Here is a 68,213-nt window from a genome sequence, read left to right as displayed (position 1 = left end):
AGGGTGCAGTACCCTAAGCATCCCTGATTCTCACACAATTTTAAAACATTAAGTTGCTCTACTTTCTAGTTTTTGCACTGATTTGTTCATATGCTTTACTACAGGTGAAAGTCAGTCATGTTAGTGTATTCTTACTATGGACCAAACCAAGTGTGGGAATTCGTTTATAAATATGTTGATCTCTAAATTTGGGCTTTAATCATTAGACCCTTAATCATCACTGAACTTTAATATTTTGTTCCTGTTCAAAACATGTCATATTATTATACCTATGTATAATGTGCCATGTAAATATGGTAATTAGGAAACTTGGATCTTTGATTTATCACACTCATTTTGTTACCATTTTTGAAATATAGTTATGATACAGTTTTCAGTATATGCTTCTCTTTGATCTTGCCACGGTTCCTTCCTTTTCTACTTATTTCTACATGTCTGGTTTGACTTTGAATAAGACTGTCTCAATGAAATGGAAAACAAGAAAAGACAATTGAGCAGTTGTGGCTGAATTATTTAAATTTGGGCTTATGTTGCATTCTGTATTTTTTTCATTGTGTTCATTTGTTTGCAGGTATTATTTGAGCTATTAGCTAAAGGTGGAACTGTTAAGGACCTCATAGAAAAAAAGGACTTGGTTCAGGTAAGTTGTAAAATTAACCATTACTGAAGTTTTTACTGTGTATTGTGTTTTTGACAGAACTCAACAAGAGTCAACATAAATGCTTTGATACTGAAGCACAAATTGCTAGCTTATGAGTTCAAATACAAATTTAGCAACTATACTGGGTTTAGATTTTGTGGCGTATGGGATGTTATTGAGTTTTAAATTTTTTATTTCAAAAGAAAAACTTGAATTGTTCTGAGGATTCCATGGGAAACCTCTGCTCTGAGACTGCATCTTTGACATTGGTTGTTGATGCTGAGAAAGAACGAAAATATTGTAACCGGCTTTTGTCTTTGGAAATGACAGATAGTAGATCCCAATGAAATTGAAAAAATGGTGGAGAAAGTGATTGCTGAGAATCCAAAACAAGTGGAACAATATCGAGGAGGCAAAACTAAACTACAGGGTTTTTTTGCCGGCCAGGTATGAACATGTAGGAGTGGAAAGATTTTTCATGGTTTCTTTTTTCCTTTTCATATCTCACTAACTTTTGCTTGTCCAAATGCAGGTAATGAAATTATCTAAAGGAAAGGCAAATCCAGGTCTCCTAAACAGGATCCTCCTGGAGAAATTGAATTCTAAGAGCTGATGATAATAGATTGTTATATCTACACTCATTACTCTGCTTAGCATTATTTCCAACTTGTTAAGTGGTGATCCTTGATAAAACTGTTATGCAGCCAATAGACAAATTGGAAATGACAAGTGATGATGAAAAGCTCTTGTGTGCTCATTTCTTGCCAAACTAATTGGTTCTATTGGATGCATATTTTAGCTGATTTTTGAAATAAACAGTGTATATTTTGAGTTCTAAAAGTGGTATAGGATTTCTGCTTCAACTGTTGAGATAGAAGTGCTCCATCCTATCTGTTTTCTTCGGTAGGAAACACAAGCATTATGTGGTGTGCTTTATAAGTACAAGATTTCCAAAAGCATGTGATTTATATTTATATTTCCAATAAATTTATGGCTTAAAAGTTTCTTGGCATATCTCATGTATTTGGCATTTAACAAGTATATTTTGGTATTATTACCTTGTCAAAACAATATCAAGAGCATAAATGTATTTGGTTTCATGTCTGTTATTCTGTAACATCCATAGATGTGTGTCCCAAGGCAAAACAAGTTCGTGTGTTTGGTTAGACTGCGTGATGAAGAAAGAAAACTCTGTAAATGTCCATGTTAACGGTAACTCTCGTGGAGCTTGTTTTAGCATGTAGAAAACGTCTTTAATATATATGAAAAAAATGTTGCTTTAATATATATCTATAGCAGCTAAAGCAACCATTGATCTTATCGTGTCATGGCTTGCAACTAAGGGAAAAACTTAAATGTAGCTGATTTCATATTGTTGCTTTTATCCTTTTATCACCAATTGTTCCTTGTAAATGTCAACTTCACTGTTTTCTTTTAACTTTATCTTAAACACCCATATTACATAAATATTGTTGACCTTTAGGAATATCACATAGTTGACATGTGTCATTTCTTTCAATGACATCAATTTCATTATCCATTACTTTTCACCATTTTTCTTCCTTGATAACACTATCGTATGTTGCATGTGATTGTTGGAGAAATTCTTTCAAATGCACAAACGAATGCAGTGTATTCTTTCTCATCATTTTCATCTAGTAACACTTGGATAGGTTGCTACCAAGTCCAATACCAAGTGTTCTCTTTATCAAAGAGAATATCCCTGCCAATGACAACATTTTTATACAAGGATTAAACAATTTATAAGCTTTGGATGTTTCACTTACATCTTTCATCGGTAAAACTTCAAAATCTCTCAAGGTTTAAAGTTGCGCGCTTCACTCTAGCAAAACCTTATTTTTTTCGATTCCCAAATATCCTCTTAAGTATATTTGCAAGGAATAGTTTCCAAAATTAGACAAACAATAGCCTTGAAAAGATAATCTGTTGCTTTCAAATCTCTGGATTTTCTTTTCTCAAATTCTGTTTTTGGTGCATCTGTCAACATCTGGTGATGATTCTTGAATCCAAGATTCAACAACTATCCAATATTTTTAAATCGTAAGAAATTCTCCATAAGTATAATACAACAGTTGCAATGAGGTCTCAGTAGTTGTGTTTTGAGTCACACGTTTCACTGGTTTTTAATTTCCAATACCACAGATAAATGTCAAAGGGGCGATACAACGTTGTAGAGAAAAATGTGTTCCTCTAATCATTTAAAAGAATTAACTGTGCCCCAAAAATAGGTCACTACATTACTGACCACACTTCATAACAGCCCCAAGGAACTCCACATAATTTTAAAAACTGAAAATCTACTAGAAAGTAACAGCAAAACAACACAATATGGAGTAAAATTCTCCCTCAGATTGGTGAACAACTGAAAACAAATATTATTTTATTTATTAGCAATATTTTAAACATACTCTTATATAACCGCTAACCAGCTTCTTTAGCCATTTGTATTTACTTCCACACAACTAATTCGAATAAACAAAACTGATTTGTCTGTTTTTTATTCCAAATGGCACTTTGCATAAAGTTTTCAACAATCATTAATAGGAGAAGAAAGTAAATAAGTCAAAAAAATCAATGCATGTTATAGTATTTCCTATCTATTTTCTCTTAAAGTTATATGTAACTTAATATAAATTTATAAAAGAAATAGACGGTTTTATATCATGCTAATATGCAAAGTTCGAATTTAGTCCTTAAAATACTGTTTAGCATTTGTGAAAATGTGTTAAGTAAAATCCCTATTTCTGTAAACAAGCCACTAAAAGAAGGTAATTTTCAGAAAGTGAAAAACAAACGTCATATAAAGCTGGTAAATCTAATCTAGTTTGGAAAATGCAGTAGTAGGAGAGGGAACAACAGAATTACTTTAAGAAAGGGAAAATCATACTTATTACATATCGTTTTTCCCTGCGTACTATAAAAAAAATATAAAGAACACTAAATGCTCTTACATAGCACTGCAACCGTTGCTGGGAGATAGAAATTGAGAAGGCCATAAAAGCTATGCATAATCAATTAGGTTTGACATATGTGTTGTCCTCTCTAAACTTGGCGATTTGACTCCGTATCATTCCCTCAACATGAGGTTGGACAAACATGTGGGTGCTATCCAAGACATGTATTATGAACTTATCAGATGCAGGAAATGAAGCATTCATATTGATGATATATTGTGCCATGGGAATGTCACTGCACAACACAATTTAGCCAATCATTGATGCAGAATACAGAAATGAAAGCAAAAATTAATTAAAAGTAAACCATGTTCACTCCAACCATGGTAATTTGATATCCCATCAGTGACTGGTTGTTTTCATGTGGAAAAGAGAAATACACAATTATAACTGTTGTTAACATTAATAAACCAAAACTTATGGCAAGAGGTTTTTTACCCATGTAAGAAGGAGAAAACCAGTCCTTATAGTTTTAGCATGTAGAAGTTCCGACAATAGGTAATTGTAAAAATAATCATTTGAATATTTGGCTAACTACAGTCATAATTATGCAACTTTCCAAGAGGTGATACCAGGAAATGAAGACTCCTTTGGTGGCATTGACCATGGTGTATAACCTTCCTGGAAAGAAAACTAAGACAAGTTAAAACAGACACCATAACATTCGTCATCGTTGTAGATAGTAAATAATAACTAGCTTATTTGATACAGAGCTAAAAATGCTTTACAAAGCTTCTCTTAAAACATGCTTATCCAAACAAGCCATAATCTGCACCCTGTGATTTTCTTACAACAAAATTCATGATTATCAAATCGAACATTAATTATTCTTTTCTCCATACATCACAAGTTCAATGAACTATTATGATCACAAATTAATCTAATCTTGCTAAGATGAAATAAAAAAGAATTAAATGAATTGAACTGAGTAACTTAACATTAGGAATGAAACGATGTGATCTTATCGGAAAAAAAAAAATGGTAAAAGGATGCAAAAGCTTGACATCATCGCACGAACTTCGCTACCTCAATTATAATGCTCTATAGATTTGGCACAACAGCTAAAGCTCCAATCCGCAATGGCGAAAATTGTGGTAGGTTTTACATGAAAGGGAATTTCAGAGAAGAAAACCGCGCAAGCTATCGGGCCTTCCAGGCCCACGTCACAAATGGGAGTTTCATTTTGCACTCCACATATTTCTTTGCATCACTCCATTTTTTTAAGAATAATATTTCTGGAATTTATCTTTAAGAGAGTAATACAATTGTTTTACAATAAATTATGTTATTTAGATAAAGAATTTTAAGAGGAATTAAAATTTAAAATTTTCATGAAAGTAATTACATTACTTAAAAAGTAGATAATTTTAAATTTAACCTAAAAAGTAAAAGTTTGAAAATTTTCAAATATTCAAATTCATATACTTTTATCTATTCTTTTTAATTTGACTTTAATTACATATTTGTCAACATAAGTAAAATCCAAGTACTGTGGAGATAACAATTTTTCAATTAATGTCAACTAAAACCTTTTTTCAATTAATGTCAACTTAAATTTTTATTATTATAAATCGTTATTATTTCATGTTTAAAATTAACTAGAATTTTATCGATTAATATTAAGATATTACCGTCTGACCAATGTGAAATATAATTTTTTTTTCAATTAACATCCATTATGATTTACTTTTAATGTCTATAGATATTGTTTTTTTCTCATCAACACGAATTTATTATTTATCAATAGTTTGTTTCAATTATTTAAATGATTATTGAAAAAAAATTCAACCAACATGAACTGTTATGGTTTGATATTTAAATAATTTTACATATTTATAACGGAATTGGGTGATAATTGAAAAATTTATGTAAATAAGAAAATTAAAATTTAATAAACTTAAATATACTTATCAAACAAAATATTTAAAAATAAAATAATTTAAAATAATATAGATTCAACTTTAATATTTTTAAATACAGCAGAAATTAGAAAATGTTAAATTCTTTTATTTTTTATCTCATAATCCTACACTTAGTTGTAAAAGTGAAAATGTGTATTATCTAATTTTATTATCTATACATTCATGTTATTTCTTCTCCCATCAACATTATTTTTTTATTGTGATTTTTTAATTTTTTAAATATATTATTCAATATATATATTTCTTATTTTGACGACTTTGTTCCTTTATAAAATCTATAGTAATATATATATATATATATATATATATATATGTCACAATATATAATTAAACATATAATAAGATACCTTATTTTGTAGAAATTACAAAATATTATTTAAAATAAAATAAATGATATATTCATAAAAAACTGTGAAAATATTTTCATACATTTATAGATAAAGATGAATATATGTTGAATGAATCATAATTCCGATTTAGGAACACTTTGGTATAGTTGTATGATCAAATTTTATTTTATTATCGTAATTTTGTTTTAAAAAAATTATAAGATAAAGTATTTAGGTGTAGTTTTAACACACAAATTTATTCGAAAATTGGATAGTATGTTTTCTTTTAGTTTGAAATATTAATTTTATTTTATATTGTTCCTTTAGCTCAAAATATTATACTCCATACTATTCGTTGAGCTAAAATTTGTTACATGACTTAGATTTTATTATTTCATTTGTTGTTAGTTTAGATGTACAATATGAGTTTAATAATCATGTAATATCATTAATATAAACAAATATATGTAATAGTTTTGTTTTTCTTTTAACTTTTATTTTTATTTTTTTTCTATTTTAATTACACAATTTTTTATTCTGAGTTTGGGTAAAAGAGAAATTTCTCATTGAAATATTCATTTTAAAAAGACAGGTTATATCTATGGGTAAAATGAAAACAATTAGTGAGTAACAAAAAAAATATTAAACATTGTTCCTGCTACCTTTCACCTTCACCTTAACATATATATTTCAATATAATAATTTGAATTATATTGATTTAAATCTCCATTAAAACATGTACGGTAGAAAAATATTTTAACTCTTCGTTCTATAAATTAAAGAAACTATTGACACTAAGAATAACAATGAATTAAGGAAGGAAATGAACTATTTTAATAGTAATAGTAATTTTATATTCTTCACAGTTTTTTTATTCAGTTGCGGCAACTTTTTGACTTCTTAACTATGTATTAAGCAGTAGTCTGTTAATTATACTAGACTATTCTTTCTTATGGGGACTATCATCACCGGTTTCGGCTTCTTCATCAGAATCATGACCTATCTCACCTTTTTCATCTTCTTTCAAGCTATCAAGATTTATCCCTATGCGTTTGAAGTATATATGATGTCGCATCATAGGTGACAAGAAATGATTTTTCTCGAAAAAAACCTCATACTTAAATAAGGGTTTAAACCAATAATCGCAAGCTCCATGTCTAAAAGCCTTCTCTTGGGAAGCCAGAGTACGATCCTCAGACATCACTGCAGATGGTTAAACAGTCAAAAGTTGAAAACTTAAGTAAAAAGGTAAAAGATTAGTTACTTACTAATGAAAGGAACATCAATTGCTTCGTCATCAAGAAACTCCAGAAATTCATAGCCATTGATCTCTGGCATATTGAGTTCCATGATAATCAAATGACAGTCTATTTCTTTTTCTGCCAAAAGTTTGACCGCATTTGAAGATTCAGAGCATATCTTAGCTGCACACAGCTCAAAAGCATAAGAAAAAAAACACAAATATTTCTCTTAAAGAATGATGACGAATAAAATATTGTATATATCTAACCTTGATGAGAATTCTTGTTGCATGATTTCTCGATGAATTCAAGAACTTTGAGGTCAGTATCAATGGCAAGGATAGTAAGATTTGTTGATGGAAATTTAGGCATGGCAGACATGTCAATTGAAGAAGAACTTCCGGCCATCACTCTCCACTATCACCTTATATCAGGAATGGAGAAAGCAAAGGAAAGAAATAAATACATATGGCATGGTATAACAAAATCCAAACAGCAAAAATCAAATTAAAAAAGATTTCACCCAACCCATCAAATAAATATATACCGTTAATGCTTTTAAAACTCCTTTTTGTATATAATCAATCAAGAATAATTTTATAACATGTAATATATAATAATTATAATACGTGGGTGAGTCAATAATATTTTGTTTATTTATTATTAAAACTAATAATAAATAATACATGTTAATTATAATATTAAATAATTATTTTAATATATAACAATTAATATTAACTTTTATATATACTTAATATATAATAATATATTTTAATTAATAATACAAGCTTTGTTGATTCATGTTATAAAACCAAAATGCATATTCCATTTACACATTAAAAGCATTTAAGAGATCACATAATCACACATTAACATATTCTCAACTAATTGGATAAAAATATAAAATATGAATAGTTTTAAAATTAAAATAATAAAATTTACAAAATTAAATATTAAAAATTAATAATGAAATATTTATTTAAAACTTATACATTTTATATTAAATTGTAATCTCTGAAAAGTACAATAAAAGGTCCAAAATTTCAAAGGTATAGTTTAACTAGCCTACATCCGATATCCACCTCTAACTTAACATTAACTTAAAAAGATATAAGAAACAATTACTGAAATCTCCATAAAAAAAAATCTACTAAGTAGAAGAATCTTTTAACTCTTCATTGTATAAATTAAAGAAACGAACCACTGTCATCATAACAAAAAAATAATATAGAGAAAATATTAAAATTTGGATAAAATAAGGAGACCTCTCAATTTTTAGTTAGTTTAGGGTTTTTAAAAATCATATTAAAAACGAGCCATTTAAATTTTGATCTTGACAAATGTCCCTTAAATCTTTTCTTTCTTTCTTTTGTGGCATTGACACAGTGAACACATAGTTAATAAAAATATATATTTCAACACCAATTTTTTGACACCATTTTAAAACTTCACATATGTTAAAATGTGGTTGGACGATCTTAAATTAAAAAAAGCTGAAACAACACGGTATAATGTCAAAATAGTATCAAAAAATTTGTGCTAAAATATCATTTTTCTCGTTAATAACCCAATGTACACGACCAATTATTGGCATCCTAGAACCTTCTTCTTATGCCTTATAAGAATATTTGGCTGATTATTGTTCTCTATCAGTAAGCGCTCTAAATGTTTGTATATATATATATATATATATATATATATATATATATCAATGGATTTTGTATCATTTATTATGTATGCTATTATGATGATATACAGCATAACATGTGCAAAATTGCAAAATTGTTTTTTGCAGAACTGATTTGTGATAAATGGAGAAAAGCTTATGATACTGAATTTTTTGTCCTAGCCGCTGGTATACAGAGAATAGCAAAGGCATCAAGAATTTGTCTCAATTATTCTGTGAGCCTTTCAATCAGAGGTTATGAATCATGTTGGTTTTAACTACATGAAATTTCGATTTCCATTAATTCCATCTCACCATAACGTTAAAGAAAAAAACAGCGAACAATAACTTTAATTTGGTGAAAGATGCCATGAAATCGATTCCGCAATGATTGTGTTTGGTAAACTCAGTTATAAATAGAAGGCATACACGACATAATAGATCCATCTAATTCTCAAACACTAACCTCGTCGGAGGAACCCCAATTCTCCTCTTCTACACTCGATCGCCGCCGCTTCGCCTGTATCTCCCGGGAACTGGTACTTGTGCTGCTGTCGAGATCCACCGAAGACGGTGGCACGGTACAGAAATGTGAAGGTTACGTGAGAATGAGATACTTGCAGAAATAATAAAAGTTCTCTGTCATAACCTACTTCATGAAGGCTTTATTTTATAGAAAATGATATTTTGACACCAATTTTTTGACACTGCATACGTGTCAACGATTTTAAACTAAAAAAAACTTTGGTTTTTTTTTTCTAAATATGTCTTTATTTCAGTTTTTTTAATTTGAAATCGTCCAACCACGTTTTGACACGTGTGCAATGTCAAAACAGTGTCAAAAATTTGTGTCAAAATATTATTTTCCTTATTTTATTATGCGACTTCAATTTTTCCAAAAATTCCATTATTATTTTTGTGTTTTTTTATTTATTATTATTACTTTTGTTTTAATTATTTTTCTATTATTTTATTTTTTTAATATAACTATAACAATAATAAAAATAATATTTTAACAATTATTACAGTGTGAATATATATTAAATAATATCAATATATTAAATTAAATTATTAATTATAAATTTTAAATTTGAAAACAATTTAAAATAATTTGTTAAACGGATTTCGTTAAAACAAAGTCTGTTTAACAAATTTCTAAGAAATTCTGAAAAAATTCATTTTTAATTTAAAATTTAATAAAAGTATAAATTAATTTACTACATTAAATCAGATTTTACATTATTATTATTATTATTATTATTATTATTATTGATTTTCTTAATTTCATTACTAATATAATTTATTATAATTATTTTCATTTTTATTTTTTATATAATTATTATTATAATAAAAATTATACTTTAATAATTATTAAAATATTAATATACATTAAATAATATCAAAGTGTTAAATTAAATTAAATTATTCTTCAATTATAAATTTTAAAAAAATTGTTAAACGAATTTTGAAATCTATTTTTTTTAATTTTTTTTATTTAAAGTTTAATAAATAGTTAATATAATTTTTTATTCTAATTAAATTTAATATATTAAATCAGATTTCATATTATTATTATTATTATTATTATTATTATTAGTTTTTTATTTATTTTTTATTATTGTTACTTTTTTAATTATTTTTATTTTTATTTTTATATTTTAATATAACAGTTATAAAATAAAAATAATATTTTAATGATTATTGAAGTATGATTATATATTAAATGATATTAAAATTTTAAATTCTTTATCAATTAAAAAGTTAATAAAAGAAATAGTTACTTACCTACCACAACAATTTTGATCTTTTATACCTTAAGAAACAGTAATATAGTTTCGCCATTTAGATATGACATTTGTGCCTCCTCTATTATTAAATCAACATTTGGGTCCATGTGTACATTCATTACAGCATTTGTGTACGTTAAAACTGCACATTGTTAAGAAAAAAACAAAAATTTCAAATTGAATGATAAGAAAAAGATAAAGATTTATTCTGATAAATAAAATACTAACGTTTGTATACAAATGAATTTTTAGATAACTCTGTATCGATGTAGTTCTAGAAGAATTTATGAAGGATCAATCAGAGTCACATTAATAATTTTTTCTTTACACCTTTTATAAAATATACTCCAACGTTCGACTCAAAATTGTTCTCTTTAGGTCTTTTGTAATTCAATAGTGTGTAAAAATGATGTTATCTCGAAATTAGACCCTTATTTATAGAGTTAAGAGAATCTGACCAATTACTTTACCTCTTAATAATAATTAATGCAAACCTTAACTGCTTAAGGTAGCCGTTGTGATATTAATTGTGCTTTAACTCTGCTCAACTGTTTTCGGGACCGAGCAGCCATGATGTGCTTTCTTGCACGTCAATCGTTCGGTCCTTACCTTGCAATTTATCTCTTGACCGAGTGGTCATGAGATGCTTTCTTACACGTCCACCGCTCGGTTGGCTATAAGCCCATAGTAACACAGGCCTCATAAGCCCTAACAAAATCTTAGATATTGCGTAGGATTTTAAAGTCTTCACTGATCATCAAACTCTAGGAGTTTAATTAGAATGTTCCATAGGTCACAAGTTCAGTTGAGTTACGAAAATGTTCTTCACCGAGCATTTAGCTTTACGAGTTCACTTAGAATGTTCCCTATATCAAAACCGAACGGTGATGAGAGCTACGAAAGCATTCCTCACCGACCGAACGACTGTGAGAGCTGCGAAAATAACAAAATAATTATATAAACTTGAAACATAAGCATTTGGCTTCTGTTTGGCTATTGCAGTAGTCTGTTGATCTGGCTATTCTTTCTTGTGAAGGGTATCATCGGCAACGACTTCCATATCAGAAAAACATTCAGAACTACCACTAGTATAACTTATTATGAAATTTCAAGCCATTAATATTTTTCCTTATGAGCCGCTCTTCATAATGCCGCACCATAGGTAACCAAAAAAAGGTACGGACGTAAAGGTCCTTCAAGGGTTTAATCCAATAATAGCAAGCTCCGAGTTCAAAAGCCTTCGATATGGAAGACTCAGTATCCTTAAAAGACATGACTTCAGACATGACTGCATATTGTTAAACAGTCAGAATTTGAAAACTCAAATAAAAATGTAAAAGACTAGTTACTTACTTATGAGAGAAACATCAATTACTTCTTTGTTGAAAACTTAAGTGAAAATATAAAAATCTAGTTACTTACTGATGAGAGCAACATAGATTTTTTCTTTATTGAGAAATTGCATGAATTCATAGCCATCCATCATTGGCATATGAAGCTCCATGATAATCAAATGAATGTCTATTTCTTTTCTCAGTAAAAGATCGACAGCAAACAACTCAAAAGTATGATAAAACAAATATTTCTCTTAAAAGAATGATTACTAATAAAATATTGTATATATCTAACCTTGACGAGAATTCTTGTATGTTCTCTCGATGAATTCAAGAACTTCGATGTCAGTATCAATGACAAGGATATTAAGATTGGATGGACATTAATCATAGATGTCTTTTTTAGATTTTCCGGCCATCTCTCTCCATGGCATGGTTTAACAAAATCCAAATCCCTTGCTAAACTGATCCAAGGTTGAAACAGCAAAAAGTAAATATCCGGGTAATTAAAGGGACCAACAAATTTCAACAAACGTAAATGGTAGACAAATGTCACAGCTCAAACTAAATCAAATTAAAAGAATAAAGCATATATTACATCATTCTACCACAACTAATCATACTAAATAAGACTCAAACAACCAGCAACAGTAATGCAACGTTCTTCCCTCAATTTCTCATCAAGCCTATTAAATTTAAAATGAAAAATGAAACAAGATAAATCAATATGAAGAGAGGCAAACCTTCTGGATTTCTGACTCTACCAAACCCTAATGTAGCTGCTGGCATACAGAGAATAATAATAATAAATGGCATCAAGAATTTGTCTCAATTATTATGTAAGTCTCTCAATTGGTCATAACTACATGAAATTTCGATTTTTTTCAAATGAACACTATCCTCGTCGATCGGAAGTATTCCGATTCTCCTCTTCTACCACTCTATCGCCGTCAGACGGTGGCACGAATGCAAAGGTTATGTGACAAGGAAAGACTTGCAGAAATAATAGAAGTTCTAACTATCCTAACCTACTTCATGGAGACTTTGTGATATATATATATATATATATATATATATATATATATATATATATATATATATATATATATATATATATATATATATATATACCTAAATTTGCATGAGTAAGAAAATAAAAGAGACCAAAATAATAACAGAATATTTTACATAGTTAAATATCCTGGCCAAATTAAATATTATTCATAGTTATTTTAAATGTGTATAGTATCTCTATTTCCAAAACAAATATTTTACATAACAGAATCTAATAATTCCATTAATAGTTTTTATATTTAATTAAGAAAATATTCGTCTCAATAATATGAAGATTGGTTTCTATATATGTTAAAATTGTATGGTGTTAAAAAAACAAAATCAGAACATTAAGGTTGGAAAATGTTTTGTAAATTATGAATAATTTGTACTGATACTTTTAATAATATTTTTTTAACTTCAACCCAAATGTAGTTTTTTAATTTACAAATCTTAAATTTTTTTTACAAATAACAGAAAAAAAAAACCCTAAGAGGGAGAGCTTTTCATCTATATTAAAAAATAGTAATTGTCTATCATTTATGTTATTTCCATGTAACTGAAAAGAAATAATTGTTTCTATTTTATGTAAAACATAGATTTAATACAATAGCAATAAGTAATTTATTTAGTTAATTTAATTTTATATAATAAAAATCACATTAAATAAAAACCCTAAATACATATAAAATAATAAATTATAATAAACATGGAGAAACATAAAAACCCAACAAAGGTTGCATTGTATTTTTCTAATATTGAGAGTATTATTAACAACTAAGATTAGTTATACAATCAATTATTGACTATTTACTTTATTGTTTATCAAAATATATATATATATATATATATATATATTTTTTTTTTAAAATATAAATATTTTACATATTTATTTAATGTGTTGTGTGAAATATTTTAAAGTGTAAAACATATTTACCTTCACAGTAAAACATACCTTATATATTTCTTTCTTTAAGTTGCTTTCTCAACTGTGCAAAGTGATGGCTGAAATTTCTTCTACTGACTTCCCTGACTTCCCATCAATTCTCAATGTTCTTGTCATTGACAGTGAACTCAATGTTCTTGATTTCATCAAGAAAACATGCAACCAGTATTCTTATCAAGGTTAGATATACAACATTCTATAATCCTTTGTTAAGAGAAAAGATAGATTCTTTTCTTATCTTGCTTGTTTGGAGTTGTGTGCAGTTATGGCATGTTCTGAATCTATAAGTGCTGTCAATATTTTGCGCGAAAGAAAAACGCATATTCATTTAATACTCATTGAAGTTGATATGCCTGTCATGGATGGCTACGAATTCATGCTATTTGTCAATAAAGAAGGAATTAACGTTCCTGTCATAGGTATGTAGCTTGGTTTACTCAAAGTTTTAAATTTTTGACTGATAAAGAATAACTTGAACTTGTTTTACAATCTGTAGTGATGTCTCATGATGATTCTAAGCCTTGTATAATGAAGACTGTTCAGCTTGGAGCTTGCGATTATTGGAAGAAACCCTTGAATGAGGATATTATGATCAAGAATATGTGGACACATGCTTTTAGGAAGTTTTTAGGGGAAGATAGGACCCAAAAAAATACTGATGAGAATGATAAAACAAGAGAAGATGCTTCATCAATTGTTGATAGGAACAAAAGTAATTTCAGAGAAGTTGATGAATCAGAAAATAGTAATCCACTTGCCACAGGGAAGGATCGCATAGTATGGACACCAGAACTGCATACTAAATTTCTTGATGCTGTTAAAAGACTTGGACCCGAAAGTATGATTTATGGGCAATTGTTTTATTTTTCTTCATTCATTAATATTTGTTTTTTTGGTGTATTGACCGATTTAATTTTCTTTTAGATGCCGTGCCAAAGAAAATTCTGGAAGCTATGAATATGCCTAACTTGAAAAGAGGACATGTTGCTAGTCATCTGCAGGTTAGTACATTTGATTTTCTAGGTAGATTTGATTATTACATCAGTGTGTTTTTGTGTATAGAAATACAGAAAATCTGATGTTGATGGAAACTGAGATTTTCATTGACAGAAATACAGAAAATTTTTGAAAGAGGAGGAAGAAAAACAGCAACAACCGAATGAACCGAATGAGATTTCAGGTAATAAAAAACCAAGGGTGCATGCATCAGGAGAAAACAACTTGCAACCTTTGACACATCCTGGTCTGACATGTAACATGGGACCAACAAGAGAGAAACCCTATGATTCAAATGTACAAGTTGCTGAACATTTTCATGCAGAACCAACTTTGGTACATGATCTTTCTTATCCTTTGGCAACGTTTCCTAATATTTCAATCACAAACAATTTTCCTCAGTCTTCTGGATATGGATATGGACTAAATAATAGGCAGCAGCCAATGATGCGTCCTCAAATTCCTTCAATCAACTTGCAGCCATCCTCCATTATTATTTCTGATAATTCAGCTTCTGCTCCCCAGAATTACAACTTTCGCATGAACATGCCACCTCAATCAATACATAGAGCTTCTATGTATTACCCACAGCCTCAAAATGCAGGTTTCTCAAATGGTGTTGTGAGATCTTTTGCTGCCTCCACAGATATTGATGATCAAACAATCAAGAAGCAGCTAAATTCTATGAACAATGGCCATCACAAGCCCTGATAAAGACATTTCAGTATTCTTAACATAGTTTTTTTTTTTTTACTTAATTCAATATTAGACAATTGTTTGTAGCTGCTTACAACCATATTTTGCTATATTAATAGATGGTTTTGGAGTGTTACTGTTGACAGTTCTCTACATGAAGAATATTTAGGATTTGCATAGTTGTTAAAATTGGATTACTTGAACAATAAGTTTCATGAATATGTGAATTTAGTTTGCACTAACAGATTAGTAGATATATTTTGGAGTGTTTACTGTTAACCGTTCTATGTGTGAAGAATATTTAGGATATATTTTCCAGAGCGTTGCTAAAATTAGATTTCTTGAATTGATATGATGAAATAAAATAAGCATCAGTTTTATATTTGGATATATATACATATCGTAAAATATTAGAAAAAATATTGAAAATATAAATATAAAAGGATAAAAAAATTAACATTGTTTCTCTAAACTTCTTATCATAATATTTTGTTGTTAAGTAATTAGATAATTATTAAGAATATAGAAAAAAAGAAGCAAACTGAAATTATTAGAAAGTGAAAAAGAAAAATTCGGAGAGTAACTAAAAAAATAGAATTTCTGTTATCTTATAACGACTTTTTGTCTTTATTTTTATAAAGAGTGATACTTGATAAAAACACAACAGTTTTATAATCTAAAATATTAATATGCCATTTAAATTTCTTTTATATTTTAAAACTATTTGCATTTGGTAAAACTATTTAAAAATATTATTAAAATCTTTTTACAAATAGTATTGATTTTATAATTAAATTAATCAAGCACTCTAATCAAATTTTATATACCGACTTTTTCATATGAATGTTTAATTTACATTGTTTTCGCGTTTTAAATAGTGGTACAAATTTATAAGTATGAAAACACGTATTCTCGAGTATTTAGTGTATAATTTATTTTGTTATTTTGTTTACCCAATCAACCATCATATTAATAGAAAGTGTTTTATTTACACATGTGTAGGTTGGAGTACAAAATAAGTTTATTTAGTATTGATTACTTTGATTATGCATGTTTGGATTAATTAGTGCCTTACTAGTAGTTTTCGGTTTAATATGCCTAAATTAAGTAAAATTAGGTGTATTATATCATGCAAAACTTTTAATTGATGCAATTCAAATTTTTCTGGTGGGAGAGAATTGGTACAGTTAAGATTTAAAGCTAGTTTTACCAGATTTTTCATAATTTGCTCAATAGATCTCATTCAGAGAAAGATGTTTCGAATCTATCAACTCGATGAACTAAAAAATACATTAGATAATCCCTCGAGAGAATTGAAATCGAAGCCATTACTGTCAATACTTTTATATGGGTCCTATTAGAGATGGTACCCAAGAGAGAGTGGGACATCAAGGTTATCGAGGTTGTTGAGCAGGGAGAAAGATCTCCGATGGCTGCCGGAAGAGAGAGGAAAGCAGTAAAATGGAAGATAAACATAACATAAGAAATGAATCTCTCTTTGAATATTGTATCTAGTCTCTGGTTTTGATTACATAAAAAAAATAAAACTTTAGCTTTAAATAGACAAAGGGAAAAGGAAAATCCTAATCACCTAATCAACTAATTACTACTTCTAATTACTTAAGTTGGATGGTACATGTTCATCAATTCAATATTAGGAACGATGACCTGAAAGCGTACTGGATAGGATGATTTTGTTAAAATATCATCTAGTTGTTCGTTCTACTTCTAATTACTTACGTTGGATGGTGTATATTCATCAATTCAAGATTAGGAACGATGACGTAAAAGTGAATAGGATATGATGATTTTGTTAAAATATCATCTATTTGTTTGTTTGAGCAAATGAATAGAAGATAAAGGAGATTAGATTGAATTTTCTCACAAACAATATGGCAATCAAAGTTTAAATGATTACGAACAATGACCTAAAAGTGAACATGATGTGATGATTTTATTAAAATATCATCTAATTGTTCGTTTGAACAAATGAATAGAAGATAAAGGAAATTAGATTGAATTTTCTCACAAACAAAATGGCAATCAAAGTTTAAATGCGTGGTTTTTTATGAAAACTTTGATTGTGATCAATATGTCTGAGTGACTTTTTGTCACAATAAAAAAATGGTAATGACAACTGACCGACTTATTTTATATAAATGTTAGTATTTTATTTATGATAATATACTTAAATTTAAATGTGTACATCTATAATATACTTAAATTCAGTACAAGTTAGGCTAGATGTGAGGAAAAAGAAAACAGATATTGATATGATATAAATTAATTTCATTTTATAGAGTTATCATAATTCAAAAATTATGGCAAGACAAAAATAAGAGAGAAGAACGTGTCTTTCTTTCATTTCCTTCTAATAAAACAAACTTTGAAAATACCAACTATAATATCCACTCAAATCTCCAAACGGTTTTTTTTCCTTCCTAAGACTTAACTTTCAGTCCAAAACGAAGAGGCTCAAAATACAAATGCACATCAACCTTAGCACACCTAAAGTAAAATGCCGGAACAATATATTAGGGCAAATTATGCCTTTCCTTTCCCAGACTGAAGAGATTGAATCCTCTGTTGCAATTTTAGTATCTGCAACAATGACAAAAGAATAAGAAGATTTCACTCCCAAAGATTTTATCAAACAGTGCACATGCACACTATATTTAATTTTAATTTCTTAAGCATAGTTTAGAAGTAACGGGTTGGAATCAAGACTCCCGGACAATCAGCTAAATGATATTCACTAGTAGAATATTTGGTCTTTAGGATCCAATCAGCTAAATGATATTCACTAGTAGAATATTTGGTCTTTAGGATCCAGTAAATATTTTTCGATAAGTATTTTCCATCATATTGTTTTGCATTCGATGAATTGCATCTAATTCCTGAACTTATTTTAAAATTGGTCATAAATACTAACAATTAACAAATATAGTTATTGTTAATCAATTTTTCATTTATTGCTTACACTCATATTATTAAATAAAAGTTATAAGACTACAAACCTATGAACTTCCAATATATCTAAATTCAATTTGCATAATAATGAAGATGACAACACATAATTACACATTTGAGTTATGAGTTTTGTATTTTATAAAAATTTATTAAGGGGAGTAAATGTCAAAAACTTATTCCAGGAATAATTTGATCCTTTCCCGGTTATAAATACATCTTTTCTTAAAAAAAGAAGTTGAAATTTAGATATTGAAATGCCATTCAACTTACCCGGATCAAATATCAAATGGAATGACAAAAAACATGTACAGCCATAGACGAAAGGTAAATATAAGGAAGCTAAAGTTACAAACCGTATCTTTCTTGCTATTTTGCTTCTCTTCCAAATCTTGAACAGTGGCATCAAGCCGCTTCCTGTCACACAGAGAACACTTACATTTGTGATAACAAATAAAAATTATAAAAAGCTTAAGAATACTAAAACCAGCCCAGCCAGATAATGAAAAGGATGGCAAAAAAACATAAACAAGTAAGCAATGGTTAACAGTATTAGAAATGAGAGGGAAAGATAGGACATAGAGAATAAATGTAGTACGAGGTAATGCATCTATCCATGTCATAAAATATTTGGTAATTTATTTGTGCATGTTTGTTGCCTGCCTAATACAAATACAAGCCTGATCTTTTGTCTGGGCTTGGAACCAGCTACATACGGAGTTGTAATAAAACAAAATAGGCTCATTGTTCAAAGTATACGATTTTGTGCCTAGATATTTCAAGCAGTGTCAAATCCCTATTTTGTCATGTTTTTTTATTGTTAAAAGATCTTCTTTTGGGTATTCTTTTGTTTTAATTCTTTGATTTTAATTTATTTTCAGATTTTCTTGTAAAAATTAGTGATTTTGTGAAAATGTGTCAATAAGGTGTTTTTTAAGTAGATTTTTAGTTTAGTTTTTCAATTGTTAGATTTCTAGTCTTTGTAAGTACAAATTTGAACATTTTATTCATGTTTTACACTATACATTGCTGTCACAGTTTTGTTTCTCTAATTGTATATATATTTTTAATTTCTTTTCTTGAGTTTCTTGCATTGTGTTGGAGTTTTGTCTTTTACATTTTCCCCCAGAGTCTACATTAGTTTTCATGGATAACATAACACAAATTAGCTACTAAAGTTGGAGTTTACTTGGATTGACACCTTGGTTGCCACTCTACTACATTAGGGGGAATTTCCGATGTTGCAAATCTCTATGCAACTGGGGATTTAACAAATTGGCACCATTGCCGGGGAAACAAAGACTTGGTAGTCATTTGAGTTACCAATTTTATGTTTTTCCAGTTTAAGCATTTTAGATAGGAGTAATCTATATTTTTCTGCTACTGTTATACACTGTTTTTGCTATGATTACTGTTCTATTTCTGTCACTGTTTTCTGTAAGTGTGTGACCAGGTCCAGACCAGGTTCAATACACAGATTTCACTGAGATTGAGATGACTAGAAGAGAGATAAAGGAGAAAATTCAAAACCAGTTTGAGTCAGGACCTGTTGACCAAACTGTCAAGCCAATTGAACCAGAACCAGTTAATCTGAGAGACATAGACCTGCAATGTGAGAGAGAACTTGAAAGAAGCTGGCAAGCCCAGATGTAGGCTACCACCCTCAGTATATCCAGACTCCACATGTTCAAGGGGCTGCAACTTTGAATTGAAGCCAAAAATGATCCAGTTGCTACCAAAGTTCCATGGAATGGCAGGAGAGGATCCATATAACAGAACCAGTGATGGAAGAATAGTGCAATTCAGCTTCAGTTTTCATTCCAGTTTTTCATTTTCCTTTTCATTACCTCAGAACAATTTTCTTTCTGCATTTTATGCTTAATTCTGTACTTTCTTTGCTGTTTCCAAATTGCTTCCCTTCCACATTGAGGACAATGTGTCAAGTGTGGGAGGAGTGGTTTCATTTTTGCACTTTTGCTTAGTTTCAATCGCTGATAGCTACCTATTTTTGTTGCTTTTAAACTTCTTTTTGCTGTTTTATACCCTTGATTGCTGTGTTTTTAGTCATATTTGAACCATTTGCTGTTTTGAGTGTTCTTTGCTGTTTTTAGTCAGTTCACCCATCCTTGATATTAATAGCTTCATATAAATAGCAGATACCTCAAGTTTACTTATTTACTCCTTTTCTGCAAACTTATAAACTGGACACCAATTAGTTCCTTGATTTTCTATTAAGATGTACAACCACAGATGATAAGCATATCAATTGAAAAATAAAAATAGAAAACAACAACCATTCCATTTTCTATAGGAAGCAATGGAAAAAGTGGTCAGAAACTCTTTAAGAGACCCCAGATGGTCACACTCACGCATAGTTTCCAAGTAAGAGCAATGTGTTAACTAATATCCCTCAGGAATAACTAGGTTATGTTTCACCTCACAATAAGGGGCATACGAACAACATACTTTCACTAAATAATTAAAAACAACCATGATAAGCTAATCATATGAATTGAAACCACAAGTAAGAAACTCCAATAGCCATAAAAATAGGCGGGGGGAAACACAAACTTACAATTCAGCAGAGATGTATTCGATTCTCTTACGGACATTTGCATTGGCCTCAGCCAAATCTTGCTTAACAAGTACGGGCCCAATCAACTTGTAAACATTTGCGTCTTCTTTCAACAAATCAAGTTCCTTATCAAAAGGAACAGATATAATCAGTTGGCATCGTAGCAGGAAGAGCCAGAGAACAAATAAAAATATATGATTGCGATACCTTGAGGACGAGCTCGTTCTCGCCAAGCTGAATCGTGTACTTCTTCCTCATCTGGTGATTCTTCGCAATTTCTGAAAAAAAAAATGGGAAATTCGTTGCACGAATTAGAAGAGTGAATACAAATAGAACAATAATAGATAAGGAAATAGTAAGCGTACCCTTCTGGAGCTTGCTGAGATCATTGGCTTTGTTCTCCAATTCACGTTGAAGATCTCTGAGGTTGGACGAACTCATCGTGTTTCCGACCTTCTTCCTTCAGTTGCCGTTGTAAAACACCAATGGCTACTGCTTTTGTTCTTCTTCTTGTTGGGTCGGCCCAACATCATAAAGAGCCCAATCCGTATCACTCGATTCAATAATTCCGTTTTAAATTAATAAACTCAACCAACCTAATTAAAATTACAATACAAAACCACATTTTTATTATGTCAAAATGATACTATTTCAAAGTATAAATATATTTCTTTACAAATTATATTAAGAAAAAAATTAAATAATATATATATACATAAAATTTCGCAAGTAGTGGTGTTAAAAAATGTATGTGATGGTTATTTTCCAATAGAAAAATTCTTTAAACCTCACTCCCTTAATTTTCAATATAATATTTTATAATAAATAAAAGGCTCTTCATTTAGATCATGTCATTTATGCAATAAATTCCAAAGTTTAACACATGACACAGGTAAGACTTAAAAATAAACATGTCTCAAAATCTACATATTATATTGTAGTGTATGAGATTGAGATGATGTCATCAACTTAATATCACATCACATTCATACAAACATATCATATATACTATTAGCATATACAAATATCCTGTCAGTTTTTTTAAATTAGATTAATAGATTAATCAAATATTAGATCAACAAGTTAGGTTAACAAAATCTTAAATCATCAACAAAGGATCACAATTTACTAATCCAGATAAAAATATATAACATTATTCACAAAATAAACATTAATTATACCATTTACTATTACATTTATTAATTTTTTACACACATATTTTATTTGGGTTTTTCTAATATATTTTGGAGACATTCTAACACAATGGACTTCAAGGTAAAAGAAGGAAAGAAAAAAGAAATAGTATGAAATTTTTGTGGAAAAGGAGAAAGGAAAGATGATTTGACATAGAGATAGATATGCATCCCTTACCCGCCAAACCAAAACCAAGTCACACAAATAAATATCTTCTTGCTTCCATTCCTATGACGTGGTCGGAATTCACTTCTAGATATTTTCTATCAAAATATCATCTCACCTTAGTGTTCCCCACGTTGACTCCATTCATCTTCACTTTCGCCCTTCTTTTCTCCCTTAATTACCAATCTGCCACTTTCTCATCTCCCACATACCCACTCGTAATTTCCCCCTCTCTTCGGGGTATTTCCGTCACATCATTTAACCGACTTTAACGAGAAGAGCGACAGAGAAAAGAGAGTTTGGTGTTATTTTTCATTGTTGCAGTTGCAGAAGAAGAAAAAGAAAAAATGGCTATGGCAAAAGAGAAAGAGGAAGATGAAGAGGAGGTTCAGACCTGTGGGAAGAGGTTGAAATGCATGAAGAATGATGAAGAAGATGATAATGGTGTTGATGAAGAAGAGAGCGAGCTTCCTCTGAAACCAGGGATTTTCTTCTACCCGACAACCCCAACTTCATTTGTTGTCTCTGATGCTCTTGAACCTGATTTTCCGGTCATATATGTCAACAAGGTCTTTGAAATCTCCACTGGATATCGTGCCGACGAGGCCCTCGGTCGCAACTGGTTAGAACTTTCTTCCATTTCTCCCTCTTTTTTGTGCAAATTCCGACCCCTTAACATCTGGGTTTTTTCTCTTTTGTGCATTTGACTCTGAAATTTACTTGGTTGGGTTGAATTAAACTTCCTCAAACTAGAACCCCTTTCTGTGTCTGTCAGATTGTTCTGTTTCTTCAGATCTATGTTTAAGCTCAGATTTTTTTACGTGTTCCATTGTGTCATCTAGTTAAGAGATGAGATTCTACTGTGTCAAAATTCATAATTCAGAAACATCTGATGGCTTTTGCGAACTACATTTCACTGAACTGTGAATTCTGATTGGTAGTGTTTTATCCTCTGTTGCCCATTTTTCAGCAATTTTTTATCTGCTATGGTTAGCTCTTCTATTGAACTTCTTGTTTCTCCTTTTTTTTTTATCATCTCTCAAGCTGGAGTATATTTTTTTTTCGTCCTTCCTTTTGGAACCCTTGTTTTTCTTACCTTGTTACGATATGATTTGTGAAAGTTGCGAATGGCCGATACTTATATCTTCCTTGTTAGTGTCATAATATTATTGCTGGTGTGAATTTTCAGCGAAATTTATTAAGTATCCACAATTTTTATTAATGTTCAAATGTAGCAAAGATACATGTGTGGTTAAAATAATTTAAAAATGTCATGTTTTGTACATTGAAGATAGCAATTTTCTATCAAATTTGGTGGAATGTTTGGTTTTAAGAGTTTTTGGTGTCTATAGTTTGAGTTTGGTTTAGTTTTGGTTCCCAGATTAAAAGTGATTATTATTTCATGGTCCCTAATTTGAAGAAAGTCCACAGTTAGACCTTAAGATTTATTTTACGTGATCATCTAAGACCCCTGGTAAGAACTAAAACAGGGTTGTGAAACTAAAGAAATAACTTTTTAATTTAGATGGCCAAAAACAAACTTGAATCAAATTTAGGGACCTGAAAATATTTAAGTCTTAAGAAAATGGATACTTAGAATATTATGATATAAGGTTTGTCAACTGTTTGAGCCTTTGCTTCAACTGACTCCTGAGAAAAATTTTGATAGAGGATATTGATTAAAAATGTGACATTCTTGTTTTCAACAGTAGGGAAGCTAGCCAGTTAAGCTTAAGAGTTTGCTTTCCTGTAAATCCTTCTTGCAGTGCCTTACTCAATCACCTAATTAGATACCATTTGTTTTGAAACTTTCGTTTTAAGTGTACCAAATGGCATCCTGTGATCCATAATGGGATAAGACTTTGTTATATACTGATCAGTCAGGGTTATTTTAAAAGAATGTCCAATAATTGTTTTAAAATTTCTTTTGTTTCAGTCGGTTCTTACAGTATAGAGATCCTCGAGCTCAGAGGCGACACCCTTTGGTGGACCCTGTTGTTGTGTCTGAGATCAGAAGATGTCTTGAGGAAGGTGTTGAGTTCCAAGGTGAACTTTTGAATTTCAGAAAGGACGGCACGCCATTGGTGAACAGACTAAGACTTGCACCAATTCATGACGATGATGGGACTGTGACACACGTAATAGGTATCCAACTCTTTTCTGAGGCAAATATAGATCTGAACCGAGTCTCATATCCAGTATTCAAAGAGACTTGCAATCAGGATTTTGCCAAGAATGGTAAATATTCTCCAAAGAGTGGACAATGTTTGTACAGTCAGCAGCAAGAGATGTGCGGCATTCTTCAGCTTTCTGATGAAGTCTTGGCTCACAACATTTTGTCACGCTTGACACCAAGGGATGTTGCATCCATTGGGTCTGTCTGTAGAAGAATACGTCAATTAACAAAGAATGAGCATGTTAGGAAGATGGTATGTCAGAATGCTTGGGGCAAAGAAGTGACAGGAACATTGGAACTGATGACCAAGAAGTTAGGATGGGGTCGTCTGACTCGGGAACTCACCACCCTTGAGGCTGTTTGTTGGAGAAAACTGACAGTTGGGGGAGCAGTGGAGCCTTCACGCTGCAATTTCAGTGCTTGTGCTGCAGGAAACCGACTAGTATTGTTTGGAGGTGAAGGAGTCGACATGCAGCCTATGGACGACACTTTTGTTCTAAATCTTGACGCTAAAAATCCAGAATGGCGCAGGGTTAGTGTGAAATCATCCCCACCTGGAAGATGGGGCCACACACTCTCATGTTTAAATGGTTCTTGGTTGGTGGTTTTTGGTGGCTGTGGTAGGCAAGGACTGCTCAATGATGTGTTTGTGCTTGATTTGGATGCTCAACAGCCAACATGGAGGGAAGTCTGTGGTGGAACCCCACCACTTCCCAGATCATGGCATAGTTCTTGCACAATTGAAGGGTCGAAATTGGTGGTCTCCGGCGGGTGCACGGATGCAGGTGTACTTCTTAGTGACACGTATTTACTGGATCTCACAACGGAGAATCCAACATGGAGAGAAATTCCAACATCATGGGCTCCTCCATCTCGGTTGGGGCACTCACTCTCAGTGTATGGGAGGACGAAGCTTCTGATGTTTGGTGGACTTGCCAAGAGTGGACACTTGCGGCTACGATCAGGTGAGGCTTATACAATTGACTTGGAAGATGAACAACCACAATGGAGGCAGCTAGAATATAGTGCATTCACAGGATTAGCAAGTCAAAGTGCTGTTGTTCCTCCTCCCAGACTGGATCATGTTGCTGTGAGTATGCCTTGTGGGAGGATCATTATATTTGGAGGTTCCATTGCGGGTCTTCATTCACCGTCTCAGCTCTTTCTCTTGGACCCTTCTGAAGAGAAACCATCTTGGAGGATCCTCAATGTTCCAGGGCAACCACCTAAATTTGCTTGGGGTCATAGCACTTGTGTGGTTGGAGGGACTAGGGTACTGGTGTTGGGGGGACACACTGGGGAGGAGTGGATACTGAATGAGTTGCATGAGTTATGCCTGGCAAGTCGTCAGGATTCTGACCTGTAAAGGGCATAAAACCAGACCCTCTTCTCTCAGAACAAGATTTTTGTTGCAAAATAGGTTTTGGGTGGGTTTTGTTTAGCAGTTTGGTTTTGTATATGAACTATATCATATGATTGTTGTATGACATGACGTGTGTATTACCACTGTTTTTTGAATGATGTATGATGCCATCTGGCTCCTCTACCCTCAATGACTATGACACTAGGAAACAAAATTCTGTACATCAGAGTTCTTGCCTCTTGTATCATTCCTCCTTTTTCTTTTACAATTAGTTTTGGTAATAATTAATTCTTTTATTATTGTTTCTTGTCATCAACTCTGATAGAACTAATATATAAGTAATATAAGTACGACGATTGAACGTTAATAAATCCTTAATTAAAGGAGGTTTACCTGGGTTTTACTAGTTATTATTAGCCTTCTTTACAAATAGAAAAGGTAAAAAAATACTTAAAATTCATGCAGTAAAAATTTGTAAAGGCTTGAAATTTAACCATTTTATTAAGTTATAACTACGACTTATCCATTTATTAAAGTAGGATGTTGTATACAGAAGTAAACTAGTCATATAAATTTTCGAATTATGATTTTGTAGTTGAGTGTAATTTACCTTTGTGTTTGTTTGTTGAAGAAGCCATTACTTTATAAAAAAAATCAATAATACCTTATATTTTTATTATAATATATAATTAAAGTAAAAAATAATAATAAATAAAATGATTTAAAAATTATATTTTATAGATTAATTTACTTTAAAATATTATTATTTTAAAATATATTTTTTTCAATCGAAATTTGGAAATGTATTTAACTTAAAATTTATTTTCATTATAGTTTATAATTTACAAAGCATTTTTTAAATAAATTAATTTTTAAATATTACAAAAATTATTTTATTATACACATCTTGTAACAACTTTCCACTAAATTTTCACTTTCTTAGCTTTAATTCAAATAACTTCACTCAAATTCCTTCGTTTTTTTACTTCCTCAAAGCCAGTAATCCAAAAGCATCGCATCCAATTCTTTGCACACAAAGATTAGTCAGCCCGACCCAAACACGATGCTAAAGAATGAAATTCAGCGAGTCAAATTTTCAACTGGAGAGAACCTGACTCGAACCAATATCTTTTACACGTTATTGAACACGATGCTATGCACATGGTCACCTCGTTTTAGTTGTGATGGTTTACTACTGTTTGACGCCTCTAATTCAAGTAATTATTGCATATATATATATATATATATATATATATATATATATATAGCAAAGAATGAAGATTAAATGACTAATAAAATGAAGAAGTCCTTCGAAGTTACATAAAATCACAACATAGAACTCGTAAGTTACATAAAATCACAACATAGAACTCGGATCGGATGCTTTTTACACTGTGGTATGTGGGTCAAAAGAATTATACGCAAGTACGATTTTCACTTCTCGTCGTAACCGTGGACTTTTTTCTGTTCGTGCTTGATTAAAAAATAGTAAAAGCTACAAAATCTATAAGAAATCTCACATCTGTTGCAAACTCTGGGATCTCATTATTTCCAAGCCACCGAGTCAATGTCATCCCTAGCTTGCTTGTATAATTCAAGCCTTTTGGCTATTTGGTTTCTCCTTTCCATAAGGGCTGGATCTTCATCCAACATGGCACCTAATTTCTCCTTCTGCATAACAGCTCCAGTAATCAGTTATAACGTTGCTTTCGTCATATTGAAATATACATTATGCTTTCATCAAATTGCAATATACATGTGGCAACAAACAAAAAAAATAAAAAACAAGAAAACAATCATTTTGACAAATCACAAGGGAAGTAGCCAGCCAGCAGTCTATTATCCCTTTTTCCTAAACCTTTGCTAACCTGTTCTATGATGCAACAATTGATATCCTCTACAACACACTTGCATAGCTGTAGTATACATGATTTAATGATAGCCAAATTGCAATTTAAATCATTTTCGTTCTAGATCTACTTTGATCCTCCTCTTATTATTTCCATTGTTTTATTCCTTCAATTTTGACTAATTATAAATTTGCACACCTTTAATGTATTTATGTAAGTTTAGTTGAACTATAAACATAACATTCATTTAACAAACCTTAAGAAATAATTTAATTAATTAAAACATAAAAATCAAATAAAAAATAAACCATACGAAATTGAAGATTGGACCTAAATTTCTGATTTTCTAAACTTTGAAGCCAAGAATTTTAGATGATTTTTATTTTTTTTAAAAAAGACCAACATTATAATTTAACCTAATTAAAATACAAAGCCACATGGGTGCCTGACTAACACACTGTCCAATCCTGATCATCCCCAAACTCAAAGCCAATAACTTATCGCGTCATACTTTTGTAATTTCCAAAAACTTAATCCAACGGTATATTTGGATTCATCATACACAGCTTTAGTTACATGTACTTCATGATATTGACAAAAAAAAAAAATCATTTGGTAAGCTCATACTTGGACTAGGTTCATTAAGTTATCAATGGAAAGAAGCGGCATGGCATTGTAATTACACGAGTAAATTCAAATAAGACACGTAATTATAACTTGTGCAGATACCATGAAAATAATATAGTTAAGGAATGAAAGAATATTGTATCTAAGATGGGGAAAATTTAATCCGAAGATAAAAAGTCGTACCTCCTTCCTCCCAACTTGAACGTAAAAGTGGTTCAGCAAAGATCGCTTAGCCTCTCTGACTTGACAATGAACCACAGCCTTGGGTATGGTATTCTTAAGTGTATCGCAAACCATATTGATATAGGAACTTACATTTGTTCCTGTATCAGGCAGCACAATATATAATACTCAGAATAATGATTGTATAACCATTAAATATGTAAAAGCAATCTCGAATCAAAATCCAAATTACGTGGAATCATGCCTTTAAATTTAAACCCTCCTTTAAAATATTTAAGTCAATTTCAAAGCATCTCGCTCTTTATTATATAGGAACAAAAACTCACACAAGATGAGAGAAAAGGGATTTACACATCTTCCCCCAAACCCTAACTTTCTTGGACACAATTTTGAATATTTTAGGAGTGGATGGAGTTTTGAAAAAAATAATGTTTATTATAGAGAAAAAATAAGGATTTTTTAATTGAAAACGACATATGCTGACTAAATATCAGAAAAAGAAGTTCCCACATTGCTTCCAAACATTACATAACTTTTACTTTCGATGAAAGATGAGTCTTACACACTTCAGTAAAAAGACATGGTTTATATAAGCTTATCCATCTAACCAGTACTGTAGTTCTAGAATAATAATAGACTAAAAATTACAATATTATTCTTAAATGATACTAAAAAGGCTTGAGGAAATTAGGTTACCAATTTTCCGCAGGTGATTGTCAGTAAAACTGTCCATATTTGGGGGACCATTCCGATTTGGATTTGGTGGTCCATTTGGATTCTTTTCTGGTTCAAAATGAATCTTTCTGAAAAACTCCACGGTTAGATAGCTAGACTCCATATCAACCAACCGTGTAACTGTCTTCCTGCTTTCTTCTCGGAATTTTTCCAGAGCTTCATTCGCAGCAGTTGCTATATCATTTGAAAGTGTTGGAAATCTTTTTAGTTCCTACATGTCATAAAAACGCTAGCTGTAAAATTTAATTTAATTATCTCTTCCCCAGTAATATTTCGCCATCCCAATTTTCAGATACCAAAGTTAATGATAGAAAAACTATTCACAGGGTCCTGGAACGGCACCTTACATCAGTTTTTTAGCAATGAATCATACCCTTCATTATTAGCCTTCAAAGATTCATTAATTCAAGAAGGAATCCTAATAACCAACTTAGACACATGAATTAGGTGTGAAAGAAGAACAGGCGCATTCAACTTGCATTTTTGTTTATTTTAAATTTTTAAACTCATGACATGTCTGAGAAGAGTTTCATCAACTTGTGCACCGCTTTACCTCAGTTTCTGCAATTGATTTCCGTACAAGTTCCTTTAAAACAAAGTGAACCTGTATAATAGAAGAAAGCACGCAGTTCAGAAATGAAAGGAACAAAATCACAGCAATTTAATATAAAACAATGTAAATGAGGAAAACAGTTCCTCTTGTGGAGTAACTATTTTTATCTCATTTCAGTGATAAAAATTAAAGGAAAAAACACAGTTAAACAGCCCTCATACAGTATATACAACAATAATATAAGAAACACAATTATAAATGTGATTTTTGGTTCGAAAAACGTCAGGGTTTCATCATGGAAAATTATTTATTGAGAAAGGGATTCAGAAAGCAAAACAGAATCAATCGTCATGAAATTTCACAACATTCCAGGTTTGTGTTGACGTGGTTCACAATAGCAGGCTTGTATATATATTCACGAGATCTCAGGATTTTCATTTACTTGATTTTGTCTTCTTCACAATTACCTCCTGCTGTGATCAACACTGAGATGAATCTCTTCAGAGGTGATTTTGAAAAAACAAAAAGGAAAAAAACGATAGAGAGCAATACAGTAGTTGTGGAGGACACCTCATGTCTAAACAATGAGGTATTTCATGTCATATCTGGTAGTTTCATCATACCAAGGAACAGGATGACAGACTAAACCAAAATATAATAAAGTAAAAAAGTTTACAGCATCCACGGAGGCTTCAGCTGGGCCTTTGAAATAGCCTATAGATCCTTCAATGAGTCTTCTGTAACCCTGCTCTGGAGCAATTAGATGGGGCTGATACCCATCAGCTTCAGTGACAACCCTCTGGACATTTTTCAGGGAAAGATGGCGATCAAAAGGAAGCTTTTTTAAAGCAGCTGGTAATTGGTGATCAAAAACTCCATATATCCGGTCCCCACCAGGACGACTGAAAAAGAAGTTAGTGGGCTAATCAAATAGTTGACAAGGCAATAAACCAAAGAAAGACTCATAAAATTCATTTGTTATAGAAAGAAACAAAAGTAAACAAGGAGCTAATTATGAAGCTGAATATGAGCAGTTACCCTCCCTCCAGGTGCTCTTTAAATACTTTATCAAATGCACGACACATCTCTAAAATAGTGTATAGTTGGGCCTACGTAAACAAGTAACACAACTTAAAACACTTAGAAATAAACCATTTTCAAATTAAATTATTCAACATAGGTCTCAGTTCTGACCCCTGAATCCACAGCAATCGGTCTGCCAATTCGGTCCAACTCGGCATTTAGCTCGTCAATAGTCTTATTTATTAAGGAAATAATACTTGGTATTTTCTGTCTGATAACTTGCTCCAAATGCTGCAATCGTAAAACGCAGTGAAAGAAAAAAATCACTCATCATTGAAAGAATCAGATATCAATTGAATAAAAGTACAATAAATTATAAAAATGTTACTGAAAATGTGTAGAATACAAAACCTGAGATAAAAGCTTAGCAAGATATTCTGATCCCATTTTATGTGCCAAATGTCCATATTCAGGACTTGTCTCAAAATATTCACGCTCCTTCCTACGAGCAGCAATCATGTCAACATTTCGATTAATATCAGCTTGTGATCGGTTCACAATTCCAACCCATGGATGCTGCAGCCTGTATTGCCTTCCCTCAAGTACCTTCACGTTTTAAATTTAAAAACTTCTGTCATTTAGCAACTAACAAGTTAACAAAGAAACTCTCTCAGTTAAATCCAATGAATCAATTTAAGTTACTGAAGAACAAAACAGAAGATAGTTGCAGTTATTAAGAAATCATACATCAACCGCATTAGTTCCTTTATCCATAAGATCAAGTTTGGTAACAACACCAAACGTTCTTTCACCTGAAAAAGTACAAAGAAGAAAAGTTTTTTTTTTTCCGTAAATGCATGCTGCCCAAGAAAGAATGAGAAAAAAAAAATGAAGGAATCAAAATCTACCCTTGGAATTGCCTCCAATATAAACAGCCATACCTGAAGGGTCAACTTCTCGTGCAATTTTTATGGCATCTGATGTGGCAATATCTTGATTTGCAGGAGAGATAGCTAAGATAATGCAATTTGGCTTCACAATTGAAGAGTTCAATTAGATTGTTTACATGAAACATCGAAGATGATTTATAAGAGCAAGAGTAGACAATGAATTTGACAGCAGTACACAAGAAAGGCAGTTCAATTTCCTTAAAATGGAACATAAATTACAGGATTCAAAATGAACGTAGACTGATTACAGGTGATGCCAATCAAGCCAATCAGAAGAATATTCTTGCAGCAACAGATAAAAGAAATTACTGGACGGAAAACATTATTGTGAGTGAATCCTACATTAACCCAAACCACAAGATGCAAGAAAGTAAAAAATCACAAGTTTCTAGCAAAAGATTACCCAAATAAATTTATTGATNACCAGAATGTAGTGTTATTTGAAGGGGTTCAAAGTGTGATGAATCATATTTCTTCCTTAAATAAGAGTGATTCAGAAAAGTTCTTCATATCAAAGCTTGTCTTACAAAAATTAAAATCATATCTCACGACTTAGTTTTTCTCTTCATATCAAGTGTATAATTTACCTTTTCAACATAAGAGCGGACCATGTTTTCAATATCTTGAACAATACTCTCTTGCTGCCCCTCTTCAAAAGAGAAGAAAAACTTGGTTATACATTTGAGGTTCTAATAAGTTCTCTCATAATACAACTCAAATTGTATAAATATACTNANAAATATATTGAGGTTTACCTACTGCAACCTTTGTCAGCCCAGGAAGATCTATGAGGGTTAAGTTTANGACTGCAAAAAATGCCACATAACTATGTCAAAAAATATATTAATGTAAAGTTCACTTTTAAAAAAAGCAGAAGACTAAATCCTCCAAGTTTTGGAACAGAAGATTCATTCAACGATATCAAAAAATGTAGCCATTCTTTAAATTATAAGCCATAAATAGTCACCACGATGAAATGAGAAATAAGATGGAAATGGTAATAAAGAGATACAGCACAGCATTATAAGTTTTCAATCAATAGCTTTCAAGATCCATGTCATGTCATGCTATCAATGGAAAATAGAGGTACAAACCATTGGGAGAATAAATGCTGAGATGAATTGGAATGTTAGAAATTTGCTTTGTCTTCCCAGTTATACGATCTGTTTCATCTGCTATTTCCTTCCTCACAGCAGCTGCATGGGAAGTAAAGGATCATTGTAGAAACAATTAATCGAGACCTTATGATAGTACAAACTCTAACTGCGGGTATTATTTATTTTAATCCACACACTGAACAACGGACACAGACAAACATAATAAATCTCCAAGCTCAAACAAGCCCTTGCTATGTACACATACCACATATCACCACAAGCTCACAGCCTCTATTTTTATTTCAAAGCTATACTACCATCCAAATTATTTACAGTTTTATTAACACAAAAAATAAACTGAATCAGGAAATTTAGATAGAAACTTCATTTACCAAAGTCAGTAAATCTCTTTCTCGGTAAATGAAGAAACTCCGCATACTCCTGCGTCCCATTGTCTGTCTTGTGAAGTTGCAGCACTAATGGCCTCCGTGTAACAATACCTTAAAGAAAACAACGAAAAATGTCAAAAAACAATTCAGAGGCAAGGAAATAAGTTATAACCGTCCTCCACCGCTATCAATAGAGAAATACGCGACCTCTTGTAGTAAAAATAGAAAACAGTAACAACAACAAAAATAATAAATAATAATATATACCAATACATAAAGGATACCGATTTTCGTTACAGGCTTTGGTGTGCACACTTCTATACTATTTTACCCTTATTCTCGCACCATTTTGACAATAACTTTTTTTTGTGAAAACTGTTCTGATGATTGTTATTTCTATTTTAGTAACTATCTTTCAGTGTGTTTTCACTACTACTGCTATTAATAATAGATAAATAAATAAATAAATAAAAAGACCACTCCAACTGGGAGAAGCTATTTTCAGTAAACCATCATCTCAAAAAAAATCTTCATATTTTCTTACTAAAAAAACAGTGACCACTTTTGCTTAATTGTTTTTGATTTCACAGTTAGTAACCAGTACTCCGCAAGGCACCGTTTCTTGTAATATATATAAATATATATTAGTAATACTGCTTCATGAACAACATTGCTAGAGAGATCTCGTAAAGTAGCGAACGAGAGCAGAAGATGGTAAGAAAGAGAGTAAGAATCACCAGATCCACGAGGCAGAAAATCTCTTCCGACCACGCTTTCAAGCACCGACGATTTTCCCGAACTCTGATACGCCACAAAACAAATTTGAAAAACAGAAAGAAATAAAGAGTTAGAAAGCATTGTAGTCTGAACGGAGAAAGTGTTCGGTACCTGGCCACCGACGACGGCGACGGATGGAAGAGCTTCCCAAAGCGATAAACCCTCGCCACCATAATCTCCTAAAACGGTGCAGGCTCGTTGGATCTTATTGATGAGACCGATCAAGCTCGTCATCGTCGCCATTTTGAAATCGGAAAATAGATCGGATCGGATCGGAAGAGAGATTGAAGAAACGAACGGAAGGAGATCTAAAGAGAGAGAGGTTTATGGTTTTAGATCGACGAAACGCGCTTCGGTGGATGCAGAATGTGCATCCGAAGAGATTGGAAATTCGAATGGGAAAACAACATAAACAGAAATAGAATAGGCACCAACCAAACGGTTCTTTATTTCATGCGCTGTGATGGGGCAAATGGTCACTTTACACATTCCTATGTGGTTAAGTAAAGGAAAGGAAGTTCGTTCTAAAGTCATTTTTTGAATGTTATCGTGATATGACATTCACGCCCTCCGAATAATAAATAATTTAGATCAAAATTCTAACATATTCCTAACTGTGTTTTCTTGCTAAAGGAATTTTTACAAGAAACAGCGTTTTCTTGTTTTTTTAGAAGGAACCGCCTTTTCTTAAATAACTAAATTACCTACTTGGTCTTAAAAAAATTAATTCATGTCAATTTTATTGTTTAAAGATATATTTATGATGCTAGATCATTTAAGCAATAATTAATAATATTGTAGTCATGTTATATTTGAATATCTTTGGAATTTGTAAGTAAACATTCACTTACTTTTTTAATTGAGAGTACAATAATACTTAGACATGTTAATATTTTATTTCAAATGCATCTATTCCAAACCAGCTAATACAAGAAGTTGATATAGGTTAAAAACTTATATTTAAATATCAATGATGACTATTTCTGTAATATCCCATAATTTAAAATTTAAAACATTTAAGAATATTAAAATAAAAATAAATTAAGTTTTAGAAAATTAAAATGTTTAGCAGCTTCTTGACACACTTTCACAAGCGGCGTGTTATTTCCTCTTCACCACACCAGCTCTCTCTCTAACCTTGATTTCTCCAAACCCCTATTCTTCTCTCTAGATTCCTCTTCAATTGAGCCATTGAATCTCCATTCTGTAAGTGCCTAGATAATCTTGACGTCAAAGGCTTCGAGTTGCACCGATCAATTTCTAGGTTCCTCCTCGGGTAAGTTGTTTTTCACTCTTCGATGCAATTTAGGGCTATGGGGCATGCAACAGTTTTGCTGCATGTGATTCATCGTGTTCTTTTTCCCAAAATTTTCTAGTTTCTATTAGATCCTAAAAACCCTTTTCTATCTACAATTTGTCTATCTATAGGTGACTCTTGTTTTTAATTGGGGATTAAGAAAAAGGGGGCAAATTCCTTCTGTGCTACCAATTGAAGGTAAGGGGAGCTATTATATTTTTGGGTTGAATTGTTTTAGTATAAGTATGCATGTTAATTTCAAAAAATTATATACTGTTTGGACTGCAATTGATTGTTGTGTGTATCTGGTTTTATATGAATTGAATAGTATGAATTTATGAATTGGTAGTGTGCTTATTATAATCTGTTTGGAATGGATTTGAATGCTGGAACAAGAGTTTTATTTTTATTTAATGCTATCAAATCTGGTGCAGAGCTATAGTTTTATGTGTAGCCTTTAGGTAGAGTTTGAGAAAAAGAAAAGAATTAAAAAGTAATGGGTGTTATGTTTATCAGTGGACGCAAATAGGGATGGATTAATGTTTTGTTTAGGAGTCTAGGTTATGGGATAATTCTTTGGTTTAGCAAATGATAAGATTGTGGTAGAAGAGAAGGGGGGCAGTGGGGAACAAGCGGGAAGGTTCACGTTAGGAGTTTTAAAAGTAAGAAAATTAATTTGGGACAAATGGTTGCAGAGAAAGTGTATGATGAATAGAAGAAAGAGGAATTATTTGTTTTATAATTTTTAGATATGTGGGCTCGTGACAGAGAATTGTAGGAAGGAGTTTTGGTTTATGGTATGTGATATTAATTTAATATAGCAATATATAAAAGTTGCAGAGGGGGTATAATTGTATTAATATAATTTGTAGTAGAGATTATAAAGATTACGTACAGTAATTTGGGAAAGGAAAGAGTTGGGGTTCCAATGTTGTTTTCCACAGTGATTATAGTATGATTGTCAGTATAAATCCTTATCTTGTTCGTGCCTTTGTAGTACTGTGTTGTGCTCTATAGTAATATTGGAATGCTGATTCAAGGATAACTTGACCTGTATACCTTCCTTACTTCTTAACTGGATTGGTAGAACCAATTTTGGATTAAATATTATGCATGATGATGGTTCACGTTAATAGCCACAGAGCTGGTTGGGAGAGGAAATTGATCATTGGTTTTACTTTGTCCCAACCAATTCAAGTTAGATTATGTTTTAGTTGGTGCAGCAGATTTATTTTCAGAAGCTTCTAAGTGAACTAAAGTATTATTTTTGGTTGGATGCAATGTTTGGTTTTAGTTTAAAGTAGCTAGAAATTTGCTAGACTAGTTTTCACCTGAAAGAGTGGCATATTATATTCTTTTCTAATAGGTTGAATTTTGGATGGTGCATCTTTTTGTCTTTTTCCATGAATTAGTGGTGGCTGAAATATGTGGGTGATATAGCTTGATGCAGCTACCTTTACCGTGCTAAAAGCTACTATAGGTTCAAGGTGAATGTTAAGTTGACGTAAGGGTTGGTTTCACTTTAGACAAATTTAGATTTGGTGAGGACCATTTCGAGGTTGATGTTTCACTTATGAATATAATATGTCATAGTTTAGGTTGCTAAAAAAAAAAAATATGTAAATTCACTTTAGAAATGAGGACATTTGTTGAGTTATATTGTAATTGGATCACCTTTTGGTAGGTACATACACTCGGTGGAAAGGCTAAGTGTTTAAACAAGTTGCTGGGAAATTTTATCTTTGCTCTCCATTTTTTTTAGCAATTTATTTGGAATTTTAACTAAGTATTTTGGTGTGCCAAACCTGTGCAAGAGTTGTATTATACGTGGTTATGGTGCAAGTGCAGTTTTTAAAGGAACTATTAGGAGTTTTAAGCGGCTGGGAAACCTTTGTAATGCTTTAAAATTTAATTGAACCTTGTTTGAACTAATAGAAGTATTTGGGATTATGTTTTTTAGGTCTTTTATTAATATTGCAAGTTGTTGTCCGAATTAATTTCAGAGTGTTGGTTGCGGTTATAAATGAAATGATATTGGTTTCTTTGCTATTAGTGTGAACATAGATACCCTGCTGTTCATTATTTGATTTTCTGCTAATTCTATCTAGATTACACGAATATTGCAATTCTTGTCGTGAGATATTATTTATATTCTGCTTCTGAACGTTTGTGATACTGGTATGGATCGAATGAAATAAAAAGCTAGGTAATGTTCTGTTAAATGGGTGTGTTAATTGTTAGGAGTCTTTAAATGATACACAAGTATGTAGGATATTTTAGTGCAATATCATGATAGTATGAACTTCGTGAGAAAAAGAATCTTTTATTTGACTGTGCAACTCAAAAGGTGTGATACAACTGATTGTTGTTGGTCAAACTGGGTTAATTTCGAAATGAAAATTTGTTTCCCTAAGTGTACCCATGAATGCTTATTGATGCTGTGATGATAGCGCTGTTTCAATTTGAAAAGATTCAATTTGTTATGCTGGTGCATTCTTCCATACTTTTTGTTTATATCTATAGGTTTATTGAATTTTATTATATGATCAATTTTGGGTGTATTTCGACAATTTATCCTTTAACGAATGAACTTGTGGAATTTTCCGAATAATATATGGTTGTTTTTAATATTAAGAAGCTATTGCCAATAGAAGGGAAATGAAATATATGCAGCACTATCTCTTTCCCATATTTCAAATTAATGTTACGTTAATTTGACTTGCTTTTGTAGACACCTGGTATGCTGGTAGTTTGTCTGTAGGATGACGGAAAATTAAAACCTAGGTGTATGGTTCCTATTGTATGTGCCTTTATGAATGAAATATAAATATTTGATTGTGTTTTCTGTAATTTCATGGTAATCAATTTTGTAAATTTCCAATTGTTACCAAACTGCAATTTTCACTCAATTGATCTTCAGAGGACCCGGATTTTGCAGCATCAATTTCTTGCAAAGGCTGTGGCTTTCTATTTCAAACTGTGAAGAATCCACTCCAGCAATTGATATTGATAGGACCTGATGTTTTATAAGAAACAATGGAGTGTAGCTCCTTATAATAGGGAAAACTGTTGAAACGCAACGCAACGCAACGAAACCACCATTGTAGTGTTCGTTTGAGCTTCACTTCCTTTCCACAGCCAGGGACCTCAATCAATGGTGACAAGAAGAAAGCTCCTGAATTTGTTATCAGCTCTAAACGTTTCTGACCTACTTCCTCATCACGCCAATGCAATTAACCGTTTTTCGAAAACCCCCAAAACCCTTAGGGTTTATTACGGAACCCAATCATCCAAACTCCCCGAATACGAGATGCCATCGGTAACATGGGGCGTGATCCAAGGTCGCAAGGAGAAGCTCGTTTCGCGAGTAATCATCTTCGACTACCTCAAGGGTTTGGGAATCATCCCGGACGAGTTGCACGACCTCGAACTTCCCTCCACCGTAGACGTCATGCGTGAGCGTGTCGAGTTTCTCCAAAAAATAGGTCTAACCGTCGACGATATCAACAATTACCCTTTGATCTTAGGTTGCAGTGTCAGAAAAAACATGATCCCCGTGTTGGGGTACTTAGAAAAAATTGGGATTGGAAGGCCCAAGCTTGGGGAATTCGTTAAGAATTACCCGCAGGTGTTGCATGCTAGTGTCATTGTTGAGCTTGCTCCTGTTGTTAAGTTCCTCAGGGGCCTTGATGTGGAGAAAGATGATATCGGGTATGTGTTGCAGAAGTACCCTGAACTTCTTGGGTTCAAGCTTGAGGGTACTATGAGCACTTCGGTGGCTTATCTTGTTAGTATTGGAGTGAACCCTAGAGATATCGGTCCAATGGTTACTCAGTATCCTTATTTCTTAGGGATGAGAGTTGGAACTGTGATCAAGCCCTTGATTGATTACTTGGTCGATTTAGGGCTACCGAAGAAGGTTTTGGCTAGGATGTTGGAGAAGAGAGCTTACATTCTTGGCTATGATCTTGAGGAAACTGTGAAACCAAATGTGGAATGTTTGATTAGTTTTGGTGTTAGAAGGGAGTGTTTGGCTTCGGTTATTGCTCAATATCCGCAGATTCTTGGGCTGCCTCTCAAGGCTAAGTTGTCCACGCAGCAGTACTTTTTCAGTTTGAAGCTTAAGGTTGATCCCGAAGGGTTTGCACGGGTGGTGGAGAACATGCCTCAGGTAGTTAGCCTCAACCAGCATGTGATTATGAAGCCCGTTGAGTTCCTCCTTGGAAGGACTGTAACAGTGGAGGATGTAGCTAGAATGGTGATCAAGTGTCCTCAGTTGGTGGCATCGAGAGTTGAGCTGATGAAAAACAGCTATTACTTCTTTAAGAGTGAGATGGGGAGGCCATTGAAAGAGCTTGTGGAATTCCCGGAGTACTTTACTTATAGTTTGGAGTCTAGAATCAAACCCAGATACCAGAGGCTCAAGAGTAAGGGGATAAGATGTTCGTTGAATTGGATGCTGAATTGTAGTGACCAGAGGTTTGAAGAGAGGTTGCAGGGTCATTACATTGAAACTGAAAGTGCAGGTCCCAGATTCTGTATGGGAGGGAAATTGGAGCTACCGGGGAATGACATAATGTCTGATGACGAAGCTGAGAGTGATGATGAAGTACTATACACAAGAACTGTTTCTCTATAGCTCAGCAATTTTTTTATTTTTCTGCGGTTGGTGAAACCATTGCAAAGTATAATTGTCATCAATTGGAGGAGTAATTTTATCTGTTTTGTCCCCATTTGTATTGCCAATAGATGCATATCACTTTTTCTATTCATTCGTTTGCTTTGGAGGCAATAGTGAAGTCTGAAACCCTTATAGTTTGCCCTGAATATCCATGTAAATTATGTTTGTTGTTTCCTTCATGATCTAGTGATAAACTAACAGTGCCATAAAGGCAGAATTTTGAACACTACTTTATCTGTTAATGATATTTGTGGAAACATGGTGGATCATATAAAAGCGATAGGAACTATTTTTGTTTTCTTGTAAATCCTTATTCCAATTCTTTACTAATTCCACTAATTACGAGTGATTGATTTCTTTTACACATTACCGATCGTGGTCTTTCAGACGCGAAGTGCCAATAATTGCTTTTGAATTGCTTTCACTTCAGTCGGTTCTTGGATACTCGAGCTCAGAGGTGGCAAAAAAGAAACCACTACTAAATTGTATGGTTGAATAATTTTATCGGATGGAATTTTAATCATGTGATAGTTTACATTTCAGCTAATTTTTTAATCATGTTTATTTTTTCCCTGACATTAACATTGTTATGGATTAATCATAATGATTCATATCTTCGGGAATTTCTAACACACAAAATGGCCATTTAGAAAACATAGTAACATTCAAACTATGGTATAGTGACTTGAAGAGGACAAAATATTACATCGTCGTTTATGTCAAATGGTCCATAACAAAGCAGGAATCATCCTTTTTCTACCATGGTCAAATTTCAGTAGACCAAGCCTTTTCTCTCAACAGTTTGACATTCCCTCTGCTGTTGTTTAAAAATTATAGATAAGGAGATCCCAAATTTTGGAATTAAGTTTATTTGTCTCAAAAAAAATTCAATGACTAATTTCAATTGGATATGTAGGTACAAGAAATGTTGCTAGCTACATATCAATTAAGAATGCTAAAAGATTTGGACTAGGTGGGTTTTAAAGACAATACCAAATGTGAATCAATCATTACTAAACGAGTGATTTGATGCATGCTTTAAAAATATATTGACCAATTTAGATCAAGCAAATTTGGTTGGTACCTTAAATTTATGATGAAAAAATATTTATCTCCCTATATGTTTTCTATATAAGTATTCAATTTATATTAATGAGAGCGGAAAATAGCTTTTATTTTTTTACGACTAATTACTTATTTTATTTATTACATTTTTTTTCTGTAGTTGTCACTGACGTATATTATTAATTTTCATTCAACATATAATTAAAAAATACAATATGTAAAATCATCACAATATATAACATAGACTATAAGTGAAATAAAAAAAAATCTATATTAGGTGTTAGTATTTAATACATAAATACAATAATCCACATATCAAAAACATAAATAACTTATGTGATTCCTTATTATAAAAAAAGTTTGTAACTCATGTACTAACGGTTTAAATTGAATAAACTACGGTCAACTAGGTTACACGCTCTCGTCCAATAAAAAAACTGACATCTATGGTAATTGTTTTTTTTTTTTTTTCAAACAGTACTTGCCTTAGGATTTATGCCTTGTTTAGTCATTAGTGGTGTAGAGTTCCTCAGTTGACAAAATTACACTCTTCAAGTTACATAAAGTATATTAACCTAAGAAATGTATAACCCTTCTAATGCAAAATCTCTTAAAATTGGTTTGTTTTATAAATTGTAATAATTTTCGCTAGTTAAAAATCCATGTAATAAACTTCAAAAATGAAAAATTTAAAATAAATAAAAAATAACTAAAATATCAGTCAATAATAAAAGTATTCAATATATCATTTCAATTACCTAACCTAAAATTTGGCAAGACTATCCAAGTACTATTATGAAGCTAAGATATAACATTTTGATCTCACGAGGAGAAGAATTTTCATATAGATGATCTAGTTATAAAGACAGAATGTCGTACTTCATCCTTCCTTAGTGATAAAAGAGGAATCGCTACGGGTTACCAAATTTTAACAACAGAGAAATGAAAGGCAGCACTTCGTGCTTCACACAAACACGAACTTATAATCAACTTGAAACTATTAATGTATATCACAACCAAATAAGCTTAGATCTTGATCTGATTACAAAGATATTAACAAACCTGAGATGAGAGGGCACAATCACACTATCCGAGTATTACAAATATCAACTGCAAAAAGGAGAAAGGGGGGATATAAAGCTACCTATACAACCACACAGCCACCCAAAGAAAAGCTGAAGGTTAGCTCCAAGTTAATTTTCTTCCTTTGCCTGGCTTCTTAGCCGATCTCTCTCTAAGCAGGAAATACACGACTCTATGTCAGACGCATACCGATTCTCAAACTCTCTTCTCACTATCAATCCATGGCCATTAACATAAACAATGGTCGTCGGAATGCGTTACAATCTTATAATCAATTGGGGGGAAAAGATAAAAGTAAAAATAAACAAAGAAGGGTAGAAGAACGATGCTATGAAAGTTCAATCCTTAGTGCCTCTTCATGAGACATTGTCATTGGGTGCTGCGTGTTAATCCTCCCCGTGCCACATTTCTGAGCAAATGTAACATGTCACCGAAGTTAATGGGAAATCATTAAGTCAAACATATACAATTTGAAAATTCAATCACCAAATTCAGGAATTTCTGCAAGTTGAAGAATTGTTGACAAAAAATCAACAAAATAAATCCTATACCGACGGGGATTTTAACGATTACATACAAACGTAGTTTAAGAAACGAAAACAGGGCAAACAAATAATGTAATTTTAGAGAAAATATTCTCTCACAAATTAGAGGATAATATCGAGAAATATTCTAAAAATGACGTGTATTTATTGAAGATCTGAAACAAAATCGGATAGATCATTTAAGTAAATAATGCCATAACAATGTAAAATATATCACATATGCAACGAGATACAAAATATAAGTTATGATCAATAACAATGATCTTCCTTTTCCATAAAACTGATGTAAAGTTTTTCAACACAAATCACTAGGGTTGAATATGTCAAAATACCTAGACATTGTTCAGTTACCATAACAAGGGGCCCACGGTGAAAACAAAATTATCCATTAGGTTAACCGTTAAAAAGGTACATGATGTAAACCTAAAATCTGGCAAATCAATGTACAGAAGGGAAAAAAAAAAGGTACCTTCCAGAAACAAGCTGATGCTGAGCACTGTTCACAGGACCCTTTACATTGCTGAAACGCTTTGCTCTGCTCTCTTGTTCTTTCTCCACACGCATCGCAGCTACCTCCTTCTCCATGGCCGCCACTTCTCTTCTCATCTTCTTAGCCTCAACTTCCATGGCTTTGGTCAGTGTATCTACTTTCTTTGCTAGCATCTGACAAATAACACCATTGCAACTATTAGCTAAGATTATAATATCAACTACTAATCTAATATTAGTCCCAAATCAAATAAATACTAACTTCAATGGCATCATCTTTGTCTTTTAGGCTTTGATCTTTCTCATGACCAGCTTTCCTCAAGGCTAAGACCTCTTTCTGTAGCAAATCATACAAAACCCCAGAAACACTATCCTCCGTATCAACTGTCGGGAAGTCATTTGGCTTATCATCTGAATTTCCTTTCCAATTATCATTTTCTTCCCGGTGTTTGGTTCCTTCAGAAGACTGATTGAATGAATAACTTGGAGGTTTTCCATTTAGAAGAATTTTACTCCTTTCTAATGACCTTGTGCCGCCATCAAATGATTTAGATGTGCCTTTAGCATGCTTCAAAACTGTGCTTGAAGATACAGAAGACCTAAGTTGAATGGATGGTGATCTTTTCAGAAACCCATTAGATGTTAGTTTAGAGATGTTATCAGCTCCACCAAGGGATTGACGTCGAGAAGGCCCATTGCTAATACATCTTCCCTCTGAGGTGCCGCGATTAATACTGTTAGAAGTTTCTCTCAAACTCTCCTGTAGCACTTTAAGCCTTAATTGATATTTTTCCTGAAAATTGTAAAAGGTTTACCTTGAGTAACGGCAGAAGTAATCTCCTAAGCTAATACATGGGGGCTGTAAAACCAGATTATTACTTTTAACTGTGCTTCAGACTTTGCAGTGCGCTCAGTTATAGCAAGCTTGTCTCGAAGTTGCTGCATCTCTCCCTACAAGAATGTAATTTGGTAAAAATAAATTGAAACCGCATTGAAGGGAAACAAAATTCAGGAAGATTTTAGGTATTTTTTATTTAAAGAAAAAAGCTTAAATCAAAAGGAATCAGAAATAATATTCACCTGCAAGAATCGTCGTTCTTCAAGCCATTGTTTTACAGGCATCACTTTGTCATTAGCATCCTTCCATTCATTAGCAACCACTACAGCTACTCTGTTTGCTGTTACCTTGGCACGAGCTAACTCCCGGTCAAGTGTTTTTCTTTCTTCCTATGTAGTGTCAAAATAGACATGCAGCAATTAGCATGCTTCAGTTATGATTGAGTAAACAAACAAGAAGAGTATAGTTAACTCATTACATTCATTTCTTGAACTTTCCGCTGATAATCTCTCACAGCATTGGCAGCCGCACCACCTGCAAGTACAGCCTCTTCTAGTTCCCTCACGGTTTGGGTAAGTTTTTCAACCTCTGCCACCTTCAGTCTATGCATTTTGTCCAAAATTTTATTTTCTTCCTGGGAGAGGATATGATGACACCAAATGTAAGAAATTAAATTATCACCGCTGACATCGTACAAAATTGCAAATACCTGGCAAATCTCAATCTGTTTAATTAGCTCTTGATTTTTATTTTGGAGATCATCCACCATGGAGGCCTTAGCCAAGGCAATCTGAACAGTCTTCTCAGCTTCAAGAAGTGCTGCTTCTTTAGATTTGGTAAGTCGATCTAAAGCTTTGTTATCATCTTGAAGTTTAGCAATCTGCAAGGAACAAGTTAAAGAAAGTAATGACATAAATCACCTATGACAGGCCAGCTTCAGTTGCCTTCATCAGTTTCTTATGGGAATCACATTCAAATTAGAAGAACAAAGTAAGAGTACCTCTTGCCGGGCAAGCTTAAGTTCAGCTTCTAGAGGAGCAAGAATGGCCTCTATAGGAGGCATGTCATCATCCTTCTGAGCAGCATGGACCCTCCGAAGAGTGGCTTCAGCAGCAAACTGGGCTGCCATCGATGCTTTCTTGTCATCATTGATTTTCTTTATTTCAAGATTCTGCAAGAAATATCCAGTTTAGTAAACACGTCATGTGACCTAAATAATTTAGTCCTCCTAAGGTTGACAGAGGGTTGAAGTAATACTTTGCTTTCTAGAAGAGACTCTGTTAGCTTCAGCTTCCCTTCAACCTTTGACAACTCTTCAGTAAGCTACAGAACAAGGAAAAAAAATACAGAAAACAGTTACATTTCAAGTTGACGTTAAGTGATGAATCTATACATTAAGAAACAGCAGCAACACGAATAAATGAAAGCATGGCACATGAACAGGTTCTCAGGTGACCATGCACTACAAACAATTGAAATAATTACAACACCACGTTAATATACAACACGGGCCAAGTTGCCTCACACTCACTAAATCAGCCAAAGCATAATTACTTGCATAAACACATGAAACATAAAAACTGGAAGAATGACTATGGAACAATAAATATACGCACAGTAAACTCCAAAACAATACCACCATTCACCAAGAAACAAAAACGGGCATATACAGAGTATTTTGTATAATTTTTTTTTTTTGGTAAGTAATAAAATCAGCGAGCAAAGAAGCATTGTCCGGTATAAAAGTTGAAAAAAAAAAAATAAAGAAATTAGTAATGAAGTTTCCTTATTCTTAAGTCCTAATTCTAACCGTGTACTTGCAATGATCATTTCAGAATCTTGTAATTGATTCAATTTAACTTCAATAATACAACGAAGCAAAATTTAGAAGGTGACCTCTTCAACGGCCTTTTCTCTGAGCCGTTCAGAGAGCCTCAAGGCTTTGATCTCCGCTTGCGCTTCCGACAATTCCCTGTCCTTATCTGCAAACACGACGCAACACAAGCGAGTCACCATTAGTCAACAACGCGAAGCAAAATCAGGCCAAAAACTCGCCAGATCGAGTCGCATTTTCGCACCTCTAACTTCATTCTCCAACCGATTGAGCTCCACCTTCACCGGATCCGAACCGTGCAAGAGGTTCATGAACTCGTCCGCGTCGAGGCTCTGCCTCATCGAAGGCGCGCGCCTCCGCGACGAGCCCTTCCCCTCCTTGAACGATCCGGACACCGCCAACGGCGCGACCGGCGTGGCCACAGTCGCCTCCGCTCCACCCTCGCCGGAAACCTCCGCCATGGCCGATCTAACCGATGCCGTAAGCTGTCACATCCACGTGCTCGCAGCTCCGCGGATCCCTAGGCGCGCAGTGAGACTAAGAGCAAGAGTCGCAGAGAAAATGCCGCTCTGAGAAGGATACGGTGGTTTTAGAGAGATAGTTCGGGAGATAGATGGTTTCATAGTCTGTGCTTGTTTCTCTCTCTAGATTGTGATTTTAAATCTGGGCTTTCTTTTCCACTTCTTTTTCTTTTTTTCGTTTTTTTTTAATTGTTGTTCTGTGTGTATGTGTGTGTGTTGCAGTGAGAGTGATAGTGAGATTAAATAAATCTGAGTAATCAGTGAGTGTATAGCTGGCTGTTATGGTTAAGCAGACCAATACTGAGTGTGTGACAGGGAAACACAGTAAACCCTTTCTCATCATCTTATTATGTTAATCACTCTAGTAAAGCCAAGCCATGGGCTTCAAGCCGGTAGCGTAATGCGCACTCCATGCGTTTCCAACTTAAACCATCTTCGATATGCGTACGATAGCCGGTGGGACCCGGAACCGGCTTAGCTGGTAAACGTGTTCCATTTGGACAAACAAACTCACAACTCGCTGCCATTAACATTAACTAATACATATATGACGTTTTAAGTTTTGAAGGGATCATCACCATCAATAAAAACATCAAAATGCTATGAATTGCCGGAGTAGAACTTCTAGACGAGGAAGAGAGTCTTTGACTATAACGATAAGACAACGTTAAAAAAAATATACCAAACTACAAAAACTGACAAATCTTACTACTACCAGAAAATTGTATGCCCTTGTCCAAGCTTCAAAATACCAGACAGAATACAAAACTTCGAAATTCCGCATAAATAACTAAATATTACATTTCTTTATAATACTGCCAATTCAACATTCAGATATGGAATATATATATATATATATATATATATATATATATATATATATATATGTAATTTATTTAGAGGATTGGTTCTACAGTGTTTATCTTTTATTATTTATAACATCTGGATTTACTTTTTTCCTTTCCTCTGTTGTTTCTGGAATATGATTTTTCTGAAATAATTCTTACGGTAATACATTTATATAAATAGTTTTTAGAATATTAAACATTAATTTAGCATATACATGTATTGAATAACTACTAATCATTCAAGCATCGTATTTAACTAACATCCGAGAACTAAATTAAATTATTAACATTATTAATAGTTATGAGATATTTAATACGGTTTGTAATATTCTAATAAGTAATATAATTTCTTGATCATAGAATCTGTTAGATTGGTAAATCATGTCTGTCTTTACAGTGAAATCGTAATGTTTTGACCTTAAAACTTTCTGGCGGTTGGATTTCAAAGTTCCACTGATATGATTTCAATTTCAAATGTCTTCTGCACGTTCATTCCTTCCAAATAGCCAAGTTTTCTTCACACTGTGTAGTTTGATACTGTAGGTGGTAAACTAGAAATTCTATAGGAAAACCTGTGGTTTAGAAAATTGGTCCACACTACACTGTCGCAACAGAATTGGGAGTGTTGTGGATGTATCTTAAAGCACTTTTGATACACAAGGTGTATGTCTGCTCCCAGACTTGTTCACATGGAGGGTCCTTCCCACCATGTTTGACAGTGGCACCTCAAATAGGATGGGACCAGGGCCACAACTTGGAGGGCAGTGAGAGCATAGTAGTTTCGCTTGAGCAACAACCCAAAGCGGTGACTCGCACCGTTATCAATTCGCTAGATTCACTGTCCTGGGAGATGTCATGATCGATTGTGGGGTCTAACCAAGTTCCTTTCCAATATTCATGCCCCTAATGTGACAACTTACCTCACAAAACACAACTATGCAACCAGTTTAATTCTTAACTAGGGTCACGATACTTCAATCAATTTCAATAACCAGACAGCTAACAAATTCACATCAGCGTGTAAACATTTGATTGGTGGTGTAGGTCACTGAGTATTGAATTAAAATACATCAATAATTTCCTCCAAATTAACAATAGCACCTTCTCACATGGGCGTAGGCAAACATGTTCATGTGGCTACGCTTAGCGATAAAAATGACAACAAAATACAACTAATAAATCGTATTAATTTCAAAGATGCGTTTAATCAAATCTCATGGGAACTTAAACCAAGAACACACTTTCTTTTCTTTCAATTGTGAAATCTGCCATTAAGTTAGGACAGCGTGAAAGTTTAATAAATCCATGAAGATTTCGGTATTTGAAACAGGGTCAAAACCACTAAACTCAATAATTAAGGAAATAACAAAAACCTGCAAAACATATAATTACTGGGTCCTAGCAAAATACTTAAAACACTCTTCAACATATAACTTCAAAATTGCTAGCTCAAACATCAAGCCTCAACTCTTTCCTCTTCCAGGATGAGGGCCTTTCCTGTTGGCTTTGCCAATAGATCTGTATATTCTTGGAATGGTGATTTAGAGAAGCGAGTCTCCTTCCAGAATTCGGGTGTTAGAAAACCGTAGGTTTTAAGCAGACAATCAAAAGTGGCCTGTAAAAAGATAAGAGGAATTAGAAAAACAGATTAATAATAAATAAATAAGATTCAGATCTATTTACTTATTGGTTATTCAATATTTCAAAATGCATACAAATGGTTTAACAAAACTAAAAATGGTGTTTACTACATTGGATGGGGACAGATGCAATAAAAACAAATACTACCCGACTTCAAAAAAGTTGTAATAACACATTCCGGGAGACCAATGGGAAAGGTAAAATTAATTAAAGTTCTCTACTTAGTTCAAATTAGTCTCGACACAAGTTAACAATCTGCGAAGAAGCTTACAAAAGAGATTTTACATATTAGCTTAATGATAAACCACAAATATAAAATAATTCACTCAGGTTTTCTCCTCTTATTTCCTTTACGTCAAAGTACTGATTAAGTTCATTAAAAAAACAGCCTAAATTTTACACTGAACTCATTTCTTCGTAGTGCAATTTATAGTACTAAATTAGACAACCAGAATTAAGCATAAGGCAACCAAGCGCGTAATAGAAATTTAAAGTAAATCATATAGTATTTCCGTGCATCCAAGGGCAATGTAAGATCATACACAATAACAACCAATACAACTAATTATGCTTCAACGATGTCATCATCCAGTTACAAAAAAATAAGGACATATGGTTGCAATACTAAAACGCTTCACTTGCAATGAACATGGCAAAGGCTTTTAAAAGGACCATGATATAAATTGCTCGTAAAATATAAACAACACTTGAGAGAAGTCGTTAAAAACCATTACAAATCATCGTTAACAAGCATTATCCAATAAACGAAACAAACACTAAAAAAACATAAATAAATATAATAAGGGTAAGGGTTAACCTTGACGAAGTTTCCGAGGGTTTTAGTCGAACCTCTGGAGGAGGTGAAAACATCATCGATTCCGGCGAACTGCAATACCTTTTTGGGGACCCTGGCAGCGACGATACCGGACCCACGAGGGGCAGGGACCATGCGAACTGTGACGGAACCACACTTTCCGGTGACCTTGCAGGGAACGGTGTGGGGCTTTCCAATCTTGTTTCCCCAATACCCTCTCCTGACGGGAATAACAGAGAGCTTAGCCAAGATAATGGCGCCACGAATGGCAGTGGCGACTTCCTTGCTGCACTTGACACCGAGACCCACGTGGCCGTTACCGTCACCAACGACGACGAAGGCCTTGAAGCGCGTGCGCTGACCGGCACGAGTCTGTTTCTGGACAGGCATGATCTTCATGACCTCATCTTTGAGAGTAGGACCGACGAGGGTGTCGATTATTTGGTGCTCCTTAATTGGGAGTGAGTGCAGGTAGATCTGTTCCAGGCTCCGTATTTTACCATCCTTTACGAGGCGTCCAAGTTTCGTTACAGGAACCCATTTTTCCTCCTCCTCGCGGCGCCCGGCCCTACGGCGTCCGCCACGACCCCTGTCGCCGCGACCGCGACCGCCGAAGCCGCGACCGAATCCACCACGGTCTCCACTTCCACGTTCGGCCATGTTGTTTACGGTGTAGGTGAGAGGGAAGGGGAAGGAGTGAGGGTGTAACTGCGCTTATGAAAAATGGGAGAAGGTTGTCTCTGTAGGGTTTCTGGTTCGAGTGTTGTTCTATATATCTAAGTATGTAATGAAAGGGTCAGCGTAGGGTTTTTTGTTTTGCTTGCTGTGATGGGCTGGCCCAACTATTTCTGGGCTTATTATTTCAAATATTGGAGACAGACGAAGAAAAAGCAATTGAAGAAGATTATACTAACATGTTCACTTATAAGCATTTCATTTCATGGAAGTATTGGATGCAATGATATTAGTCTTGTGCAAATTTGTTTTTCCCTATAACTATTAAAATCAATGCATGATAGATAATCTTAAAATATTATTAAACAATCTATTAAATCTAATGAACTAAACTCCCTTAAAACACCATTCATTTTAAATAAGAGAAACATAAAAAAACATACTCCTTAAAATAAATGGGTATTGCTTTCTGCACCCTATCTTTATTCTTCCTGCACCCTATCAAACATGTGAAATACTATAAGTAACCTTTTACATTTTTTACTTAGCCCTAATTAATAGGGCGCAGGAAGCAAAAGCCGAAATAAATTACGTTTACCCAATTATTTATTAAAGCCAATAGTGAAATTTGTAACTAATTAGCCCCCATATCCCACAGAATGAACACCGAAAATTTTCAAATATCAAGGTTTGATTTGCGACATCTAGTGTAGCTCGAACCGATTATTAAAAGAGATATATGTTGACAAACCTGGAATTTGTTTAAAAAATTAAATATAATAAAAAGTAAATTTGTAATTAAGTGATGTAAAAATATTACCAACATAACAATATTAAAGGTTGTTAAGTGAGTGTAAAAAAGAAAGTGAAGTATCAACATACGAAGGTCTTGGTTAAAAATAAAGCAATTATCTTCCTTCAACCAAAAAAACACAGAATAATTCATAAATAAGGTCATGGAATAAGTTGGAAGGTAGACCGACACACTTTCCATTGTTAAATTAGGGCAAAATTAAATATTTAAACTATTCAACACGATTACTAGATCTCCTCTCTAAGCAGTTTTCCTTCTCACCTATATTTTCTCTACACAAACAATTAAGCAAAACAATGACAGTTAAAACGAGAAAATTGGAAGAAGTTACACTCTTTAATGTCTTGATAGTATCTACATATACACATCAACAGTTGAAAACCATGAACTATTTTATACTTAAGCTCAGCTTAAAATCATATTTTTGATCGTCTTTAGTATTCTGTCACACCTGTTCATTTCCCTTCAGAATATTGAACTTGCAAAGAGGACAAGTTGCATTCATCTTCAGCCATTTCACTATGCATGTAGAATGGAAATGATGGTTACACGGAAGAACATGAAGCTCTGCTCCATCCTCATAGGAAGAGATGCATATACAGCATTCCTAAGAAGAAAAAAGAAATTGATTTATTACTTTCAGAAATCTTTTGAATGTTATTATCACAATGCACGAATTATATCTTTTTCCCTTTCGAACAACCATAAATTCACACAAAGATCTTATGAAACTACAGCATGAATCTTTATATGCAGGACCAATATAGAAAATCAAATAGCCATTTTGCAGAAGTAACAAGCTAATTAAGGCTGAAAAATTAATTCAGTCCAGCAAAACATACTGCATCATCAGGTGAAAGTATTCGTTCATTCACTGAGTAACCACTGATCGTCTCCACGGGAATCATTGATCCACCTCCTTTACTGGGTGTTTCCTCATTGCTTAACATTTGATATTTGTATCTTGGAAGTACACTGAGATCCGATTCTGATGCACCTTCCTATAGTCTCATGAAACGAGGCAATGAGATTGGAAGCCAACAAATATTTGAATGTTAGGATTTATGATTAAAGAGAATGAAACACGTACCTGTCCTGCAACAGCATAGAGAATAGCAATAATACAGGGTAAACAACAACAGAGGGCAATTCCAATCAAGCATGCCAACACAACACAAAAGATGGCAAAAAAGACATCAAATGCAAGGAAGACAACAGCCAACCTGTACATATAAATCCAAAGAAAAAGAAATTTAATATCAACATTGTTATCAAATTCATCATGCAATCCATCAATTTTTGTCAGTTATAACAAACAAAATTAATAATAAAAAAACTCTTTTGTAATGATTTTTCTTTAAAAGAAAGATTATTTATCATTTGCTTTGGTCTATATTTAGCGTTTTAAACATTGGGGACTATTTTTCACAAAAATAAAAGAGTTATTCAATTCATTTCTCATATATTAGGATAGATTAAGTCATTGGATCAGAAAATAAAAGGCCACAACTTTATGCATTACTAATATAAGCATGGATATTACTAGTTTTCATAAATAAGTTTAAAATAAACATATCATTCTTTGACAAAAAAAAAATAAATAGAAAAATCTTCTGTAAACTTTGGTAAACATACCTCATTTTGCAGGAAAAATATTCTTATACACGGATGTACATTATTAATGCCAGAGCGCGTATGTTTTTACGCACCTCCGTGCCAAATTTACAAGGTAAAATACAAGCATTATTCTTGAAAGTAGTTTAAATAATGCCAAACTTACCAGTACAAACGTGGAGCATCTTGCAGAAGAATATCACCACCAGAGACAACCCAGTAAAAGCCCACCATCCACCAAAGTAACGAAACCATGGTATTCAATGATGCGCACCGTTTTGTGAATCTGGGTTGTAGGTAATCAAAACCAGTATACCAATTCAAACACAATATAAAAATGCATATAATAATAAACCAAATAGCATGCAACTCCATAGCAGATTAAAATCAAAAGAGCAGCACACGGCCCCTCAACAAAGTAAAAGACATTTAATTTTCTTTTCCCAGAGTGAAAGGATATAACCCGACAGATAGTCCTCACATTACATACATTGAAGCAGAGTTTCTATACCAAAATATCAGTAGAAGGGTTCCAATGACTAAAATCTTAATGATACTTGGAGTCCTTTCATTAATCATATACACAAACCATAATCCCTAATAATACCATAATGCTTTCACCCACACATTATCTATAACTAAAATGTTCCAGTATCATCTAAGTCACCTTAACTTTTGAAGCAGCTAAATCCATCAAGAACTTGGTTCACATACCGGGATAGAAAAGTAAAGGGCTTCATTAGGTATTCAAATTAGCAACTTGTCTTAGTATTCCTCATTAGTACTGCTATCCGAACAAAACCCCAAGATCATGCAATTGAAGTTTTAACCATGATTTATGCATAGATATTGACAGTTTCAATAAAAGAATTAGCACATGCAACCTGTCCCTATACAAGGATTTTACAATACAAGGAAAAGGTCCCTAAACAATAAAAGGAACATAATAAAGATTTCGCAATACAAGGAAAAGGTACCAAAACGGCTACATACTCAACAAGATTCTAGATTCATTGTTGAAGTACATGAAAGACTGAAATATGCAGAAACTAATAGGCACAAGTAAATTATTTTCTTTAAGGTAGAAGACGAGCTATAGTGCAAAGGTAAAGTTACGTCCTAATAACCGGTTGGTCATGGGCTCCAATCTGGACAGCCTCTTTAATATGCAAGATGAAGACGACCTACAATTACCCTCCCTCGTACATTCGCTACGCAAGAAGCCTCTCGCACCGGGGTGATACATTAGTTTTTTAGCAAGTTTAGCACCGGGGTCAAGACAAACCTCACATTGACAAAGTTACATATACATAGATACATATTCACCTTCACTGTCCTCAGCAGCAACATTCAAACTCGCTTTGTAATACGATGAGTCCTATTCTAACCAATTGGAGCAACCTTCTTACGGATAATTGGGTATACGTACAGATAGAACCGTTAATTGAAATACGGCAAAACTATTCGTAATAACACAGAACCCAACATGAAGAAAATCTATGGCAATATACACAAAACTATATTAATCGAACCCCATGAAAACCGATAACTAACAAATTGGCGTGTTTATAATTGAAAATCAACAATTGAATTGAAATGAAATTGAACGCACCCAGTGGAAGGGGAACTCCCAGAGGTTCCAGCATCCTCCTCTTCGCTGTCGTTGACGTCATCATATTCGAGGTGGCCGCCAGACTCCTCGTCCCTCGGCGCGTCGCTCCTCCTCCGGTACTCGACCCACACGAGCGCCACGTGAAGGAGGCACTGCAGGGCGTAGCCACAGATCCACCACCGGATCGGCGTGTTGGGATTCTCCTTGACGGTGCAGGCGAGCATCACCGCCGAGACCACCACAAAGGCCATGTTCCATGTCATGTCGAGCGCCACCACCGGTTTCGAGTATGTCCAGTCGGCGCGGCGCTCGTCGAGCTCACGGGCCGCGGTCTCCCGGACGACGGCGGAATGGCCACGGCGGCCGAGGAGGAGTGCGAGGACGGGGAGACGGGCCGTGCCGGCATCGGGACGCGGGATGAGCAGCGGCGCGTGGGGCTGAGGGGCGGAATTTGAGGAAGACATGATGATTGACGGCTAGAGAGAGAAAAACATGACTAAAAGTTGAAATACAGAAGAAAAAACAGGTAATACAGAGGGAAACGTTTCTTGTTTCTTGTTCTTGTTGTTCAAGTATATTAGTTGCGTTGAATTTAAGATGATTATGGTTTTGGTCTTTGAAAAAAGAAAAATGTAATGTTTCGGTGCCAGGAAGAAGATGAGGGGAACAGTTCAGAACACAGTGCCTATATTCTTGGCTTTCGACGCCTCTTTTATCTTCTTCCTACTTCCATTAGGTTTAAATTTTAAAACAACTATTTTACTGTACCAAAAATTAATATTATTTATAAACTGTTTTACGTCATAGAAATAATAATAATACTTAATAATTTTAATTTCTATTTACTGTAATAGATTATGAAAATGGGCCGTGTTTTGTTTGTACTAGCTGATTTGAGATATTAGCAATGATAAATTTAAGGGAGCATGAGAAAAGTGATTTTTCTTGGAAGATTTTATTGAAAAATATTTAACAGTAACAGAATTATTATTTTATTTAAATTTTTTTTATCAATATGCAAGTTTTTTTAAACAAAGTTACTCTCATTTAATTTATATTAATTTTAAACAATCATATCTCAATTTAAAATAATTTCACATCAAATTATTATTTAATTTTATTTATACTAATTTCAAAAAATTTATTTCATCTTAATTTTTAAAATTCATATTTTAATTTAAGATATTTTATCAATATTAACTTTTTCAGTTTAAATAATTATCCACCTCTCATTGTAATATAATTCACACTGTCTTCAATTTAAACTAAATTACTTTTATATATCAAAATAAAATAATAATTTTATATTTTTATCAATTATATTTACTTTTTAAATTTATCACATTATCCTATCACTGGCTCATTTTTTCTAAACTATGTTTTTCATATCTTTTTAAATTATACTATCTTTTTCTTTTTAGACTCAAACAATTTAACTGTTACTTTCCTGTCCCTTACATTCATATCAAATCTAATAATCCAAATCCAATAGTAAAATAAATTTAACTCACTAAATAAAAAATAAATAAAATCATATAATCTTTAAAAGTTTTTAAAGAAACAGATATTCCGGTGGACCTAAATAATATTTCAAAAATACAAAATTATTAACTTTTATAAACTTTTTTTTTTATTTGTTGAGATAACATATGTTAAACTGAAGTATACTGAACTAAATTTTACCAACATAAGAGCTATCAATTTAAATGAAACTTGTTTTTGGGGCTATACCAACATAAGTGCTTAAAATGTTGCACTTTAATCTATGGGTTATGCCTCTAAAATAGGCTAGTTTAACAAATAGATTTTGTAAGTTGTCTATAATTATGTAGCATTTTAAAAAATAGGTTTTCAATATACCTGTGAACATCACAAATGTTTTTCTTTTTAATCACAAATGTACATATTTTTTGTAATTAACAAGAAACATCACTGATATTTTTTTTGACATTTTTTCTTGTTATTTTTTAAACTACTTAATTTTACTTAATTTAATTCAATCATAATTATTGTATATATTATAAGAATTGGTATTACCTTAGAATTGTTACAATAACATCAATTTTTTAAATTAACAATAGTATTAGTATAGAACTCATGTTACTGCACTAGTTAGATAAAATTTTAGCAATAATTTTCTTTTTTATTAAGTGGAGAGTAATTATGAGATGATCCAGCTAAGTGTAGTATTGGAAAATTCCCTGGTTACATAATTTTAACCTAAAATTCAAAAATTAAATCAAGAAAAATATTTTAATAGTTGAATAATGAATCTACCTTATAATTATTTATTTATTTTTCGATTTTGCATTGTTGGGGGAAACGAAAGTGTTTGCCCGCCACTCTCAATTTACGAAAGCCTCCCCAAAACCCTACATCGTCATTTGTTCTCAGTCCTCCGTTCTCTTCACCTCACTCCGTAAACATTTTCTCTCCCTTTTCTTTTCCGCCAAATTTTCAATTTGCATTTTCCATAGCCACAACCAAAAGAGGGTTTCAATTTCATTCTCGAATCCAGGCTAAGCTTCTATCCCTATGATGTCGTGGGAAGACGAGATTGTGATGCGCGATGTCACGAATGCGGGGCTTGTTGTCAGCGATCGCATTGGTCGCGAAGTTTCCTCTCAGCTCGACCTCGAAGAAGCTCTAGAAGCTTCCAGATACACCAGCCACCCTTATTCCACTCACCCCCGAGAGGTAGCTTCTCCAAATTCTAGGGCTCGTAATTATTTTTCTCATTGTTGTGTTTAACTATGTGCACTTTCTGGTTGCTGTTTCATTTATCCATTTTTCGTGCTAAAATTCATCCACTCGGCTTAGGGATCCCTAGTCCCGAATGAATGTACGGGAGGGAGAGAACTAAATTCAACATTTATTAGTGTAGACTTGTGAAGCAAAGCTTCACTTCGTTTTGAACTGTTTTATTTTCGCTTCATGTGAAAAGTCATAAACATTTGAAAATGGTTAAACATGAGAGGCAGGGGCACTTACATTACTCAGTGCTCAATGCCTCCTAGTAAGGACACCGGAAAATTGGGAAAAAGAAGAAAGGCAAGTTGCAGCAACTTCCCCTAAGGGTTCGCTAACTTTATATTCATACCTCTCCCTTTCTTGACTCCTTATATTAACCCCTCTAGTTGTTTGAAAACATTACACTAATACCTTTTATACACTATACCAATCTTCCCCGTTGAAAAACAGCATACCATGTACCCTTGTAAGCGGCTTTGTAGTAAATGTTAAAAAGGTAGGGGAATCATGTGCAGCCTCAAGAAACCTTGGGGAGAATTAGTGTAATTTTCTGAAAAATAAAGAAATGGATAATTGATTTTAAAATGACTTGGCTATTTGATATTTGGAGATATTATAGAGGAGAGGAATCTTAAAATGACAATATGAATCTGGGTGTCCTCACGGTTTTAAATTTGGAGCATTAGTTGTGATTATGATTTTGTTGCTTTTATTGGTATTGCTGTAGACAAATGCGGCTGATGCTGCCATAACTGTAGTTGTCTTGTAGGTGACCCTTAAAAACCATGAGGTTGTGGTCAAAATCATGGTCATGGGCTGTTTTTAAGACTGTGGGTATGTTTGTTAGCATATTTAATTAGCTGGAGGTTCATTTAGTATTTCCATCTAATTGCATTATCTAATGTCATTTCAGTGGCCCCCTTCCGTTGAGGTAGTAAATACCTGGGAGTTGCCCCCTGTGCTTATTGAAAGATACAATGCAGCTGGTGGGGAAGGAACTGCTTTTTGTGGAATATTTCCAGAAATAAGGAGGGCGTGGGCGTCTGTGGACAATTCATTGTTTCTTTGGCGTTTTGACAAGTGGTAAGTTCCTTGACCACAATAAAGAAAATTATAGTTTAGATAAGAGATTGGACACTTCCTTAACTCATTTTGGAATGATAGCTGTCTTTTCAGATTTTCTTGGTATGGAGTTGCCTCCTACCTTTTTTATTTGGCAGACATTGAAGCAACGGAAGGAATTCATATTTATTAGTGATCTATTCCCTCTAACCACATTAAAAAAGTATACTAATTTCCCTTTTTATTTATTTCATCTTTTCAATGCTTTACGTGTATGGCATGAGCCCTCACAGGCTATTGCATGGAGTAATAGTAGAAACGCTGGTCCTTTTCAATAGTTGGCTGGGACAACAACATTGACAAAGCTATTTGAAAAGATTTGAGGGTTGTAAATGTTTAAGGACAAACATTTATGTGTTTATTTTCTTGAAGTTTCTCTTTATGCTAGGTTTTTTGAAGTACAACAGTTGTTCTATAGTTATTTTGAATGCCAAACTGTTAATGTAAAAAAAATTGGTAAGCGATGATCTCAGGGGTACTAAATGTTGGTGCAGTTGTTACTGCATTCATAAGAAAATATTTTGAGCCCTTTACCGGAAATCATTTACATGTGGTGCAGTACTTCTAACATAACATTGTTACTTTCATAGGGATGGCCAATGTCCTGAATTTAGTGGGGAGGAGCAAGCCATTTGTGCAGTTGGTCTTGCAAAATCAAAGCCTGGTGTTTTTGTTGAAGCTATCCAGTATCTTTTAGTTTTGGCAACACCTGTTGAGGTAGTAAAATAATTTTATATTTTATTGATTTTCCCTAGACGTGTGTACTCAAATATTATACTTAAGAACCAGTTCTTTACGTTTTTTGCTAAATTACTTTTTTGGCCTGAACAATGTATACTGTGTTGTTTTTTCTGATCAAATACCGTTCCTTAAACTTTTCCGGTAGCATTCATGAAGATCATAAGTAGTTTGGTTAGCCTTCTCAATTATGTACCTCTTCTTTTATATTCTAGTCCTTGTTGCTAAGCAGTTGGAGAATTTGTATGGCTCAATCAATAGGGTCTTTTTGTATTATTCTTTTTGTTTGGTCAATAGAATTTTCATGTAGCCTTTATCAACTTAGATGTGCATTAGTTTGAGCAAAAATGTAACTTCCTAGATCCTGAACTTTAGGAAATTTTGATTCTAAAGTTCATCGGTTTGAGTGTGATGAGAATCTTGACTTGGGTCCAGTTTGTCAATAGCAAAAGTGGTCATTTAATAAGTTGAAACTTGCATTATGTGCTTGTTGCTTTACAATGTGCATGATAAAGTTGTTAATTTACTATCTAACACTATTTCTCAAAGAGTGGGTATGTATCCTGGAATCCTCTGTTACGATCACAATGTAATTGGAACAAATCATGAAAAATTAAGTCAAATGCAGTTTTATCATTATGTGTTATTTTTTTTTATGACAGTTCTTTTTAGAAGATGTCCGTATAAATCTGTGTGGTGCTTTGTTAGTTAGAAATTCCATTTTTGGTGCTAAGTTTTTTAATACCCTACCAGTTTTTTAGGACCTGCTATAATATTATTCAATAACACGGTTTTGTATGATAAGTTCCCTATGAATGATTTGCAGTATGTTCTTTCCAGAACTCCTTGTGGGAGAAGTATTGTTTCTTACCCCACTCTTTTTATTAGTTAATTTTAGTTGGAGTTTGCTGCTCTGGAGGAGCAGATGGTTCAGATCCGTTTGCGGAAGTTACATTGCAGCCTTTGCCAGAGCATACAATATCATCCGATGGGGTTACAATGACTTGTGTAGCATGTACTGACAAAGGTCGTATTTTTCTTGCTGGTCGGGATGGCCACATATATGAGGTTCTTTACTCAACTGGCTCTGGATGGCAAAAGCGCTGCCGAAAAATCTGCATGACTGCTGGTTTTGGAAGTGTCATTTCAAGGTACTTTTTTACTCAATTGATGCTTAATTGCAAAATGATTTTTACTATCATGGAATTGTGTGTGCCATTTTCTAAGTGTTATATTAAGTTACCTGATTTTTTTATATCTAATCATTTCTTGTTAATTCCTTAGCAATTTAACTGTTATTTGCAGATGGGTTATACCAAATGTATTCAATTTTGGAGCTGTTGATGCTATTGTTGAAATGGTTTTTGACAATGAGAGACAAATATTATATGCACGGACTGAAGAGATGAAGATTCAAGTTTATGTTATAGGACCAAATGGTGATGGGCCGTTAAAGAAAGTAGCTGAAGAAAAGAATCTTGTCAATCAGAGGGATGCACATTATGGAGCTAGACAATCAACTGGATCAAGAGTCTCAAGTCGATCTCCAAAGCCATCTATTATTTGCATCTCACCTTTATCTACTCTTGAATCAAAGTGGCTGCACCTGGTTGCTCTTTTATCAGATGGTAGAAGGATGTACCTATCTACCTCTCCTTCTAGTGGAAGCTTGACTGGATTTAACACCAATCATCACAAGCCTAGCTGTTTAAAGGTTGTCACTACAAGGCCTGCTCCTCCTTGGGGTGTTAGTGGAGGTTTAACCTTTGGGGCAATGGCTCTTGCTGGTAGACCCCAGAATGAGGATCTCTCCCTAAAAATTGAAGCATCTTATTATTCTGCTGGAACTCTTATCCTCTCTGATGCGTCATCTTCAACCATGCCATCACTTCTTGTTTTGAGCAGGGATTCAAGCACACAATCATTGCCATCAGGTAATTTAGGAACAAGTACCAGGAGTTCCCGGGCATTACGAGAGTCTGTATCTTCTTTACCAGTTGAAGGACGAATGCTTTCAGTGGCAGATGTTTTACCTTCACCGGATACTGCAGCTACTGTGCAGTCTCTGTATTCAGAAATTGAGTTTGGTGGTTATGAGAGCTCTATGGAATCATGTGAAAAGTTGTCTGGCAAACTCTGGGCTAGGGGAGATCTCTCAACCCAACACATACTTCCAAGAAGAAGGATTGTTGTCTTCAGCACCATGGGCATGATGGAAATTGTTTTTAACAGGCCACTGGACATTCTAAGGCGGCTATTGGAATCGAACACTCCAAGGTCAGTTTTAGAAGATTTCTTCAATCGATTTGGTGCAGGTGAGGCTGCTGCAATGTGTTTAATGCTTGCTGCAAGAGTAGTGCATTCTGAAAACCTTATCAGCAATGTTATTGCTGAGAAGGCAGCTGAAGCTTTTGAAGATCCAAGGGTTGTTGGCATGCCACAACTTGAAGGTAGTAATGCATTATCAAACACAAGAAGTGCTGCTGGGGGATTCAGCATGGGCCAGGTTGTTCAGGAAGCTGAGCCTGTTTTTTCAGCTGCACATGAGGGGCTCTGTTTGTGTTCATCTAGATTACTTTTTCCCCTATGGGAGCTTCCTGTAATGGTTGTAAAAGGCAATTTAGGTCCTTCAGGCACCCTATCTGAAAATGGCGTAGTTGTGTGCAGACTCTCTGTTGGGGCTATGCAAGTCCTTGAACAAAAACTCCGTTCTTTGGAGAAATTCTTAAGATCAAGAAGGAACCAGAGGAGGGGACTTTATGGCTGTGTAGCAGGATTGGGAGATCTGAGTGGTTCCATTCTGTATGGTAATGGTTCGACATTGGGTGCTGGTGATCGCAATATGGTGAGAAATTTATTTGGTGCTTATTCCAGAAATATGGAGTCCAATGGTAGCAGAACAAATAATAAAAGGCAAAGGTTGCCTTATAGTCCTGCTGAATTAGCTGCCATGGAGGTGGGCCTACTTTTTTAATTGTTTCCATATGTGGCATTTTTTATTAGTTAGTTTAGTTTCTTCTCACTTGGGTTTGTTATCCTACTACAGGTGAGAGCAATGGAGTGCATTAGGCAGTTGCTCCTTCGATCTGGCGAAGCCCTATTTTTGCTTCAACTTCTTTCACAGCATCATGTGACTCGACTAATTCAGGGATTTGACTCTAGCCTTCAACAAACATTAGTTCAGTTGACATTTCATCAACTAGTTTGTTCTGAGGAGGGTGACCATATTGCTACTAGACTTATATCTGCTCTTATGGAGGTAAAACCCTGATTAAGAAGCCATGAAGGAAATTTCATCTACAAGAAGTTTACTCATTAGTGGAGTTTTTCATTCTTTTTTTTAAATGAAGTTTTGTATCTTCTATAATAATGTTTCCTAAACAACATAGTCTACTCCAGTATTATACTGGTCCTGATGGCAGGGGGACTGTAGATGACATTAGTAGGAGATTGCGAGATGGCTGCCCAAGTTACTATAAGGAGTCTGATTACAAATTCTTCTTAGCTGTGGAAGCGCTGGAGAGAGCTGCTACGACTATAGATGCCGAAGACAAGGAGAATCTTGCAAGGGAAGCATTTAATTCCCTGAGTAAAGTTCCAGAGTCTGTTGACCTACGAACTGTTTGCAAGCGTTTTGAGGATTTAAGGTAGATCCTTTTTTTTTCCGTGCTCTCCATTTTCATGGCCTATGGTTTTTTAAGCCTTTAATTTGACAGTTAGATTCTCTTGCGTGCTGCAGGTTTTATGAAGCTGTAGTGCGCTTACCTCTTCAAAAGGCACAGGCTCTTGACCCTGCAGGCGATGCTTATAATGATGAAATTGATGCAACTGTCAGAGAACAAGCACTTGCTCACCGTGAGCAGTGTTACGAGATAATTATCAGTGCCTTGCGATCTCTGAAAGGTGACACCTTGCAGAAGGAATTTGGCTCTCCCATTAATTCAACTGTTTCACAATCTGCCCTTGATCCATCCTCAAGGAAGAAATATATATGTCAAATTGTTCAACTGGGTGTCCAATCTCCAGACAGAATTTTCCATGAGTATCTTTACCAGGCTATGATTGATCTAGGTCTTGAAAATGAATTGCTAGAGTATGGGGGTCCTGACCTGTTGCCATTTTTGCAAAATGCTGGTCGTAAACCTATACACGAGGTTGTCTATTAGCTCTTTCTCCCCAATAACTAATTGATGATTGCTGTTTATTTACTCAAAATGTTCTAATATCGTGTATTTGAATCTTGGCTTTATATGTTTTGCCTGCAGAAGCTACACCCACACAATACTCTTCACATGATTTCTTTGAAAATTTATTTTTTTGTTTTTCTGGATCTGCTAGGTTCGTGCTGTCACTGCAACAACTTCTCCAATGGGGCAATCAGGAGCACCAATGTCAACTAATCAAGTCAAGTACTATGAACTTTTGGCACGATATTATGTCTTAAAACGCCAACATATGCTTGCAGCTCATGCACTGCTTAGACTAGCTGAAAGGCGTTCAATTGATGGAGTTCCTACTCTTGAACAGAGGTCAAAAGAGTTCTTTCTTTTCTTGTCATTACTATCTTTTCTAATATTTCCTTTGAAACTTCTGAGTAGTTTGCCACTTTATTGCTCTAAACCTGGTTGAAATAGACAACCGTACTTAGAGTGAATCCTTACAGCAGAGCGGATCTCATTGTGACACGTGAATAGTCACTGAAATTTTGTAGCCACTTATATGCTAGGTGGATTTATTTTTCTCCTCTTGCATTACTAGCATTAGTGAAAGCTAAAGCTGACACTTGATCTAACCTTTGTATATAGAACATGGAAATTGATTCCTGATTCACCATTTGTTCTCAAGTGACTGTTGTTTCTTATGTGCTTATGATGACTCATTCACAAACATGACTATGACGGTACTAGCAAGACTAAGCACTTTACTTGTGTCAAATTGATATCCTTTTCCACTTAATTAGTTTTTATATGCTTGCACAAATATCTTATAGTTTTTAATTTGTATAATTCAGGTGTCAATACCTAAGTAATGCAGTTCTACAGGCTAAAAATGCAACTAGTAGTGATGGGTTACTAGGTTCTGGTCGAAGTTCCATTGACAATGGGTTTCTAGATTTGCTTGAAGGGAAGCTTGCAGTTCTCCGGTTCCAGATAAAAATCAAAGAAGAACTGGAGTCTATGGCTTCTAGGTCTGATGTTTTACCTAGCACGTCAGATTCTGCTGAAAATGGTGTAATCCCAGAAGGTAGTTCTACTGCTGATGCCAATTTTGTTAGTGCAACAAGAGAGAAGGCAGAAGAGCTAGCTTCAGACGTTAAGAGTATTACCCAGTTGTATAATGAATATGCCGTTCCCTTTGGGCTCTGGGAGGTACTTCCATTCTCTTTTTGGCTATTTATTGAAGTCTTTTTGTTTTATTTTGGTTTAGGTTGTTGCAACGGTAAATTTTTTCTGTTTTTCTTGTTCTCATTATTTTTAGTTTTGAACTAGATCAATATCTTTAAGAGCTTGATATGAAAACTACTAGATATAATTACAAGTCTTTTGAACTTTAGTATCTAGATATTGACGGCAACCGAGATTCTAGTGGTGTAGGAAAGGATTCATTGTTAGGTCTTCCTTGCCTAAAAAAGAAACGGCCCATCTCTGTTCATCTCCTTCCTTTTCTACTGATTATTTTTTTAGCATAACCAAACTGTGAAAATATACTTATGGTTTCTTTTCTTTCCAATGATACAGAATTATATACAGGGAAGTTCTGACCTTTTTTCTTTTCTGCTGCATATTCTTTCTCTATTTTCAAACCAAAAGGGTGTTACTGATTTTGTTGTATCTTTTTTTTTTTATGAGAAGATTTAGTTGCATCTGCTACTGTACCACTGGGCGATTTAGCTGGTGCTGTTTTGTAGTATTTTTGCTGAAAAGATTGTCGGAAGAATGTGAAATTTCTTTATCCAAGCACCTGTTAACAGTTCTTCATTTCCCGCTTTTCCTTTAGATATGCCTGGAGATGCTGTACTTTGCCAATTATTCTGGTGATACCGACAGCAGCATTGTCAGAGAGACGTGGGCTAGACTTATTGATCAAGCTATATCAAGAGGGGGCATTGCTGAAGCTTGCTCGGTACTAAAGAGGGTTGGGCCCCGCCTTTATCCTGGTGATGGAGCTGTTTTACCACTTGACATTATTTGTCTTCACCTAGAGAAGGCTGGACTGGTACATCTTCCTATTTACTTAGTGATTTTTACTGTAAATGCTGGTTGAGTATTATATTTTCTACTTCTGTATTCTCCCATGAACACCTTTAAGTTGTCAGGCAGGATTTGGTTGAACTATCAATCTTTTATCTTAAATACGAATTCATGTCTTTCTGTAGGAGAGGTTGAATTCAGGGGTCGAAGCCGTTGGAGATGAAGATGTTGCAAGAGCCCTTGTTTCTGCTTGTAAGGGTGCAGCTGAACCCGTATTGAACGCATATGACCAATTGTTGTCGAATGGAGCTATTTTGCCATCCCCTAGTGTTAGATTACGTATGTTGAGATCAGTTCTAGTGGTGCTTCGAGAGTGGGCAATGTCTGCATATTCACAAAGGATGGGTAGCAGTGCTGCTGGGCATTCCTCCCTAATACTAGGTGGAGGATTCTCATCGGAACGTGCCATCGCTAGCCAAGGAATTCGGGACAAGATCACGAGTGCCGCAAACAGGTTCACTTCTTTACACTTTCATACATTAGCTTTTTTTGTTATTATATTTCTCTAATCTTCATTGTATAGATGTGTTGTTTATGGCATGTTCAAGTTTTGATGTCATTGACTTTTCCACATGATACAGGTATATGACTGAAGTGCGGAGGTTAGCCCTTCCACAGAACCAAACAGAACACGTTTACCGAGGTTTCAAAGAACTTGAAGAATCGTTTATAAGCCAACATTCATTTGATAGATTTTGATGTTTGTTGCAATATATAGTGTTGTATCATTGTTCTTGTCATATAATTATTTTCAAATAAGAAGATTTTAATTTTTCATATTGGATGTGATCATGTGATTCTTTTTAATACAACCTGGTGTATCAATTAGAGCGTAACATGAGTTGCATTTAATCACAAAGGTTGATATTGTCATAATTCTAACAGCGTCTGAAACAATCATAATCGTCAAGTACGTGCATTTAAACCAGAACGTGCTACCTTAAGTTATAAATTTAATATGCATTCTTCAGAGTGAGATTTTTACTTTCATGAATAGGTTTTCGATTTCCATACTTTCCGTGCTGGATCATTTCACACTATTGCTATTTTGAATTAAAAGTTTACTATATTAATTATTACGAGAATGTTATTGTTTTTAAATTCCAATTGAATCTAACTTTATTTTAACATTTACCAAATCATACTTTTTGAACATTTTATCATTATAGTTCTTGTAAATTTTGCTGTTTAATTTTATTCCTATTTAAGTCTTTAAAATAATGAGGTTTTGAGTTTGAGAATTATGCTTAGTTATATTTGTTTACAAATTAAATCTTATAATTAATTTTAACAATAAAAATCTATATTAAAATATTTTGGGTTAAATATGTTTTTCGTCTCCCAACTATTGGTCGTTTTTGTGTTTAGTTCCTCTTTCAAAGTATAGTACAATTTAGTCTTTCAACTTTAGAAAACTCTGGTATTAGTCATTCTTACCAAATTTTTTTAACTTTATTTGCTGTTTCAAATGCGTTTCTCAGTTAACATTGAAGCAAAAATGTGTCAAAATGTGTAAACAATCCAAATGCTATAATGTAACGTGCGTTGAAACAGTAAATAAAGTTTAAAAAATTTGGTAAAAAAGACTAAAACCATAGTTTTCTAAAGTTGAAGGACTAAATTGTATTATACTTTGAAAAAGGGAGTAAACACAAAAACGGCCAATAATTGGGGGACGAAAAACATATTTAATCCAAATATTTTTATGCATTTTTTATTGTTAGTTGTTGTATTTGTGTTTAAGAGAAAATCGTATAGATATTTTTAGTACAAATAAATGCTAGAACTAACATTCATTGACACAAGTGATAATAGTTTGTAAGTAGTATAACAATGTAATCATTTTAAAAATGGAATAAATTATGTTAAAAAGAAAATAATCACTTGATAATTTGTCTACTAGTTATTGATACAGTAAAATATCAATAAAATTTTAAAAAGTCAAATATCAATAAAATGTAAATTCATTTTAATATATCAATGCATTTTTAATACTCAACATAGAGATAATATTAAAAATTTAGTAGAAAAATTGAATTCAACATTTCTTAAAAATAACTTTTAATGAAGTTATCACAAAAATATTTTTCCAAAGACGTCAAAAGTTAACTTTTTCAAATAAAAATTTACTAAAAAAAAGGGTTTTTCATACAACTTTCTCATTTTTATTTATTCTTGAAATTTTAACCATTACTTTTGTTAAATCATTTAATAAGATTAAAAAAATAATTTTTTTAATAAATATTCGTGAAAATACTTTTCACCAACAAACAAAAAAAAATAGTCTTTTTTTTAATTATGTTTCTGCGTATGAAAATTTTTTCTTCTACTAAACGTTACTTATTATTTCTAAACTAAAACACAGTACAAATAAAATTAAATGAAAGATTTTTTTTTAATGTAAAACCATACAAATTATTCTATTTTATTTTTGAAAAATCTTTAAATCTTAAAATATATATATATATAAAAATAAAAAACTTAAGAATTTGGTCTTTACAAAAATAAAGTTAAGGTCGTGAAGACAGAAATAACATAAACAAGTCCTCAAAACATGGATGGGTAAACGTGAAGGCCACACAAGCTCTAAGGAAAATGAAAAATAATATATATATATATATATATATATATATATATATATTATTTATTTATTTGTTTGTTTGTTTATTTATGTTGTGTAATATGACATGAAGACATATATATCATATTCAATGAACTTGTATTTTTGTGTATAAGTCAAAATCAACAAAGCTAGTAACACCTTATATATT

At 33.3% G+C, this 68,213-nt stretch overlaps 12 protein-coding genes across 22 annotated transcripts in view; 5 read left to right on the top strand and 7 right to left on the bottom strand.

The window, feature by feature from the left end:
* The window catches only part of LOC106768416 (glutamyl-tRNA(Gln) amidotransferase subunit B, chloroplastic/mitochondrial), a 5,269-nt gene extending 3,625 nt beyond the window's left edge, over nucleotides 1-1,644 (top strand). The window contains exons 6-8 of the mRNA XM_014653570.2: nucleotides 572-640; nucleotides 971-1,087; nucleotides 1,173-1,644. Of these exons, the coding sequence (XP_014509056.1) occupies nucleotides 572-640; nucleotides 971-1,087; nucleotides 1,173-1,253 (267 nt within the window). The 3' untranslated portion in view covers nucleotides 1,254-1,644. The remainder of the gene's footprint in view (nucleotides 1-571; nucleotides 641-970; nucleotides 1,088-1,172) is intronic.
* A 1,858-nt stretch (nucleotides 1,645-3,502) lies between these two features.
* Nucleotides 3,503-4,728, bottom strand: LOC106767754 (RNA polymerase II transcription factor B subunit 5). Of its 2 annotated transcripts, none has more exons than XM_014652703.2 (3): nucleotides 4,642-4,728; nucleotides 4,188-4,236; nucleotides 3,503-3,850 (listed from the first exon to the last, which is right to left on the bottom strand). In XM_014652703.2, exons 2-3 carry the CDS (start codon nucleotides 4,220-4,222, stop codon nucleotides 3,673-3,675), a joined length of 213 nt encoding a protein of 70 aa, XP_014508189.1. In that variant the 5' UTR covers nucleotides 4,223-4,236; nucleotides 4,642-4,728; the 3' UTR covers nucleotides 3,503-3,672. The 2 variants fall into 2 exon arrangements, with proteins under 2 accessions (XP_014508189.1, XP_022639937.1); XM_022784216.1 differs by having other exon boundaries at nucleotides 4,188-4,248; nucleotides 4,642-4,693.
* Nucleotides 4,729-6,806: 2,078 nt separating this feature from the next.
* On the bottom strand, nucleotides 6,807-7,530 carry LOC106766595 (two-component response regulator ARR11-like). Its single transcript, XM_014651314.1, has 3 exons — nucleotides 7,377-7,530; nucleotides 7,135-7,290; nucleotides 6,807-7,069 (listed from the first exon to the last, which is right to left on the bottom strand). The coding sequence occupies exons 1-3, from the start codon at nucleotides 7,513-7,515 to the stop codon at nucleotides 6,807-6,809; spliced, it is 558 nt and encodes a 185-aa protein (XP_014506800.1). The 5' UTR covers nucleotides 7,516-7,530.
* Nucleotides 7,531-13,948: 6,418 nt separating this feature from the next.
* On the top strand, nucleotides 13,949-15,600 carry LOC106766594 (two-component response regulator ARR14-like). Its single transcript, XM_014651313.1, has 5 exons — nucleotides 13,949-14,072; nucleotides 14,157-14,312; nucleotides 14,390-14,731; nucleotides 14,818-14,894; nucleotides 15,004-15,600. Exons 1-5 carry the CDS (start codon nucleotides 13,949-13,951, stop codon nucleotides 15,598-15,600), a joined length of 1,296 nt encoding a protein of 431 aa, XP_014506799.1.
* Nucleotides 15,601-17,921: 2,321 nt separating this feature from the next.
* Nucleotides 17,922-21,653, bottom strand: LOC106767201 (prefoldin subunit 6). The gene is made up of 5 exons (XM_014652041.2): nucleotides 21,493-21,653; nucleotides 21,335-21,405; nucleotides 21,128-21,252; nucleotides 18,909-18,969; nucleotides 17,922-18,186 (listed from the first exon to the last, which is right to left on the bottom strand). Exons 1-5 carry the CDS (start codon nucleotides 21,566-21,568, stop codon nucleotides 18,130-18,132), a joined length of 390 nt encoding a protein of 129 aa, XP_014507527.1. The 5' UTR covers nucleotides 21,569-21,653; the 3' UTR covers nucleotides 17,922-18,129.
* Nucleotides 21,654-22,551: 898 nt separating this feature from the next.
* Nucleotides 22,552-26,269, top strand: LOC106765618 (adagio protein 3). The gene is made up of 2 exons (XM_014650303.2): nucleotides 22,552-23,108; nucleotides 24,423-26,269. Exons 1-2 carry the CDS (start codon nucleotides 22,834-22,836, stop codon nucleotides 26,026-26,028), a joined length of 1,881 nt encoding a protein of 626 aa, XP_014505789.1. The 5' UTR covers nucleotides 22,552-22,833; the 3' UTR covers nucleotides 26,029-26,269.
* A 1,042-nt stretch (nucleotides 26,270-27,311) lies between these two features.
* Nucleotides 27,312-34,695, bottom strand: LOC106768715 (dynamin-related protein 1C). Its single transcript, XM_014653993.2, has 16 exons — nucleotides 34,321-34,695; nucleotides 34,170-34,233; nucleotides 33,436-33,543; nucleotides 33,041-33,142; nucleotides 32,702-32,752; nucleotides 32,534-32,595; nucleotides 31,938-32,028; nucleotides 31,744-31,808; nucleotides 31,408-31,602; nucleotides 31,168-31,287; nucleotides 31,012-31,082; nucleotides 30,650-30,875; nucleotides 29,974-30,024; nucleotides 29,382-29,631; nucleotides 28,686-28,825; nucleotides 27,312-27,696 (listed from the first exon to the last, which is right to left on the bottom strand). Exons 1-16 carry the CDS (start codon nucleotides 34,450-34,452, stop codon nucleotides 27,571-27,573), a joined length of 1,854 nt encoding a protein of 617 aa, XP_014509479.1. The 5' UTR covers nucleotides 34,453-34,695; the 3' UTR covers nucleotides 27,312-27,570.
* Nucleotides 34,696-35,298: 603 nt separating this feature from the next.
* Nucleotides 35,299-40,494, top strand: LOC106766741 (transcription termination factor MTERF4, chloroplastic). 9 transcript variants are annotated; one of them, XM_022784214.1, is made up of 3 exons: nucleotides 35,299-35,473; nucleotides 35,638-35,704; nucleotides 38,445-40,494. In XM_022784214.1, the coding sequence occupies exon 3, from the start codon at nucleotides 38,661-38,663 to the stop codon at nucleotides 40,143-40,145; it is 1,485 nt and encodes a 494-aa protein (XP_022639935.1). In that variant the 5' UTR covers nucleotides 35,299-35,473; nucleotides 35,638-35,704; nucleotides 38,445-38,660; the 3' UTR covers nucleotides 40,146-40,494. The 9 variants fall into 9 exon arrangements, with proteins under 9 accessions (XP_022639935.1, XP_022639933.1, XP_014506962.1 ...); XM_022784212.1 differs by having other exon boundaries at nucleotides 38,427-40,494; XM_014651476.2 differs by having other exon boundaries at nucleotides 35,299-35,485.
* Nucleotides 40,495-42,195: 1,701 nt separating this feature from the next.
* LOC106766740 (microtubule-associated protein 70-2) lies at nucleotides 42,196-46,894 on the bottom strand. The gene is made up of 11 exons (XM_014651474.2): nucleotides 46,286-46,894; nucleotides 46,104-46,189; nucleotides 45,465-45,530; nucleotides 45,208-45,378; nucleotides 44,917-45,087; nucleotides 44,686-44,841; nucleotides 44,450-44,596; nucleotides 44,249-44,320; nucleotides 43,632-44,162; nucleotides 43,350-43,543; nucleotides 42,196-42,744 (listed from the first exon to the last, which is right to left on the bottom strand). Exons 1-11 carry the CDS (start codon nucleotides 46,500-46,502, stop codon nucleotides 42,705-42,707), a joined length of 1,851 nt encoding a protein of 616 aa, XP_014506960.1. The 5' UTR covers nucleotides 46,503-46,894; the 3' UTR covers nucleotides 42,196-42,704.
* A 1,683-nt stretch (nucleotides 46,895-48,577) lies between these two features.
* On the bottom strand, nucleotides 48,578-50,632 carry LOC106766744 (40S ribosomal protein S2-4). The gene is made up of 2 exons (XM_014651481.2): nucleotides 49,869-50,632; nucleotides 48,578-49,025 (listed from the first exon to the last, which is right to left on the bottom strand). Exons 1-2 carry the CDS (start codon nucleotides 50,523-50,525, stop codon nucleotides 48,867-48,869), a joined length of 816 nt encoding a protein of 271 aa, XP_014506967.1. The 5' UTR covers nucleotides 50,526-50,632; the 3' UTR covers nucleotides 48,578-48,866.
* Nucleotides 50,633-51,533: 901 nt separating this feature from the next.
* Nucleotides 51,534-55,295, bottom strand: LOC106766742 (E3 ubiquitin protein ligase RIE1). The gene is made up of 5 exons (XM_014651480.2): nucleotides 54,581-55,295; nucleotides 53,135-53,254; nucleotides 52,445-52,577; nucleotides 52,197-52,355; nucleotides 51,534-51,961 (listed from the first exon to the last, which is right to left on the bottom strand). Exons 1-5 carry the CDS (start codon nucleotides 55,042-55,044, stop codon nucleotides 51,800-51,802), a joined length of 1,038 nt encoding a protein of 345 aa, XP_014506966.1. The 5' UTR covers nucleotides 55,045-55,295; the 3' UTR covers nucleotides 51,534-51,799.
* A 1,604-nt stretch (nucleotides 55,296-56,899) lies between these two features.
* On the top strand, nucleotides 56,900-66,278 carry LOC106766739 (nuclear pore complex protein NUP155). Of its 2 annotated transcripts, XM_014651473.2 has the most exons (14): nucleotides 56,902-56,999; nucleotides 57,099-57,277; nucleotides 58,245-58,414; nucleotides 59,044-59,170; nucleotides 60,080-60,342; nucleotides 60,497-62,147; nucleotides 62,238-62,450; nucleotides 62,591-62,838; nucleotides 62,931-63,345; nucleotides 63,530-63,720; nucleotides 64,203-64,560; nucleotides 65,189-65,407; nucleotides 65,568-65,896; nucleotides 66,024-66,278. In XM_014651473.2, the coding sequence occupies exons 2-14, from the start codon at nucleotides 57,116-57,118 to the stop codon at nucleotides 66,139-66,141; spliced, it is 4,464 nt and encodes a 1,487-aa protein (XP_014506959.1). In that variant the 5' UTR covers nucleotides 56,902-56,999; nucleotides 57,099-57,115; the 3' UTR covers nucleotides 66,142-66,278. The 2 variants fall into 2 exon arrangements, with proteins under 2 accessions (XP_014506958.1, XP_014506959.1); XM_014651472.2 differs by having other exon boundaries at nucleotides 56,900-57,277.
* Nucleotides 66,279-68,213: the final 1,935 nt, after the last annotated feature.

Source organism: Vigna radiata, chromosome 7, assembly GCF_000741045.1.
Source record: "Vigna radiata var. radiata cultivar VC1973A chromosome 7, Vradiata_ver6, whole genome shotgun sequence".
Taxonomy (NCBI): domain Eukaryota; kingdom Viridiplantae; phylum Streptophyta; class Magnoliopsida; order Fabales; family Fabaceae; genus Vigna; species Vigna radiata.
The sequence above is the reverse complement of the archived record's forward strand: the minus strand, read 5'-3'. Positions and strand labels throughout refer to the sequence as shown.

Bases quoted from the DNA above. Each gene is read 5' to 3' on its own strand.
- LOC106766739 (XM_014651472.2), top strand. From the start codon at position 57,116: ATGATGTCGTGGGAAGACGAGATTGTGATGCGCGATGTCACGAATGCG. The intron at 62,451-62,590 runs GTAAAACCCTGA...AGTCTACTCCAG, and splicing joins TTATATCTGCTCTTATGGAG to TATTATACTGGTCCTGATGG. The intron at 62,839-62,930 runs GTAGATCCTTTT...TGCGTGCTGCAG, and splicing joins AAGCGTTTTGAGGATTTAAG to GTTTTATGAAGCTGTAGTGC.
- LOC106766595 (XM_014651314.1), bottom strand. From the start codon at position 7,515: ATGGCCGGAAGTTCTTCTTCAATTGACATGTCTGCCATGCCTAAATTT. The intron at 7,291-7,376 runs GTTAGATATATA...AGCTGTGTGCAG, and splicing joins CAACAAGAATTCTCATCAAG to CTAAGATATGCTCTGAATCT. The intron at 7,070-7,134 runs GTAAGTAACTAA...AACCATCTGCAG, and splicing joins AATTGATGTTCCTTTCATTA to TGATGTCTGAGGATCGTACT.
- LOC106766594 (XM_014651313.1), top strand. From the start codon at position 13,949: ATGGCTGAAATTTCTTCTACTGACTTCCCTGACTTCCCATCAATTCTC. The intron at 14,732-14,817 runs GTATGATTTATG...ATTTTCTTTTAG, and splicing joins TAAAAGACTTGGACCCGAAA to ATGCCGTGCCAAAGAAAATT. The intron at 14,895-15,003 runs GTTAGTACATTT...TTTCATTGACAG, and splicing joins ATGTTGCTAGTCATCTGCAG to AAATACAGAAAATTTTTGAA.
- LOC106766740 (XM_014651474.2), bottom strand. From the start codon at position 46,502: ATGGCGGAGGTTTCCGGCGAGGGTGGAGCGGAGGCGACTGTGGCCACG. The intron at 45,088-45,207 runs GTACTCTTACTT...TGTTCCTTGCAG, and splicing joins TTAAGCTTGCCCGGCAAGAG to ATTGCTAAACTTCAAGATGA. The intron at 44,597-44,685 runs GTAATGAGTTAA...GACACTACATAG, and splicing joins GGAAAGTTCAAGAAATGAAT to GAAGAAAGAAAAACACTTGA.
- LOC106765618 (XM_014650303.2), top strand. From the start codon at position 22,834: ATGGCTATGGCAAAAGAGAAAGAGGAAGATGAAGAGGAGGTTCAGACC. The intron at 23,109-24,422 runs GTTAGAACTTTC...CTTTTGTTTCAG, and splicing joins GAGGCCCTCGGTCGCAACTG to TCGGTTCTTACAGTATAGAG.
- LOC106766744 (XM_014651481.2), bottom strand. From the start codon at position 50,525: ATGGCCGAACGTGGAAGTGGAGACCGTGGTGGATTCGGTCGCGGCTTC. The intron at 49,026-49,868 runs GTTAACCCTTAC...ATCTTTTTACAG, and splicing joins CCCTCGGAAACTTCGTCAAG to GCCACTTTTGATTGTCTGCT.
- LOC106766741 (XM_022784214.1), top strand. From the start codon at position 38,661: ATGGTGACAAGAAGAAAGCTCCTGAATTTGTTATCAGCTCTAAACGTT.
- LOC106766742 (XM_014651480.2), bottom strand. From the start codon at position 55,044: ATGTCTTCCTCAAATTCCGCCCCTCAGCCCCACGCGCCGCTGCTCATC. The intron at 53,255-54,580 runs GTGCGTTCAATT...CCTACAACCCAG, and splicing joins GGGAGTTCCCCTTCCACTGG to ATTCACAAAACGGTGCGCAT. The intron at 52,356-52,444 runs GTACGTGTTTCA...ATGAGACTATAG, and splicing joins TCTATGCTGTTGCAGGACAG to GAAGGTGCATCAGAATCGGA.
- LOC106767201 (XM_014652041.2), bottom strand. From the start codon at position 21,568: ATGAGTTCGTCCAACCTCAGAGATCTTCAACGTGAATTGGAGAACAAA. The intron at 18,970-21,127 runs GTAAGTTTGTGT...TCTGTGTGACAG, and splicing joins GAATACATCTCTGCTGAATT to GAAGCGGCTTGATGCCACTG. The intron at 18,187-18,908 runs GTTTGTAACTTT...TCATTGTTGCAG, and splicing joins AAAATAGCAAGAAAGATACG to ATACTAAAATTGCAACAGAG.
- LOC106767754 (XM_014652703.2), bottom strand. From the start codon at position 4,222: ATGGTCAATGCCACCAAAGGAGTCTTCATTTCCTG. The intron at 3,851-4,187 runs GTATCACCTCTT...TGTGTTGTGCAG, and splicing joins AAAGGAGTCTTCATTTCCTG to TGACATTCCCATGGCACAAT.